General features: G+C 37.4%; 1 protein-coding gene and 1 non-coding gene across 2 annotated transcripts; both read left to right on the forward strand.

The window, feature by feature from the left end:
- Window positions 1–3476: 3476 nt before the first annotated feature.
- Window positions 3477–59911, forward strand: LOC120626045 (retinal homeobox protein Rx1-like). Its single transcript, XM_039893329.1, has 4 exons — window positions 3477–3885; window positions 19609–19853; window positions 59327–59486; window positions 59724–59911. Exons 1-4 carry the CDS (start codon window positions 3477–3479, stop codon window positions 59909–59911), a joined length of 1002 nt encoding a protein of 333 aa, XP_039749263.1.
- Window positions 39487–39600, forward strand: Trnal-caa. The gene is made up of 2 exons: window positions 39487–39524; window positions 39556–39600. It is a non-coding gene; the product is annotated as a tRNA-Leu (tRNA).
- Window positions 59912–72089: the final 12178 nt, after the last annotated feature.

Consider the following 72089-nt stretch of genomic DNA (forward strand, 5'->3'; position numbering starts at 1 on the left):
TTCTTCCAGCGACATACCTACACACAATTATAAAAAATAGGATAGGAAGCAAAACCAATAGGTCACCTCCTCAGTTCTGTGTTTTATCACCATTGCAGTAAGTAGGTACCTGCTAAGAAATATAAAAAAACATATTAAATATATTAATGTTAATAACAATAACTAATAAAGAGTAAAATATAATCAGTGCTTCAACTAAAACTGAATATAAGGTAAATATGATACTCGAATGGTGATTACTAGTATTCAAGGTCATTAGGTCCCCCTACTCTATTCCAGATTTTGGAATCTTGTGCAGTTCTGTGTCACAAAGGGCCTCTACAATATCGTCTCTCCATCTACAAATTGGTCTTCATCTCTTTCTTGTATTATATTTCGGACTCCACACAGTACGTTCTGTATTCCACTCATTGTCCCTTCTTCGTATCACGTGTCCATCCCATTTCCATTTATTTCTCATAGTCATAAAACTGCATCCTTCGTTTGGAGTTTTTGTTCAATTTTCCATTCTGTGTATTTATCTAGAACATCAACATCACCAACCCATTACCGGCCCACTACCGGGAACGGGTCTGTTCTCAGAATGAGAAGGGTTAATGCCGTAGTCTGCGGCGACACGCATGAGAACATCATGGATGAGTACTCTCAGGCGTGCAGGTTTCCTCACGATGTTTTTCTTCACTGTTAAAGAAAGTGATATTTAAATTGCTCAAATTCTCTTTGTTAAGAACCAAGTCTGGTTACATTCGGTAATTTACAGGAGTTGTAAATTTTTCCTTTAAATTTTAGTTTTGCTTTTTATTATATTATTAGGTCAGTGCTTTTATTTTTAAATATTTATTTTAACAGCCAAATTCTCTTTTTTCAATCGGAAACCGGAAAGTTCTGTCCGTTTTAGAATGAAACAAATGAATACATTATTTCATACTTTGGATAAACTTTATTGAATAATATAATTGCCATCTTTATTTATGACTTCTTGCCTGCGTGATGGCAATTTATATATGCCATTTTTTTTTTAAATGTCTTATAGTCCTAGAGGCCAAAAATTGAACCAGTGCTGATATCTTCTTCGTTCTTGAATTGTTTGTGCAGCAAGAAATTTTGTAAGGACAGAAACAAGTGATAATCGGATGGTGCTAGGTCCGAGGAGCATGGTGTATGCGACAGAATTTCCTCTAACATGATCTTGACAGTATCGTCGTCTATCAAAGATGGTCGCCCAGAGCGTGGCTTATCAGAAAGGTCGAAATCACCCACATGTAATGTTTCGTATCCGAAACCATCTTCTGCATGTTCTATCAGAAACTGTACCTTCACCAAACACTTTCAATACTATACGCTTCTGTAGCATTACTTCCTTGTTGGAATTCGTACAGAATACAGTGGCGTAAATGAACCTTGTCGGTAGCCATGGGTACACGATCGCGTCTCACTAAATACTAACAAGATCTTAGTTTTAATTCATCTGCGACGAAAATGTGTATACATTGTTAGCGATCAAAAGAGAGAGCCAAATATGTGTCACAGGAATATGCGCAAACTTATAAAACTGATTGTAACCAGAGCGCACAGAACTTTCCGGTAGACCTATTATTTTTCTTGCTATTTCTAGTTGCATGTTGTTGTCATTTCCTAATGTCAATCTTTGTCCCTAATATATATAACCTTCAAGTGTTTCTATTTTATTGTTATTGTTATTACGGTTTCCATAGATACTTCAAATAACCTTGGTTTAGATTTAATTTATTTTTTTATTTAGTCCCACTTTTTTGCAATGTTTGTTAACTTTGTAACCTTTTTTTGCAATTGTGCTTCTGATGTAAGTACCTATTAAAATAATGTCATCTGCGAAACCTAGGTTTATTTTCCTTTCATTTTTAATCCATAGTTTTCCCACCCTGTTAGTAAAAATACCTCCTCTTAAATACTATTACATAATACTTAGTGATTTGATAGTCTTTAATCCCTGACAATTTGACTTCGTGTCCCAGAGCTATCAATTAATTTAGCGACTGCATGCATGATGTTAACATAAAAGAAACCGTCTAGACTCTAGAAGATTTAGCAATGATGATACTACTTCGTCGTTAAATAAAACCACGGATGAATAATATATATCAAATTGATATATATTGATATTATTATTACGACCCATAATTAAAGCGACAAAAACCACAGAGCATAGCATAATAAATTGTAAATGTTCAAAATAATATGTCGTCATCATAGCAAAATCTTAAAATAAGTTGTATTACAGTGGAAGCATACTGTAATCCTATCTCCTTACAAAATACTGTTGAAAAACTCAATACATTTAAAGGTAAATTATTCAAACAAGTCAGAATTGAATGGAAGCCAAGCACCACAGATAACAAGGTGTTAATGGCGCTAACTTTAAAAAAGCCGGTCTAAAGCTAACGCGGTTTTCTCTAAGCTACTCGTTATTTCCCCGAGTTAACCCTCCGACGCGCGGACAAAAGAAACGAAGCACAAAAGACCCGCGTCGAAGCAAAAAAGCACCCGTGCTTTGATTGGCCGAGCGGTGGTGACGTCACGCGCGCCCCGCCCCTTGGCAACCGTCGCCACAGCCGAGATGAAACCGAGCGAGACGCGCAGTCAGTTCGAACGAGACAGTCCTCACATTGACGAAAGGGCTTGTAATCGAGAAAGATTGTAACCACCTTAGTAACGTTATAGGAACATCGCTACTAAAAACGTTATTCAATAAGCAAAAATTCCAATGTGATCAAGGCACTTCTAAAAGATGTATTGAAGCGGTCAGTCGTAAAAGCTGTTATTGTTGGGTTACCGGTTTACCGATTTGGTTAAATTCGTGTGTTAACAGATGATGCCCGACTGTTTGCTCGCTCCGACCCGGCTGAGTGTACTCCGTCAGCCAATGGCGAGTGTAATTGTTTCAGTCTGATTAATTAGCACTGTATTTGTGCGGCGCGTTTTACTATAGACACGTGTACCTACGATTTGAACTTTTAAGTAACAATATGTTTATTTTTTTATTGCATTGTTATGGGACGGACGTATACCTATATTTTTTACAAAAAATGTTTGTTACTACTGTACCTACTCAATAAAGCTAACGCCTAATACTACAATCAAAACAATAAAAATGAAAAGAGCATAAGTCAATAAACACGACAATTGAAAACCTTTATTACGTTTAAAGAACGCAGAATAAACAGTAACAACTCGGATTCAAAGAATTCGATCAGCCAACACTTGGCACAATCGGCCCAATCAGAGGTGAAAAACACTATTGAACGCTTCAATACCATAAGGAAGTCCCGAGGGGCAAATGCTAATAGTGCCTCGCGCCTTGCCAAACAAAATCACTTCGCGACCCGAAAATTCGCACTTTCAATGGGCAATTTCACCCCCACCCTAGGCCCCGCCCCTTTCACAACCCCGGCGAAGCTCCGCGGCTTCAGTCAGTCACGCTCGTCCGCTCGGGCAAGATGGACGTATCTGAGGACCGATTCTACGGCTCCCAGACGCCGGACCGGTCCGAGACCAACAGTCCGCGATCGCAGATGAGCAGTCCGAACTCTACATCGTCCATAAACGTTACCGACCAATCCATCTCAATGTCACAGCATCAGCAGAATTTAGAGACTCTGAATAGGATGGGGATGTTCTTTCACGCGCAGCAGATGCATCTGAATCAAAGTTTCGACGTTGTGAAGACTAGGCTAGGCTTGACCCAAGTGCCCAACATGAACCAGGGTCCGCGGCATACGATAGACGCGATACTAGGACTAAACGGTAGCAGGCAGGCGGGGAGAGTGGCAAGTGAGTTCGAGCAGAGAAGAGAAGAGCGGGAGTGCGACGCCGTGCCCGTGTCGCCCGGCGCCGTCGAGAGTGCCGGTGAGTGCCAACGCCGTGGCTGCATCCTACAGAAACCAGCTTACCCTGCTTTAATCCGCAAGAACTAGACCGCTCAAACAACAATTGTGAGATACGGAGTCACTTTATGCGGGTGTTGCAGTGCCGAAATCTGTGTGACTTTGAGCCGGTGGTACAGTTCTAGCGGATTTCAGCAAAGGGAAGTAAACTTGTTGGTCTTGGTCTTTATGCAGTAGTTGTATGATTCACATTCATTAACCCAATAATGCTAGAAGTTTGTGGTTAGAAGTTAGAAATGCTACAGTTACACAAATTGTAGAGTTTTGTATTCTTATAAATGCAGTCCAGTCACTATTTACTTATATAGTGGAAGAAAAACAAAGTTATGTTTTTCAAAATTAGTTCTACATTGTTATCAGCTTTTTCAATTGGAAAATTATTTATGTGAAAATAAAGTAAATAATTAAAACCGAAAAACAAAGGCAAAAGGATGAGCCTAGTTGGAAATGAATCAGCCGCGCGCACACCGGTAGCATGATTGTGACCATTTAAGTATAATATACTCATGATTTTACGATTTAGTTATAGTAGACTTAGTTATAGTACATAATGGAGAGATTGAAATAATTACTCGCTTTTTTTTAAATTGATACTTTTTAACCTATCTAACTGAATTGGATATTCTTTATTTAACTCCGAAAACTTTAAAAGAATTGTGGCATCAAAGTTTAATTAAGTGAGTGTAATCTAGTTCAAACCAACTTCGCTATATTTTGGACCCGTCGCGTCGCGTCGCTTCTTAGCGGGTAACTTTTAAATGGGAACATTGTTCCGACGGAAACTTTATTACATTAGTTGGAACATAAAAAATGCAAGATTTATAAATAAACCTTGTTATTTTCGTTTTTTAGGTTCGACTCTGTCGGTAATTTTAATATTAAATGCGATTAAATACATAAGTGGTTGCAACTAACCGATAGCAATGTTTTCCAGAATGGTTAGTGATATATAGCGAAATATACACGATCAAACGCGCTGCAGCTTTCAAACAATTGATTTGAGAACCGCTTTTAAAATTATATTATTACTTGTAAGTAACCGTGCTAGTTTTCGACGACGGTAAACCTTAGACGGAGTTTTGCGTCCCTTATGATGTCCCAAGTGCTGGTAAAAACTAACAACGCATGGGAATGGTATCAATATGGCTGTTTATTTTAGGCAATTTATCCAAACTCCAAAAAAATATTTTCGTGCAAGGTCTAAGTTGTAATGGGTAGGAAATTATTCCAGCTTAAAATTTTTGTAGTTTTGCTAACGTATCTTGTGTTTTGTTTTGGCCGGTCTGGTGCTGTCGTATTGAAGGTCTGACTCCTAGTTTCATCATAAATGTCGTAATTGTTGCTAGTATTCTGTCTGCAGTGACTGTGGCTTTAGTTGAGAAGATTTTTTTAATAAACAACACCAGCTCTAGACTACTATACTGTTATGATAGCCTTTCTTAGCTTTATCTTGCGTTACAGTCACACCTGGATAAAAATGCAATACAATTAATTCATGATCGTCGAGCTAGAAAAATCATCAAAGTATGAAGCATTATCGCAAGGTTGCCTATCAGTATTATAAACATGAGAAATTTGACAGACTGTAGTCCACTTTTCCTCTTCTTAATAGGTTTAGTCGTAGTTTTAGAATTTTGTGGATGATGCAGCGCTTCTTTTAATACGCAACGTAACCATCTGAACCTCCCGGCTTCCGGAATCCCCACAATTATGATAACTTTAAAATGAATAGGTTACAATAGGCTTAAAACTGCTTCAAATAAACATTGGATAGAAACAGACGTTACTTTGTGGAATTCTATTATATACTATGAAAATTAGGCTTAATTTTCTATACTCAGCGAAAAGCAGGAGAATCTGTATGTATGTACAGCAACTTAACAAACTACTAACTACTAAGGACTTACAATTATTCATTGTAAAGTCAACGTCTTCTGAGGATGCTCCGTATTCGGAGCGAAATGTGTGTAAAGGGGACATTGCCGAAGATCTGTTTGGTGTGGAGTAAAGAAATTATAAATTACACGCGGAGCATAGCAAATTTTAATTTTAATTTTGTTTTATTTATTGGACAACAGACAGTCCAAAAAATAACAAAAAAGATATCTAGAAATAAAATAGCACTAGCACAAGACCCACATATTTGTCCACGAATTACTAAACTTATATTAAAAAATGGGGCTACACAACAATTTAAAAAGAAATTTAAGTTATTACAAAAATAATAAATAATTCATCACTAATAATGATAACTACTACTTAACACGACTCACTATTTAAATTTTGTATATTGCAGATTACTTGTTACTAACTTCTTGAAATTACTTACACTAGTTGCCAATGTGTTCCTTATACGTCTGTGTGATTCTAAGCATTGGTTAGCGGTTACCTGCTTTAGTGCGGCATTTTGTTGTGGCATCAATTAAGCTTACTTTCATTATATATCATAAGCTTCAAATAAATGCAAAAATTTTTAAAACAACATAACATTAGCAAAACAGCGGACTCTTAATTGTAAGCTGATCGTACACTGGTTATACAAAACCAGCCATATGATAAAAAACACTGGAAAAGAGAGCTTAAAAAAATTCAACTCAAAACTTTATAGTTAGAAAAAACTTTATTCATGTAGGCCTACCGCCTATTACGGGAACTTATGAAGTGTTGATACATATAAGTTTACATTACTTTGCGGTGGCGGTGATAACTACATTCCTTAACTATAGGTACAAATTAAAATTATAAATTCCATATGTAAAGTTCCCAACTCGAGTGGGCAATATGCGCTCAGCATTATCGTGTTAGGTGGTAGTGCAGTAGTCAATTCATTACCCAATAAAAACTCATTAACATTAGCGTATTTCATAACCAACGCCAACTGACGTCTCAATCAATCCAACGATCGATCGATGGAGCTAATGTGTGATAATGATAAAACAGTTGCACAACTGTTGCCTGCAACTATCTACAGTTAGGAGTATAGTTCTACTCGAGATACCATCTTTAGTCTAGGACCTCGTCGTAATGAGCTAATGACCGCAGCGCTGGGAGCTGACGGATGCATCCGGCTGTTTAGTTCAATAAATCAATCGTGTTTTATTTTACCATTAACTGTAGTGGTAATAGAAAGATTTAAGAGGTCAAATGCTTTGATAATGTAGTGAATGTTAACTTATAGCTATAGTATGCACATTTTATAATTAACTAGCAGTGCCCGCGACATTGCACATTTTACAGATTTCCGGATTCAAGAATGACATTTTTCCGCGGTGTCACAATGCACGTCTTTCTTGATATTTAAATGGGTTTAAACTTTAATTTATTATAATTCCATAATGTATATTATGAAAATCAAGTTTAATTTGTTATACTTACTCCGCGAAAAACAGAGAATCTGTGTAGTGAAATTTCAAATTTCTTCAATCGACACCTCAGGAAACTTTGACTTTACAAGGAATTAGTTAATTATTGGTACAGCTAACCATATAACTTAGAAGTCTCCTACTTTTCCTTTATATCTAAACGACTATTATTGAACTTGATGGAAAGCAATACCTAATTATGATGAGGTCTGGTTAGATATTCATATAATTTAGACTAAACGGGCTTAAATTTAAAGAAGCAGGCACCGCTCTCATCACTCAAAAGATAGAAAATTTATAATATATATATATATTCATTGTAGAAAATATATATATATATATATATATAGTCCGTTTATTTTATTTTTATTGTAAACTGTAAGATGATGTTGAAAAAGGGCAATCTGCTGAGTTTCTTGCCAGCTCTTCTCATTACTAACAGATGTTTCAAAAGTACTTATAAACTGGACCTTCTTGAAATAGACATGTCACAATTTCGAAGTAAGGCGGAATACTGCTTCGGAATGATTTGCGTTTAAAACGAACTTCTCTACTAAGTAGATATTGAAAATATCCCGATACTTTAGCGTTTGACTGAACTTTCGCAGAACCTCTATCAGTACTCAATTGAAAAGGCGAAAGTTGCGCTGGGCCACATCTAAATGGGTGCGAGCCTTTCTCATTGAGGATCTGATCACATCTATTCCACGTTATCATAATCTCAGATAGGATTGCCACAGCTTTTGTCGTATGTAGTCTTATAGCCGGTCTGGCAGCGCAGGTATCCAGTGACGTCACCTGCTCACAGAAAACATCTACATTAGATCACCGATAATGTCTAAATGGACACTGCTATAGAAAGTACCTATATTAGAAATGGGATAAGAAATGTCATAAATGTAAATTCTAATTTGAACGATTTTGCATACGAACATGAGTCCGTGGAGGCTATCTGTCCGTTTATTTTATTTAATTACTGTACACCTACAAATTAATTGTAATAGCGGCTCAGCAGACATTTCATTTCATTTTCGAATATCTTCATTGCAAATTAGATACATTCAAATGAAATACCTAAATTCTTGAGCATGATTTGAATTGCGACTTCTTCGTCTCTTGAGACGGTTGAAATGGCTGTTGACAAAATTAAGAGCGTTATTGCTAGGTATGGAACGGTAAGCGTCTTATTCGTGCCCCTGTAGGTACTACTGTACAGAAGCTTTTTTAATTTGTTGTCTCTAATTCGATAGCGACTTCTTAGAACGCTAAGTGATGCCTGATGTTACATAAGTACTTCTTAATTATAAACCTTTTATTTTGCGAAGCCAGTGAATCTGGTGTAGGTACCTAGGGATGCGAGTATTCTTTACATTTTATATTACTGACACATCTTTAAGAACCAACTTATACTTACTCTATTTTTTATTACACAACTTTTTAGTGCTAAATATGTTTTAAGTTTTGTAAAGGTACATTCCTTTAAAACAAAATTTAAACTAGTAATTTAAATCTATAGTACCTAATGTGGTTGTCTGTCTGTTTTATTGTATGTTTTGTACCTATATTCGACTCTACTACTGCAACGACCTTGAAAATGTTTTTTTTATTGCAAGTCAAGATTTAAAAAAAACTTTGATACCTAAAACTCTTCAGTTTACGCCCGAGTTTGACGACAATTTGCAAAATTTACTTGATGACTGACAAATGATGATTTTTAAACAATCTGTTAGGCGGCATTTAAAAAATTTAAAGTAACCTACGACAAATAGGTACATATGATTAACACAGTGTGATTTTTTACGACCAAACGACGTCGACGGCAATAATTCATATCTGGTTACTTTTGTTAAATAACAAATGTACATTGGTAGAATCATATAGATTAAAGACCTCTTCCCGAATGGACTTAGATAGTAATTTCAATCTGAGATATTAAAGTTTATTAAAATAAAGTAGGTACATGATAGTAAGATAATTTATGTAACGCAATCATAAAATAAAATTAACGTTAAAATGCTATTTGATTACTTCATTCTTTTGAAGGTAGCATCGACAGAGTAGGTGTGACGCCTCGTTAAATTTAATTTCCAAGTCGCATTTAGTGTTCAAAAGTAAACATGCGATATAAACATTCATGGAGCGGTTTGTTAAAGGTCGACAAGTATAATTTCTGTGACATTAATAATTAGCCTTATCGCCTATCGCGCTCCGAGATCTGCCTCCGCGCGACTCGCTCCCAACTTTGGATACCAATCACATTATAATCCTCGAAATTATAAAATAAACGCTTTATTGCTAACGAGCGTTCTCTGAATATTTTTTTAATAAAAGCAAAAGTTACTGGCTGCATGCCATTTATTATTTGAGGAAGTGATGCGTATTAATTATCTCATTATCAAATTAAGACTTTCCAGTAGTGCAATAAGGTACATTATGTACTAAGTAGTGTTTCGGCAAGGAACATTACTATTTCATTAAATCTAAAACACAGGTAGTACTACTAATTACTAGTTTAGATGGTCTAAAACGATCTCCCAAGGGAAAAACGATGTAGTACATAAATATCTAAACTGGTCTAACATGTCTATACTATTCTACGGGGAATATTGTGAAATGGATAGCACTATTTTTGGAACAGTCATGTTAATTATGTTTAGATACATTTTTGTACCGATAGAGTTTTTACGTCTTACTTATGAGATTTGAAATTTAAACCTATTCACAAGTGATTCCTCATCATTTTTTTACTTGTCTATGAATTCTTCTTAAGCTAGATTATTCATATTCACAGCCTGTTGTCATTCTGATTATTTACAAAGAGATCATAACTAGGTATACCTAGATTAATGAACCTGCAGTGTCGTCAAATTAGTCCAGTAATTACAAGCGGAACTCAATGATTGCGCGGCCGAGGCAGCCCTCGACCGCGGCGCCATGTTGGTCGCAGCATCGCGTCGTAGCGAATAATCGAGGCTTTATTGGCTCTCGATTTGCGGTCACAATCGATTCGCCATTACGATTCGATTATCGGCGACCGCCCCTTGTTTGGTGCAGTCTGTAGATAGACGGGCGGTGTTTACGTATGGAGCTGCGTTTATTTGCGCGCTTATGGACTACGTATGCAATAATTGTTATCGCAAGTCTATGTGGCATATATTATGTGCGTCGCCAATGCGCTTCACGCGAGGCATTCTGTTTATTGCACCACAAAACTTCCCTAATTTAATCTTTGGCAAACATTGACGTTGGCGTCTAGACCTTTTTTATCCTTCAAAAAACTGAGTAAATAGTAATAATCACTAAATTGATCTTGTTTTTACCAACGCCCCCTCTACTTCAAAATTGCTGGTCAGCGAAACTCTTTTAGTTCGAGTTAGAAAATATTTTGCTGTCCATTATTCAGTAATTCTCATAATGATTTTTTAATTTTTACTTTTTTTTTGTCTTCTATCGTAAGTTTTAAGTTTTCCTAACCAATAAAATAAATGAATAACAAAATCTGTAAATATGGATCATTTTAATATGTTATTTTTGATATTACCTAATGATCAAATTTTAATGCAAAAAAGCTCTCTTGTCTAAAACAACTATCAAGTCAAAACCGTTTGCTTATAAATATTATATACCTAAGTGGTAATAATTTAGTGGCTTTGAGTTTAAACAATAAAAATATCACTTGCTTAAAAGGAAAATGAAAATTGTGAGGTAACCTGCGTACCTTTTAAAGCATAGGCTCACCACTCTTCTCCAATCTGGGTTGGTGGGCTTTAACGACTATTATCTAGTATGTACGCGATGACAACTGGGATTGACAGGCTAATGCGTTCTCCGAGGCACAAGATACATGCTTATGAATGTGTTATAAAATCGAAGCCCCATTATAATTTTCAGAGTAACTACATTAGTATTGAAATGTTTTTAAAAGAAAAATTGTTAGCCAATTATTTAGGTAGTATTTTGTAAGCTATACACGCTAAGTCACGCTAAGGGCCGATCGGTGATTGTTCGAATGCTCGGTTTTGGAAAACGCGAAATATGAGAGAGCTAATTAATGCGAATTCGGGATCGTTGTAATATTAAACAAGCTCGGCACGCGCACGCCCGCGCCAGCTTACACTCGGGAGTCCACCGACTTGCTCTGTAATGATGTTATTTGAACGCAGGGCTGCAGCAACATGTCGTTCAACCAGCTGTCAAAACAAACGGTTGCTTAACATGGCGATATTGGTTATCTGTATTATTTGGTTGGTGCTATATCATATAAGCAATGTACATGAAAGCGAAAAGGTTTTTGCTAATAAGTAATGACAAATTAAATTAAATTTCCTATTAATCCTAACATAATAGAATAGAATAACATTTCCCAAAGACAAAATAGAAACAAAAGAAATCCAAAATAGAATAAGCATAAGTCGGAAATAATATAGAGCGCTAAAAGATGTGATGGAATACTCGGATATACTAAGCACCACCGGATGATGTCAGAAATTACGTTGCCAACACAAAATATCAATAAGTTTACTCAATGAAAGCTTAACCAAGGTTATAGATATATAACACAGAATCAAACAACTTAAATGAAAATGTGCTAGCCATCTAATAAGAATTCAACCAGAAAAAAATGGCTAAAGAAGTGAAGGGAAAAGTGTGCAAATAGAGAAGGAAATGTAGTCAGACGGGACGATGGAATAAAAAATTTGGCAGGAACGATTTGAAAAAGCAAAGCAAGTGATAGATCTGTAAGTTTTCTGAGAGATTGGGAAGGCCTCTGCCAGAGAGCAACCGTCACGATACCGGTCATATAAGACTGTATATTTACCAAAACGAATGTGATCATCGACATCATATCAACCCATTACCGGCCTACTACAGGGCACGGCTCTCCTCCCACAATGAGTAGGGGTTAAGGCCCTACTCCACCACGCTAGCCCAGTGGATTGGTGGACTTCACGCACCTTTGAGAACATTATGGAGAACTCTTAGGTATGCAGGTTTCCTCACGATGTTTTCCTTCCCCGCTGAAGCGGGAGGTATTTTAACTGCTTAAAACGCACATAACTTAGAAAGGTTTAAGGTATGTGCTAGGATTCGAACTCGCCTCCCAGAAAGTGAAGTCGAAGTCCGACGCATTGCGCTATCACTGCTTCAAATGTACTAAATGTAAATAAGATGGAATTTATATGAGATTATTGGTAAAGGCTATAATTGTTATTGTTACTATACCTAGCACACAAGCGGAGTATAGAGTATAGTGTGCATTTTAGACTTCGAATCACAACGTCTAGGCGCTTGACCACGTTAAGTCATTAGTCCCGGTTGGTACCACTAACATCTGATAATAAATCTTGTAGCCCGCCAGCCTGCATTTGCACAGCTTGGTGGGTCTATGATATGAACGTAGTCGTGGACGTGGATATGGACGTGGTCAGTTGTGGGGAATTTATACGATGATAGTAAACCTACTAAGACTACATAATAATTTAATCAGTTGTCATAGAAAACAGAGAGATCACAGCTTTTGGAAAACACACTGAAGGTGTTCTGTCTATCATCTTAGTCTATCATGTATAGATATAGTGTTTTTCGTTCGTATCGAAAGTTCGTATTGGTTTATATGTATTTAAATGATACTTTCGTATTCCTTCCAAAACTGTGCTAGTTAAAAAAAATATTATATTTGCATAAGTCTGAATCATCGCCATTTTTTTCATATTCACGCTTGTTCCTAAAACTTCATCAAAATGTCTGTGACTCTGTCCTATACTGATACGGAAAATATCGTCACTTCAAATTAAAGGCACTAACTTTGCAGATCTTGCTTGCAAAACATACTCAAAAACACGCAAACCTCACACGTACATACACGCACGAACACTCATACACACACACACACACACACACGCATGCATACACACACGCATTCACACACACACATACACAAACGCACTGTCGCACACATACGCAATAAATATACAATTTATTAAATATTCGTGTATACACGTACATTATAAAATTGTAAATTGTTTTTTTTAGTTGTAATATTTTAATTTTCCTTTGTTTTAGTCTTTTTTTATTTAAGAAAACCCGTTAATAGCTGTAACACAGTTTCTAACTAACACAGTTGTTACCGTTCCTTAGATTATAAGAATCCATTGTAAATGAGACACAATAAAGACAATTATTATGTAAATTATTATTATGTTATGTTTTAGTTTTAAATATTTTGCCATTACTTATAATATTGAATTAGTTGTGTGTTATAAATAACAGAACAGAGTAGGTACCAGCTCTTCGGTGAATCTGTAGGAGTTATTGTTTTACAATTACAGTCCACAATTGTATTATAAATGCGAACAACGAAAATAGAGATTCGAAAGGTTTCAATTATGTCAGAATGAGATAAGATATAAGTGAGAATATTTTTAGGGTAACAAATACATAATAGGTACATAAGGTAACTCTTCTAATCATATAATATCAAGTTCCCCGAGACCGTTTCCTGCGTACAATGTCTGGTAAGTAAAGTAAATCCTTTACAAACTTTCATCCGCTTTATCCTACACAATATTTTTACTACGACCCACCGTGTCGCATAGCCAGCCCGCTTTGTTTTTCCATTTTCCCTGCTTCTAAAGATCTTAAAGTTATATGTTAAATAGCTTAGAAACTTTCTCAAGAATTTCTATCAAAGATTTCTTAAATCTGACTGGTAGGTTTATAAGATAACCCCGTTCAAAGAAAACCAACTTCAGCTTTAAAATTTGTACCGAGTTGTTGTTCCTTCATTAATTTAAACTAAGCCAAACTAAAGCGATAACGTCCATCATCTCTGTAATCCCGTGCACGAGCTGCAGGACGCAATGTTATCCATTCTGCGGGGGCGGCCGGCCGGCCGGATAATCGAATAGTAATGGCGAATCGATTGCGACCGCAAATGCACAGAGCAATAAAGCCTCCATTACTCGCCTGTTTGTACATGCTCCTTTACATCCTGCTGCTACGGTAGGTAGGTATATTGTAGTAGCGCCGGCCCAATACTTGTAAGCTATTCGGCTTTTCTGCTATGAAACTCGCTGTACCAGTACGGAATTTGGAAACTGACGTTGTCTCGGAGAGCACTTTAAGCCACCAATTCTGTCAGAGCTATCCTCATTTACCTATATTTGAAAATATAATCGTATAAGCCCACTAACGCGTATCGGAACAGCTTGGTGGGTATATTAAATCCCGCTCTCCATTGACAGAGGACGCCTAGCCCAGGAGTGCAACATTAATAGGGTCAGGTTGATAAAGCCGAGGTTTTCCCGAGACTGTTCTCGTTTTCTAGCTAAAGATTTTCGCACAATGGTGCCAATACTCGAGTAAGCTGTGTGGCCTCCTTGAGAGCATTAATTTGATTGCATTAGTTAAGCAACGTTGATCCAATCCGTTGTCTGCACGGTGCACGGCTGGACTGTGCGCGAAAAGGTAATTTTTTTTCTGAGTGCCATCAACTCTTCGCTAGTAAATAACCGTCAAAAAGTCCATATGGAGTTACGAACAATATGTAACATCATAAATCAACATTCTGCTACCATTTGTCAGCGTAGGCAGCTTTGATGAAACATGAATGTCTGTTTTAAAGTTTCTAAATCGATCTCGCGGAACATTTGAAACTTTAAAACTAGAAGAAGTTACTTCAAGTACCTACCGTACTTGAAAATATTAGAGGTCTTCTTAGATTTAAATTGTAAATACAGTCTCTGTATCTGTTAACTAATATGTATTAATATTACAATTGCGACAGGCTGTATGTATGGCTGTATGACTGTATGGCTGACCACAAAGTCGCAACGAACATTTTAAACGTTACTTTTTTTTCTCTTCTTGTTATAATTGTTGGTTTTTTGTTGCAAAAGTTGTTGTGGACGAGAAAGTTTGTTAGCTATTATTATGATCTAGTTCAAGTACTGTTAGTGTTTTGTTCTAATCCTAATTTGGCCAGCGCGGTTCACTTCAGCCTTTCTCATTCTGGGAGGAGTCCCGGGTCCTGTCGTGGGATGTAAAATGAAAATGGTGGTCTAAGGATAAGGATTTAGAAATCGAGATATAGACGATTATTCAAGAAATTTTGCAGCGATGAGTGCTGCTGATCCCAGGCAGGGGCTTTTTGGGAATTTATAATTTCTGTTCTTGTCTGGTGAGCTGACCGTGGCTAGTTACCAGCCTACCGATAAAACGTGCCGCTAAGCGGTTTAGCGATCCGGTACGGCGGTGTCGCGAAGAAACCGATTAGGGATATGGCTCTAATATAACTGCCACGCAGGTTAGCCCGCTACTATCCCAAACTGCATCATCATTAGCAGCAGGTGAGATTGCAGTCCTCAAGAATAGAAACTTCAATTCGTTTTTTACTAGTAGAATCATGTTTAAGACTCTCTTGTGATTGTAGCTTGCAGATATGTATAAACATGACAAGAGATTTCAGATCAGGGCTAGCTCGTAGTGTAACAAAAAAAATCATTACTCCCTGTTTTTTATACGACACATGTTCCGCGCCTCGCATCCTCGGCAGATGACTTCAATGCCATGTATGCATTTGTTGTAGAGCTAGTCCCGCAGGCTCGCGGGCGCGGGCGCCACTCGCGGCTCAGCGGCCGACCGGTACGCGTAGGCAGGTATGACTGGTAATCCCGATACCGGTCGGGGCGCAATAAAAACAAAATTGAATAACGAACGCATTTGTAAAATCATTAATGCCGAAGAGCTTTAATATGTAGCAACACGGCAAATCTGACATGTGATTAGGGTTGCCACAGAAAAAACACAGCCCATTATGCGCCCGCGCCGCGAGTGTTGCCAGATTATCGATAATTATTACAAAAAGGGGAAGATAGATCATATCGCGGTAAGTGTAAAACATCTTAATGCGCTGTCCGTGATATTTTTATTTGTTTTGCATCTAATAACTCCGTCCCGCTCCCACTCGTGCGGCTCGCTCGAGATAGAGGGAGAAAGCAAATCTGTTTTGACAACTGATCGCTCAATCTGAAATGTTTAACTAAAAGTTTTGTCACTGATTTTACTTAATCTGTGTTACAATTGACAGTCGATTTCAGTTTCTTTTTATTGAATTAAAATGTTTATTTAATCTTGTTTCGAGTCGGATAATTCGATCAAGTTGTTAAATTGTATTAATGCTGATCTCCAATAGATAACACTTGAATGCATTAGCTAATGGTTAGCGCGAAGTAGGAATGAAAACTTTTACCGGTAGTCACACGTCATGGCCAATGGGTCACGCTGTCCATTTACCTACGTACGTTTTCTATATTCAATCAAACTGTAATCTGTAGATAAGTTACTTAGCAACGCTGATAAACTTGAAAATAATGAAGATTAAAAATTAATGAAATAGAAAATGGACGTAAAGTCGTTTGTGATTAGAACAACATTTTGGGTCTTTATCGAAATCGGTGGGATCTTTAAACGAAGTAGAGAGAACAAGATCACAAATACCAATGTTAAATTTCCCCCCCACATCCCTGAAAACTAGTGAGAGATTTGGGGATGACTTTGGGAATAGGGGAGATTGAGGGAAGCTTTAAGTTAACCATTATGTTGGATAAAGGTAGCATAGGATTTTGCCTATTTACTTTATAGCCTTACTATACTCGTATATTATGAATACGAAAGTGAATTTGTTTGTTTGTTGTTCTTCAGGAATATGTTATAAACTGTAATTACGCTAACGAAGAACGCGGTTAACAGCTAGTAAATATAAATTATATGTATATTATAAGTAATTATGTATATTATTCATAAAAATATTCATCAATCATCTTAGTACCCATAGCGCAAGCAAGGTTTACTGTAGGGCTAGAGGGGGTTGTGTGCATTGTCGTAGTACCTATATTTAGTTTCAAAAATATAGGTAAATAAATATGATTTCCGCGGTTAGTAGGGTTGATCGCAAAAAATAAACATTTACATTGCCGGATGAGTGTGACAAACCGCCCGTGTGCAATGTGACGGGCGGGCCGGTCTCACCCTCAAATGGCAGTTCCGCGGCTTATTTATGAAAGTGCTACAAACAGATATTAATATGCAGAAAATACTGATTTTCTAAAACTAAAGTCAAAGTCAAGTATTTCTTTACTCAACTAGGCACATATATGGCACTTTTGATGCTTACATTACATGTAAAATATAACAAAGAAGTGAGTTGATGGCGATAACTAAATTCGTAAATTTAAAACTAAAGCTACGAGTGTTCCAAACGCGCCTTGGTCTAAGACCACAACAAACTTAGCCGGTTGTTTTTTTTTGTTATCACCATCTCACATGTCATTTAAAACGATTAAAGAAGCAACCTGGTTATAGCAATAATTTACACCCAAGCATTTTTATCGTTGACATAGTCCTTAATATTTCTAATAACTCACGTCGTTGTTGATCGCTTTTGAACGAGATTATATCTTGATTGTTTCTTTTTTCTGGCTTCACAACGATGCTACGTAATATACCTATATCTTACGTCTCCGTACCACATTATCAGAGGAAAAACTTTTACTCACGTTCGGTAATTTTAGATTGGGAGCTTTAAGATTTCCTATGAGGTTTTAAAATATATCTTACGATACTTTACTTTTTTTCCTATCATAATTCTCATTATAGCGCAATTTTATATAAATAGAATTAGAAAATAGAAAATATTTATTAGAAAAACTCAGATATGGAGATGAAGGTTTCAGAGCATCCTCTAAAGCGGCATAAAGTCATGCCTGGTTATTTAAAAAAACAAGCTACGTTAGGTACGTAGCTTGTTTCCTCGCCTATTGCCTCTACGTAATAGGAATAGCTGGTGCTGCCATCTTGTATGAAAACGCGTGCAACTAATGTAACTTGAGAAAACCTTAAAATGGTTCTACTAATAAGTTCGTAGATCTATTTAAATTAAAACGTAAGGTGTGTTTCAGTTCCTGTTATTATTGTAGCATTTCTAATGATAAGCTAACTGCTTACTGCGGTGCTTTCAAAGAAATATAGACGTTTATCTTCGATTCCATTCGTAAAGTTATGTTAACCGACCTACTTTCCAATTTTAGCGCCCTTAAATTTGTCTCTAATAACAACAATTAAAGTTCTTTTGGGAAAATTCTCGTATGTCTTTTTCGGTAGCTAGGAAGGAAAATTAACTTAGGATATTATATCCGGTACAAAAGTTAAATTGGGTATTTTTGTAAATTTCTAAGCATCCAACGTATAAACGTATACCTTCGTGGTAAAGTCACTTCAAACAAACTAAAAATTTCAAGTTACAAAAGTGCTTATAAACTAGACCTATTTTACTTGAAATAAATGAATTTTGATTGATGATGACGATAAACTGATCTTACCGTAGCGTAGGCACTGCAGCACATACATTTCAATCTCACGAGCACTGCAGCATGAGTTCTACGCCTGCTAGCTAGCAATCGGATTAAAAAAGCGTTATTTACAACTGTTAGAGTTTTTAGTATTAGTTGGTAGTTCCTGATTAGATACTTATATGAAGTAGCGGATGACCGACAAAGTCAAAGTCAAGAATGGTAGTGTAACATTTTACCACTCTATAACGAAATCCGGGAAATGTTTGCATTGAAACATTGTTTTTCTATTATCTTGTCTTTTCGTGGGTTCGATAAAAGTTTATCCATAAATTGTTTGTGAAACAATAATTTAGTGTAGCTACAAGGCATTTACCTCACCCGCCTGTGCATACGCGGAGTGGAACAGTAATGCATGCGTACATCGGATAGCGCTGGCAGCTCCTCGCATTACAAACAGCCGCGGAATTTGAATATAATTGCATTATCACTGGCGCATTAGCATACGCAAACACACAGCTGTTTGATTTATTGTCAGCACTTAATTGCACAGCAGCGGCAGCACTGCCGACTGGCGGCACAGCGCAGTCGGGCTCACAGCGGCGGGCAATAGCTCACCATTTATAATAACATCCTTCCTTCTCTACCTTGTACAAGGAAAACCTTGAGCTAAAGTTACGGATCTAGAAGCATTATTTATTTATGAGATTTTCCCGGAAAACAAAACGTAGTTTTACACGTTGGAGTATCATAGTTATTCGTTATAGGAAGTTAGCAGCTGAAATGTAACAACCAAGAACACTTCTTTAGTTTGGCTTATGTGTGTGCACTGTGGAACGCATTCATTAAATTACTTTCGTATAATAATTAATTCAACATTCAACTACCTCTATCTGACTTCTCCTATGACACATTTCGACACTTCTCTTAAACAGTAACTTGAACCGCAGTTGATGCAAGCCGTCCCGTTCGCAGGCGAGGGCTCATGCAACAGCAACGACGGCTTCCAGGCGCCCGCCGACGACAAGTCGGCCAGCGACGAGGAGCCCGCGCGCCCCGGCTCCGCCGCCGACAAGAAGAAGCACCGGCGGAACCGCACCACCTTCACCACCTACCAGCTGCACGAGCTGGAGCGCGCCTTCGAGAAGAGCCACTACCCCGACGTGTACTCGCGCGAGGAGCTCGCCATGAAGGTCAACCTGCCGGAGGTCCGGGTGCAGGTGAGCCGATTTGCTTTCCCTCTTCCCGTTCGTAAACAAAGATAAGAAAGTTTATTTTATGCATTGCGCCACACATTTCAATGTCAACGACACTACTTATGTTAAGTAGCACAGCCTAGAAAAAATTGCCAGCTCAGCACTGTGCTGCTTGCGCCATGCAATGGAAGCATACAGCGCTGATTTACAGCTGACTTGTGCCAAGTCACTACGGAAATGCGTAGCCATCCACCGACCACATTGTTATATGGATATTAAATCTTATAAAATATTAAGATAAAATAAAACTGTACTGATGGAAATATCTGGATAGGTTATAGTCTAAAATAATATAAATAAATAAATTAATATACTACGACAATACACACATCGCCATCTAGCCCCAAAGTAAGCGTTGTTTCTGTTATGGATGTTAAGATGACTGATGAATATTTTTATCGCTAATATACAGATAAACACCCAGACACTGAAAAACATTCATGTTCATCACACAAACATTTTCCAGTTGTGGAAATAGAACCTACAGCCTTAGAATCAGAAAGCAGGGTTGCTGCCCACTGCGCCAATCGGCCGTCTATAATATAGCTATTACTTTAGGCCTATTTTGCCTACATAATAACAATCGATACTAATATTATCCATAAAATATATTTATGTTAAAAATGCGAAAGTGTGTTTGTTTATTTGTTTGTCCTTTCTTTACGTCCTAACTAAAAAAAACAATATATTGGTGGCAAAGAGTTATTTGAAAAGACAGAGCGTAGCATAAGCTACCTCTTACCCCGGGACGACGGGATTTGTTAAGAGCCGCAATACACGCAGACTTGGGCAAAAGCTAGTTACGTCAATGCAACTCACAAAAGAATTTATGATTTAGGTAGCTGATAACAAAGATTGTAGGTTAATTACGTCTGTTTCTTTACATTTTATAAAAGAAAGTCCCCCACCGCATCTGTCTGTCTGTCTGGGCGCGAAAAACTAAAATTACCAAACGGATTTTCATACGATCATCACTAATGCACAGTGTTACTTATGCTAAAGGTTTTACTATATATTTCATTATCTACACATAAAGTAAAGGTTGTTGCGAATACGAAATACCATAATAATGATGCGTCATTTGAAAACGGGCATATTGAAATCAGATTTAAATGTTAGACTTTATTGTTGATGTTCACTAATAGTTTTTTAATACAGTTCATAATGAGTTTGTTAAGAGACCATCAGATCCATCACATATTACATCTCCAAGCCATTTAACAAACAAAAAACGGTACTAAATAATATCGCCCTTTATTAAGTGAAATGTGAAGTTCGCAAATAGAATTGGCTCGAAGGGTAAGGGTCTGTAATGAGCCCAAGGGGCTTATGTCACTCAATCCCCCATACGCAAGACGAACATATGTCAAACCAACGCCGATATCAGGAGAGCCTCGGAACTCCCCTCTCGCAGTACTGACGTCAAGGAACCGACCGTGATCGGAAAGCTCGTAGTATGCTGGACGTTCCGTAATTGCTTCTTTGCGACAAACATAAAAATGCCAAAGTTTAAGTGAAAATAGTTTATGTGTCGTTAGAATTACGGGTTCGGTTGTACGCATCCAGCGGTTGGGTCCTTCGTCAAATAATGTGGTTGTAGCTAATCTGGTAGTTAATAAAGGGTTAGGAATGTTGTCGATGGGAAACCGTGTCATTTGGCGACGTTTGAGTGCAGGCGATGTCGCCAACAAACTAACCTATTGTTGTAAGCTATTGTCGCAGTTCCGCCGGCAGAAGTCGGTTATACTTTTTGAATTATATTCGAATAGTTCCTGAAATTTATGAATAAGTAACATAAACATTTTCCATATACATACACACAGTTTTAGGTAAGGCAAGTCAACGAACCATTCTATAATTTCTGTGTTAAATTTGGGAAGAGGCATCTTTAAATTTATGGTACGTATGTATACCAACTAATATTAAAAGGATGTAAAATTGGTTTTCTTTGTATGTTTGATCATTTGTTATCGATACACTTTTATCATAATCGTAATGACTTATAGAATACTATCGTATATAGGAGCAACATAATCTATATTTATCACCTACCCTATTAGCAATAATAAGATTTTAGCCTCAAATAGTCGTACCTACTCGTAAACTAAGCGGGAAGAAAACCTGTTCGCGATCTTTTTTATTCACGTGCTCTGTGTAAATATTCAGTCAGCCATTTTCGAGTTTATGGGAACAATCTTCCATACAAAAAACATTAATTATTTTGTATGTTTTTAGAAGTAGGTGGGTAGTATAACACTGTATCTACAAAGAAAGAACGTTTCGACGGCAGTAATAGGTCAGTTCCCGGTCATTACGGAGCACACAAAAACAGCATTTTCTTTTCAAGGAAGGTGGCTCGATGGGCCGCAGACGCACATTAGCGCGATGACCGTGTATTCCGCCGAAGGGTTAATTGAAACGTCTCCCGCCAGCGCCTAATTAGTTAACAGCGCAAAAACGAGTTAAGACTTATTTGGAACATTACATCTCTTTATGAAAACGAGTTTCGGAGATCAGCTAAGCAATTTACGGGAATTTCACATAAATTGTTCAGCTGATCGAATGTTGCAATGCTACATTGCACACAATGCATTTTGTACACACCATGGAAATGTATGCTAATGGTGGCATCGGTTAAGTACCTTGAATTATACTACCAAATGCAGTATTAAAAATTTGCTGCCTACAATATGTGGTTCTCTTTATAACGTTTATGAAAGCAAGCAGTCACAAATCTACCAAACTGTAGGAAATACTTAATTCGAATTTAAAACTTTATTGAAACAAGATTAGGTACATAAATTTCTTCGAAAATTAAAACACTTAAATGAGAACCTCTCGCTTTTTTATCTGATTACAGTTTTTTTGCGATGTCCAAAAAAACATCTTTTATTTAATTGCAAAATACCAAACATAATGTTTTTTAAATTAACTAAAATATCTATACTTAAATACCGAGGAGCAGGACAGATCCAATCATCCGTTCAATACTGATAGATTTATGAGGCAAGCATAAATTGGTGTTAGTATGGAGGCCCACTGACAGTGTGCAGATCTGGTGTAGGTGGAAGGCAGGCGGCGCGGGTTAAGCGAATTACCGGCCGCGTCCTGCACCACGCTCACTCGAGTTGTGAACTACGGCCACGTATGGGAGGAAGATTTCCCACTCACACAGAGAGAGTTCTCACTATGAGTTTAGTACTTTGAATGAATGAATATACTTTTATTGTACACAACATAGAAGACTAAAATAAAGATAAAAAATTCAAATACAAAAGTAGGTACAATTTGGCGGCCTTACTGCTAGCGATCTCCTCCAGAGTTTGATAAATAAAATCCAGTGTTCATTAATTACAAATTCATTTCTTACATCTTGTACGATAATACAACACAATTGCAGCGCTTGCTAAAAAAATATAAATAATGAAAAGCCCAGGTATTCAGATATTCACTTCAATACCCACAATGTTCAGGATGGCACTTAGATCTTTCATTAATTAACAGTATTATTGAAGCTAAATACCTAGTATCTTAGCAGTACTTATTTATTCTCATGACTATTATTCTTCCTTCCTATTAAAGTATTAAATTTATAAAAGACATCATTAAATCCCACCAACCTGCTTTAGAGCAGTGTTGTGGGTCTGTACTCTATAAACCTGACTTCCCAAGAAGTGAAATAAAACAACTGGACTGACTCTAATACTGTATTAGGCTTCTCTATAATTCATATTACTTGTTACCTTCAAATGACTCTACTACCAGTTCGGAATGCTGTCTTCGGCAGAGAAGACCACTGGCAAGAAACTCTACCGTTGCTCTTTTATTCAATCAATTAAAACAAGACTTATAAACACAATTACAACATTATCATATGTTATAACGCTAGGCCCTTTGATACAAGACATATAAGACAGGTCAAACATAAATACTATGATCACTAATAACATCAGGACTTTTGAAACAAATTGTTTGTACAGAGCAACCTCTGCTACATAAGCTATCTGTATGAAACAATGCTAGGGCTCCATATATGATACCTAAATAAACCAAAGGATGAGATATACTTATCTAATGCAACATCAGGTACAACCATAGTACCAACAACTTTTAACAACTCCATCACCAGTACATACGACTTGTTTCGCCACAACAATATTTCTTTAAGTGTATCGTTTCCATTATAAATCATCTCAACCCAATTTGTAACGTTCTATCCACAATACTTTACTTAATCTCCTTTCTTAATTAATTCATTTTTAAATCCGTCCTCACTTTTCTTTGCCGCCAATCTAACTTGTCAAACTCGCGTCTCCCGCCATAGATCCTATACTTTTATTTGACAGTCTACTAAAGTCCATTATTCTATTTTCAATACATTATCAATGAGTATACAAACTATGATTTGTTGATATATTTAATATAATCATCGGGTTTATCATAGATAAAGTGCTGTAATTCCCTATTTCCTAACACGCTCATATCGCTAACCCCCATTTTTTCCGCCTTCCATCCTCTTTTCTTCTTTTGATTTTCAATCTGCCCGGAAAACGTAAGGGAAAAAACGGGAAAAACAATAATTTTAAATTGACCAATATAATATGAATTATATTTCTTCGACTAAAGATTTAAATTGTTGCTAATATCGTGTCATTGACTATAAATGACAGCAAATTATGACAGTAGTAAAGCCCCTTCCGTTTGTTTTCCTGGGAAGAAAGTGGTTTTGTTACTGTCCGTGCCTTGAACTGACTTTTTGCCAAAAATCATGTAATATAGATTTCAAGTCACTACAATTTGTTTTCAAGAAGCGGAAATAGCCTAGTGAAGTGACCACCAATCGGCACGGGCCAGCGTGGTGGACTACTACCTAAACCCTTTTGATTGCAGTGACCCGTGTCCAAATTTGTTGGGCTTGACCAGTTTTAAGGTTAGGTACTAGAGTAACTTGAAATAATTATGATAACTTCTGTAAATTGAATATTATTGATGATTCTCAAGGGTAGTAGACCCCCGTTTCCAAACGACCTTGTATAAAGCCAAATAAACAGTGCCTGGTGAGCTGGACCCCGTTCGTTTCCGTTACAAGCTGCCATACGATGAACCCCGCGAAGCGTTTCTCCGATGTTTATCTCCGCTATCAGATGTGCGACAATGGAGCACTTACCGCCTGCGCGAGTGTACGGGGCATGAGTGTCCCGAGGCAGTCGCCCGTGAAGCTTTTGTTGAGGACTGAAGCGTTTTGAGAAACTGTTCCTTGTTGTTAGCTCTACAAACTACAATGAGTGACATTAGAGAAAATATTGTTTTGATTATTGTCATATAAACGACAATGAAGATGACAAATTATTGTCATCTAATCAAAACAATCTACTGTATATATTTGCGATGAGGCATAATTGCCTTTTATCAACGAAAAGTGCATATAAATGACCAACTTACTCGATATTGACATAAGTTAGTAAAATCTGCATTTCGTCTGCAAAAGGTACAGAAGTCATATTTTGTGTGTGTTAAGTACACGCTGTTATATAAAGTGATTCCCATGGTAATTGGGCCTACCAGTGCATAAGTTTATACAATGTTTTAAATCTCATTTACTACAGCGAAGATGCTAAACAATCTATGAATTTCTTAAGGAGAAGGTTGTTTGGAAGCTAACGGCTCCGTTTTCATCTCTCACGCGATAAAAAAATAAATGCTAAAATTGTTAATGTTGTAAAATAGCAACTGCTGAGATTCTTGCCGCCTTGTTTCCGGTAGAGTCTGCCTTTCAAACCGATGCAATGGTAGAGTCACTAGAACATACATACTTGACGTTTCAAAGGTGCTTATAGAGTAAGCCTAGTTAAAACAAATGAATTTTGAATTTTGATTGTAGAATGGCAGCTAGCTAATCTGGTATAGACCCTCTATCTAACGAAGACAGATCTAACACGGTTGTATTCAAGAGTAGGTACCTAATAGCTGTGTACTCAATGTAACTTCTGATCAGAAGACAAATGTACCTCTATGCAACCTAACCTCAGCCGCACAATTAGAATGTAGGAATGAAAGGATAATGCTGTTGATAAAATTTGTAATTGATCTTATTTTTAGAATAAAATCTGGGGTTTCTTAGGCCACAATGCTCATCTCTGCCATAGTGAGGTAAATACATAGGTATGAAATACTGTGACTCACCAACGCTTTGTGAACATACATACATACTTGACATAAAGCATTGTTTTCTTTTGCTCAGTGATAAAACATGATCTTGTACTCTGGTTTATTTTTAGGATTATTGAAATTACCTTTAGTTTATTAACATATTATTTTAGGAACTGAGAAAACAAAATTATTCACCTATTAAAATACAATTAGTTACCTACATGGGTATTCGATAGTGTTACAACCTTATTCAATTCATTATTTCATTCATTCCTTAGTCAAGTGTAGGCCGATAACTAAGAGCAAATTGACGCGATTCAAAGGTGAAATATCATCCAAAATTCCTGCCCTTGTCTTTAAGAACGGTCATCCTGACAGCATTTATGGTACGCTCTTTAATATCATAGAAAATGAATTTAACAAAATATTCAATTTCAAACATATAGATTTCAATAAAAAAATAAAGTTTAGCGATTGGGCAACTATTGGCATATACAAAAGTAGAGATAATTTGTATGAGCTCTATAGTGAAAAACAATATAACCATACTCCAGCTTTCCTACAACACGTAAAAATGTACTCTAAAACGTTTAAGAACGTTTGCTTTCATGCTAAGTCGCTATACTTTAAGGATCAAATCATAAAATCGGATAACAAAGTACAAACAACCTGGAAAATTGTTAATAATGAAACTGGGAAAGCTAAATCTCGCAACGTAAACTTTGAATTAATTATTAATGATAATAAAGTTACCGCTGACAGTGAGGTTGCAAGTACCTTTGAAAACTTTTTTCAGAGTGTTCCTATTTTGTTGACTGATTCACTTAATTCTTCACCTACTGCAGCTCAGAGTTTATTGAGGAACAACGTTAATGAGTGCAACGTTTTATTTAATTTTAAACATATATCTGCATATGATATAATAAAGAATTTTAAGTTGTTGAAACAGAAAAAAACCGGTGATTTATGGGGTATGTCTGTAATGGTAATATCTAACATTATAGACGTTATTGCCCCTTACTTAGCCATACTTTTTAATGAATGTGTTGATAGAGGTACTTTTCCAAATTTAATGAAACATAGTAAACTTATACCTCTATTTAAATCTGGCAATAAAAACGACATTAACAATTACAGACCCATTTCAATCTTACCAGCTCTTAGTAAGGTCTTTGAAAAAATTATATTAAATCAACTTTTGAATCACTTCAATGTAAATAACTTACTACATCCGGAGCAGTACGGTTTTACTAAAGGTCGTAGCACCACGGATGCAGGCGCTAAACTTTTAAAACATGTGTACGATGCCTGGGAACGTTCGCAGAATGCCATTGGTGTTTTTTGTGATCTATCCAAAGCATTCGATTGTGTCGATCATAAAACCTTGCTTCTTAAACTAGCCCATTATGGTATCAAAAACGTTGCACTAAATTTGGTTGCCTCTTATCTCAGTGACAGAACCCAAAGGGTTTGCATAAAAGACATTAAGTCGCAGGGGTCGGCTACGTCAATGGGTGTCCCACAGGGTTCAATCTTGGGTCCCTTTCTATTTTTGGTGTATATAAATGATCTACCACACCATGTCAGTGAAACCTGTGACATTGTACTGTTTGCTGATGATACATCTCTAATTTTTAAAACTGATAGAGGTAGAGACAACTCTGACGATGTAAGCCGTGCTATGTCGCATGTGTCGCACTGGTTTACTGTCAATAATTTACTTTTAAATGCAAAAAAAACTAAGTGTGTGGAATTTATTTTACCAAATGTAAAGAAAGTTAATAAAAATATAATAATAAATGGAGAATCACTAAAAATGGAAGATTCCACAGTTTTTCTGGGCATGATCTTGGATTGTAAGCTTCAGTGGGGTACCCATATAGATACACTAGCAGGTAAACTAAGCTCGGCTGCCTACGCCGTCAGGAAAATTAGACAGATTACTGACGTAGAAACAGCAAGACTTGTTTACTTCGCGTACTTTCATAGTGTGATGTCTTACGGGATCTTATTATGGGGCAAAGCTGCTGATATTGAAACTATATTCATATTGCAGAAAAGAGCTGTACGGTCAATATATAAACTTAAATCACGTGAATCCCTCCGTGAAAAATTTAAAGAAATTGGTATACTTACGGTAGCCTCACAATACATTTATAACAATATAGTATTTGTAAGACAACATATTAGTCTTTATAAACAAAAAGTGGATATAAACAGTCGACTTACAAGAAATGGTCATAAATTAGTGACATCTGCATATCGTCTGCGAAAGGTGCAGAAGTCATTTGTGGGATTGAGTATACGCTTTTATAATATGATTCCTAAGGTAATTTTGGACCTACCAATCCATAAGTTTAAAGAATGTGTTAAAACACATTTATTACAGCGAGGTTATTATACAATTGATGAGTTTCTTAATGACAAGGTTGCTTGGAAGCACCCGGCTCCGCTTTCATCTCTCACAAGATAGAAAAATGAATGTTAAAATATAAAATGTAAATTTTTGATGTTGGAAAAGAGCAACTGCTGAGTTTCTTGCCGGCTTCTTCTCGGTAGAATCTGCCTTCCGAACCGGTGGTAGAGTCACTACACACGGACAGACTTGACGTTTCAAAAGTGCTTGTATTAGGCCTACTTGAAATAAATGAATTTTGAATTTTTTGAATTTTGAATTACAATGTTACTCGATCACATTGAATGACCTGAGGGTCATTCAATGTGCGAGCGCACAATTTGCCTCTACTCAGTTATTTACAGAAATAACAAAAGTTAGCCAAAAAAGTAATGAGCAAGTAATTGCGAGTTCGGAACAAAAAATAAATACAACGCACACAATAGAGCTGATGGCGATCCCGCGCTCCGCTAAACGCACTTTAGCGCCTACAGCGACCACGAAGCTGCGGCGTGAGGGATATTCTGTGTTCAAACAAAGTAAGCTAATTGTCAAAGTTTTGATTCGTGGGCAGATCAATTTCCTGTAGGCGTTTATGGAAATTGAAGAGATATTTTAGGCATACAAAACAAAAGTGTGCGTTTATAATTAAAGCAGAGCGCAAGAAAATATGTTACTACCAATAAGTTGAATATGTAAGTGCAGATAAACAAAATAAGTAACGTGATTGTGTTAAAGAACATAACAGTAGTAGAGTTTTTACGGCGGACAAAAGTGTAAGCAGAAGACATGCTAAACGAAGTCAGTTAAATAATTATATGGGGTTATTTATGGGGTTAGATATGGGGTTATACCGTAAAAATAAGATATTTTATTTTTGAAACGAAAGACGTTGATGAAGACGAGATGGTTGTTTAATAATTTGCGAAAGTAAACAAGTTGACATTATCATAAAGTTTGATGAATCAGATTAAATAACAAAAAACTGAGATGAAAGTGATAGCAAGTAGATAAATTTACATAAAGGTACGCAAAATTATTAAAAATATTTGAACTTTACTGTAACATCATAATATTACAAGATAACAAAAATATAATTTTTCTTTACGTTTACATGGTGTAAAATAAAAATGTGTTCATTCATTCATTCAAATTTTTTTAGAGGAACCAACTGATATATAATGTTTCTTCTTACATAAAAAACAGGGTACTGCTACCCACTTCTAAACTGTAAACCGTAAGTAACGATTTAAACTAAATAAAAACGTCCCTTTTGAAAAAGGTCCCTCCCCCTGAATACATCTACTAGTGAGTAATAAAACAGCACTGTCCCCAAACTCGCAAACACTTTGTCACCCTCGATTGCTTGTCACTTATCATACCACGCTCGACTTGCCATCAACGCTAATAAACGTTTCTACTAACACTTTGTACAAAGCGCCCTAACAATCGTAAATTGTACTTTAAATACGTGCTTATAAAGCCTATTTTTATGCATTTTTTTCAAGCATCTTTGAATATATCAGTAATTGCAAATTGTACTTTATTTTGTCAACATAGGTTATAAATTTGGCTGTAGGTCGTTTATATTATTAGGGCTGTCGAAAATACGTTCAGTGTTTGTTTAGCGTGAAGGCATTGTTTCGTAGTTTTCTCTCGGTATCGCTTTCAAAGGGCATTTTTGGTGTAATTATAGGGCTGTGTCAAGTATTTGTGATAGTGCTCCGCCACCTGGCACGAGACTGGGCTTGCAGCGTCCCAGTGAAGTTTAAGTTTTCTAACTAATTGCGTTTAATATATTCCTGCGAGACCATTTTAATACAGAAGCAGCAACTACAATTGTGGACTTTGCAAAAGTAATAATTAGTATTTGTACCCCAAACTAAAGAAGATATAACTAAATTCCTGATACGAACCGCTGAGGTTTGGAACGCTCTTTGGGATTGTTATTTTCTGCCACATTATAACGTGAATGCCTTCAAGGCAAGAGTGTAAGGCATTTCCTAGGCAAGCGCGCCTCAACTTAGACCGCATCATTGCTTTCCTTCAGGCATGGTAGTCGTCAAGCGCAAGATTATCTCGTATAAAAATAATCAATCGAAGAACAAAGGTACAAGTCATTTAAATTTGGGTAACAAAGGCGGCCTTATCAATTATAGTGTTTTCTTCCAGGCAACCATTATGTGGAATTGGCTCACATCTGAATACTCATAGCGGTGCGCAAAGCTCTTAGAATATTAATTATACATACATATAAAAAAACAGTAGATATATAAAATAAACTAATACATATTTCCCTACGGTAAAATAAATAATACTAAAACTACGGTAACTAGTAAATGTGGAATATAATAATCATACTTACAGTGTTAAAAGAAAAAAAAAATTAAAATCCTCTTATCTTGTTGGTGAACATATTAGTTGTAATAAACTAGCAATTCCCCGCGAATTTGTTCAGGAACCCACAACTTCTGATAAGTTTTCTATACAAACTTTCTTCCGCTATTCTACACAATAAGTATACCTCGCTAAGTCGCGTCGCGCATCTGCACAAATACTTCGTTTGCTAGGCTTCTTAAGGCCATTGTGTAACTTTAAATAGCCTTTAAAAAGGAGGAAGGAGGGATGGTCATACAAACTTTCTTCTTAATTTATAGTAATAATTGACGGCTTCACCGGATGACCCATCTGTTGGTACTTATGTGGAACACCATCGCCTACACACGGAGCAACACTACGCAGGCATGCAAGTAACCTGTAACGTGTCGCCAGTGTCCATCAGTGTAAGGCGTGCCATGCGCCTGTAATTACACCGGCAACCCCCCTTCAGACCGGAGCACAGCATTGCAACAATGCTAAAATAAAGCATGGCAGTAGTACCTACTTCCCCGGACCAGCTCTGCCACAACAAACTCCACTATCTCCTATTAAACCTCTTAGAAGGATTAAAATATTACTCTTTAAAATTTATTTAGTTTATAGTACCTATAGGTATGTATGTACCTATAGTCGTACAAAATTAGGTCTTATTATTCGTAAAGCGGATTACACAGGTTTTTTGTTTCGTGCATTTTTTGTACCGTCATTCTATTCTACCTGCTTTTTGCAACGCTCTTAAATCTAATTAAATCAATTAAGTACCTACATCAAGCTAATTGATCTTATACCTTACTATATTCATTTGATTTTATGTTTAGTTTTTTGTTTGGCCAATTACATACGACGCAACATTGCTAAGTCTAGTGATAGCGATTCTAATAGGCGAATAATACCATTTTAACTACCTACGTGTAAAGTAAACACTGTGGTTCGTCTCCGGCGCGGTCGGTAAAATGTAAGTAATGAGTTAACAGAATGTAATATTCGATCAGCGCGTCGTGTTAGCAATTTATAACTATTATAACTGAATCCCAGCCGCCGCCGATGCCAAGCGCTGGATGAGGCGCGAGCGTAGTCAAGCCTTTTTTGTAGGCTGAGAAGCTATAAGTTAGCTTCATCTTTCCGTTAGTGAGGTCGCTGAGCTAAAATGCTGTTTAGCGAAATATTTGACGGACGCGTGGCTAGCAGAAGTTCAGGAGCGCAAATTAATAGTTGAAATAGCGGAAGCATTTCAGTAAATCAGCTAGTGGATTAAAAATTGACTTCCTTTCGTTTGAAATGAAGGTTATTAAGCCATCTTACTATTCGGTCCAAGTATTAAATTATGAAATTATGTTTTCAAAATATAATGTAAGAAAGTTTGTAAATCTATAAGTATACTTACATAGGTATAAAAATGAAATGCTGTTCGTTAGTCTCAATTAACCTCGAGATCGGCTGGACCGAGTTTGCTAAGAAAAATACTAAGAACGACATAATTATTCCGTACGTGTGTTTCCCAACTAATTCATCTTACACAGCTAAACCCATATTGATGAAATTTTGTGGGTAGGTATACAGTCAAACCTGGATAAGCGAGAGTTCAAGGGAGCACAATCTCATTCTCGCTTATAGAGATTTCTCACTAACCCGAGTTTCTCGCTAATGCAGATACATGGGTAGCGTTTCTCTCTTATAGAGGTACGCAGCAATAACAAGACATATATTCATGCACTATGTAATTTTATTTTATTTAGAACTTATTTACATTTAAAAAAATCCGTCAATTTCGTTTGGGTTTCTGTTTTTGTATTTTGAATGTTTTTCTCTAACTCATAAATTTTGTCGAATATTGCTTACTCGACTGTCGCTTATAGAGGTATAGATAAGTAGCAGTCTCACTTGCGGAGGGCCATGAGGGAAAAACGACTCTCTCTTACAAAGGTTTCTGTTTCTCGCTAATAGAGGTTTTGGGAGCTTAAAATGACGGATCCTGGCTATTTTTCTCACTTATAGAGTTTTCTCATTTATCCAGTTCTCACTAACCCAGGTTTGACTGTATATCAATGGATTCCTGAAATGGTTTTAAAATTAATTGGACCTGGTAGATGGCGCTGCTTCACATCGCAAGAGCACCTCTGCCGGGTTAGCTAGTAAAATAAATATCTGAGATAGATAAATTCAGCGCTCGAAATCGTAACAGAAATATTAATGCGTTTACATAATTATCTGTACCTACCTAAATATATAGGTACGGTGCTTTTAAAGAAGTGCAGTGTAGCTATATATTTTTGAGATTTCGTTTATATAGTTAAATAACGTTTAGGCAAAATATAAATAGAATCTACCTTATACTGTTACATGTCGAAAATCCTGGCAGATCCAGGGTCGCGGTGACTGTGTGTCGGCACTCGCTGATATAATTCACTTTGAGCGGCGCGCAGAGTGTGGGGCAGATCTCATTATAGACACCTCCTTAACGCGGCACTGGCTGCGCTACACTATGTACGCTGCTTTGTTTTAATGCTTTATAGCACGCCTCATGAAAAGGGGGTGCTATGTCCGTGAGATATAACCGTATTCGTAACAGTGAGAAACTTTCAATCAACGTCGGTTTTTCAGGGATATTTTAAGAAATTTGTGGACATCCTGTGGCAACCGAAAAAGATTAAGGTCATATATAACACTAGCTAATGCCGGCGACTTCGTCTGCGTGGACTACAGAATTGTTACTAAAGGTTTGTTCGTTAACAATTTTTTAATCCTACCACAGGAAATATTTGAGAGATCGGTATAGAAAATACATTTCCTTCTCCATAGCAAAGGTGGCATGCATACCAAATTTAAAAATTGTCTGCCCGCGGCTTTGCTCGTAAACAACTTTCAACTTCTTAAGGAATCGGTATAAAAGGTTGCCTAAGTTCTATTCCTTGACAAAGGCGACATGCACGCTAAATTTCATCTAAATCTGTTTAGCTGTTTTGGCGTGATTGAGTAACAAACATCCACACTTTCACATTTATAATATAAGTACGAAGTAGGATTAAAACGATATTACACACACGCGCTTATAGTTCACACGTACACGCATACACGTGTCAATGTGATATTAAGCCATTACAATTTGGCGGAGCGGATTCGTGGACTTCGTATACTACTAGCTCTCAGGCATTCAGATTTTCTTGATATTGATTGCTTAAACGAAGGTAGGCCAAAGAACCTAGAGGAGCGTGGTTGGACTCGAATTCGGTTCCTCCGAGAGTAAGGATAAATTCCCAACTAAGTTACAAAGAAAGAATAGACGATTCTGATTCCTGAAGCATGCTGCCAGCAGCTGGACTTGGCCTACAAGTACATAGGCAGCTATTAAAAAAATAAAAATAATAATATGATAATAATAAAAACAGAACTTGATCGCTAAAGAAATTGTACTCAGGGTCATTCGAGGATCATAAGCTCAAGTATAAACTCTCTTCATTACCCTCATAAACAGGCGAAAAAAGACCTATCACACCCCATAGCATTTCACCCTCGGAAAGTAAAATGATGTACAGGCGCCCACTCGCACAAACAAGTGCAAGTGACTTTGACTTGTATTAACAAAGAACTTAAAGACTAAAATGACACGTATCCATTTGTATACATTACTTCATCCAGTATACACGACGATCTATCAAATTCTAAATTGTTTAACATCATTATAGTCTTTGCAGCTAGGGTATAGAGCCGTGAATGGCGTGAACGCTTCGTGTTCTTCTCGGTTTGGCTGGAGTGTACCGTATCAAATCGCTCGCACGCTCCCGCTCTCACGGATCTTGCACGCTCACTTTCCGTGACGACGCGGCGATGATAAATAAAATTAGCCTATAATTGATTTAACATGCTTCTCTCTACAAATAACACATTCTATGCGGTTTTATACTGGCTGACATTTGGCTGAATTGGAAACCATCCACCGCACACTTGAATCTAAAATGACAGATCAGCTATGACTTGTACTTTGTATTAGAAGTATATTATAAGGCTGAGTTATACGATTTGAATGAAGCGGATAGACCGTTCTCCACTGGACTTTGATAAGCAAAAATACATAAGTACATACAACATTCTTTTTGTTTCGGAAATGTACCCCTACAGAAGTGAAATGAGTATAAGTTGAAAGGCAGTATGAGAGTCCCATGTTTTTAAGGTTAGGGATATTAAAACAAAGATGGTAGTTTCCTTTAGGGTGTTGGATCATTAAAAAAGTCTACCCGTAATGGGGTGAAACGGGGATTTAAAGGCGATTTTACACCTTGTTTAATGGATATGTTGTAGTTTCCGTTTAGTTCTACCCAAATTTTGTGTAGATCTGGCGAATATGACTGGAGCTAGAGGACAGAACTCCTCAGTGCCCAGTAGCAAAACCTATTAGCTATAAATATATTAGGAAAAACTCACGTACGTATCCACGCCTGCGCTGCGTCCCGTCATTTGTGTGGGCGAAGCGACGGAGCGCAACTATTCAAAAATAGAACTATTCGTGGACTAAACGTTAGGTTTAAAACCTAGAAATTAGTTTGTTTATGACATTCCGAGTTTGTTGAATGCATTCTAATCTTATTCTATTATTTCTGTTATTTATAACGATTTTGGAGATTGAGTAATTAGATAACAAAGAAGAGGCCATGCTTAATGGCGAGTTAAGGTAGGTAATTGGGTCAAATTAAAGTTTTGAAAATCTTAAAGTAACCCGGGTGTCTTTACACGATTTACAATGAATACAAATTATAATGCCGATCTCAATAACCGTACCTATTAACCTAAACAACGAACGGTACCGGTGAGGACGGCATTATTTCACTCATCAATAGAAATCCGTCATAATAGAACAAATCATAACTTGCATTGTGAACGAATAATTTGATTAAAAATTGACGGCTCCTTCCTGTATAAAAAACCCTTTAAAAAACAGGAAACGGCTAAATATAAGGGTAATTCAATTACTACCTATAAAGGAATCCATTTATATTTGGCACGCAAGAGCGTATTTTTGTTAAAGATTTTGTCTGGAGAGTAGGGTCTTGATATTTTGGTAGAGTTCACAAAGGTCTGAATTACCTTTAGAAGGCTTAATTGTAGGTTCCGTACGTATCATGTCGGTGTAGATTACGCAGGTCGCCGGCGGAACTCTAAACTTGATATTTCCGCTTTGTTCGTTTTTATTTTTTTGGGAATTTCGCAAATATTTAGCGTGTGAACGTGAGCTAATTACCTATAGAAAAAATATGTTGGCGCTGAGATCTCACTGCGCCGATGTAGGCTGGTGAATAGAGTTGCACTTCAGCCAGAGCTACTTAAGTCGGCCGCAGGTATTCATTTAAAAATATTAAACCGTACAATTTTTTTTTTAAGTCCTCCTCAATTCCCTTGAATATATTCTCCTCTGGAAATTTGAGATGATGCAATCTAAGATGGTAGCCGACTAGCCTGTTAGGGGTATGGCAATTAAATATATTTAACGACTTTCAACGACTTCTATTTGTCACGGCGGTTTTTCGCTCGGCGCCATGGAAATATCGGTATTGTGTTAACTCCCCACGGCCGAAGCCTTCCAACAGACCAGACGTGAAATAAAATTTCTTATTCCAGAGTAATAAAATTTCTTAACTATAAAATAGAAACTCCAACCTGGGGACCGAACCTGGAACTCCTACTCATAAGACTACACCGCGCCTAACTACGCCAGGTACACTTGGTAACATAAGGTTTTTTTAAGCCGAAACCGTGAAAACCGGGAGTAACAGAAAAAGCTAACATGCCTCCCTCGCATCTTTCAGCAAAGTTAAAGTTTTCGTTGCACTAACTTAATAAGCAAAATGTCTGTTACGTCGGTATTTCGTTGTTGATAATTTTTTTCCCGAAATATCGAAATACCTATTTATTCCCGAAGTAACTATCAAAGTTACGATAATTTTCATTATGCCTAAAAGTAATAATAGGAGACTATTAAAGTAAACATGAAATACAACACTTGAAAGAGAGTACCCGTGTACTCCAAATGAGCGCCGTGTTGTCACTCGGTACAATAGCGCCGCGCAAGCGCACAAATAGATTATCCGACCAATTTGAAAACTGTTCTATTCAATTCAACGCTCTTCTGCTCCATTCAATAAATACTATTCAATTCGGTGTTGAGTGTCGGGCGGCACTTCATAAGCATTACCGACTATGTTACCGAAACACTTGTAGCAGAAACAGTAGACTTTGTTGCCGAGCTGATAAAGCTTATAATCCATTTCATGGAATGTTTAAATAAATATGTTTCAATTAAATGAAAAGATATTTAGCGATTGTGTACCTCTACTTACTAGCTGGTGCTGCGCCTCAAGGGAATAGAATTTATATTATACTGGCAGTGCCCTGCGGCTGCTATGCATATTGTAGTCCACGAACTTAATAACTGGGCTACCGAGCGCTTTCAGTTTTCAATCGGACTATTAGTTTCAGCAACGTGACAGCCACGGGCGTGCTGACGGCAGATTAGAATACAGTTGTCATCAACTCTGCGTCGTACGAGTTGACTAAGGGAATATAATGGAGAACGGGCAGCAGCGTGCTCTGCTACTACTATATTTTGCGATCACCAACCCGCGTGCCCAATGCGAGTGATTAGTTCCAGACCGACTCAAGTTACAGCAATAGTATAAGAAAAACTTCATGAGACTTTCAAGTTTGAATGATAGTAACATTGTTTGGTGGATTTATGTCTGGTGGGAAGCTTTAAACACCCTACCGACAAAGTGCTAAGCGATGTCGCGTGGAAAACTATTAAGGGTATACCCCACCATACCTACTCCCTAACAGGTTAGCCCGCTACCATTTTAGACTGCATCGACACTTACCACCGGTTGAGATTGCAGTCTAGGGATTACTTGTAGTGGCATACAAAAAGTACATTGAACATGAATACACTTGCGGTAGTAGCATATTAAATCAGTTCCAAATAAGCAAAACTAAATAACTTCATAAACTTCATGTTTTTCTGTGAATTGGTATCTTCAGCTGTAACTATTTAGGGCTGTTGTTGATACTTAGCTAGATTTTAAATATAGTGGCATGTCAACGTGGTTCTTCAATGAATGGCAGCGAGATCCTCCGGGCAGGTATCAGATGTCCGGGGCATTGTGCCAGCGCTCGTCGCAAGCCGCCAGCGCGCGGCGTCTTTATGCCACCTATCCGTCTGCCGATCTGCTCGCTGATACCAACCCGAGCGGCCCGGGAGCGCCGGGACAATGCACACGAATGTGAGACATAATTCGCATTGTGATGTTAAGATATCCATTTCATTAGATACGCGCAATTTAGCCTATTACGTGCTATTACCATTCAAAATGAATAACGTATCTAGTACACTTTGCAATAATACCTACTGCAATGATAACAGTCTCAGTTGTTTTTTGCCCCGGCGTTGCCCTGTTGCTTGATGCGCGGAGCCTGCTAAGCCGCCGGTCCCGGTTGTTATCTTGCAGTGTTGAGGATGCCACCCAACCCCTCAACCTGCTGGGGTTAGCGAAGTAGGTACTCTTACAATCCCAAACTCGACGTTTAAGCGGATCCGAGCCACTTCCCTTACGACCGAAACGATCAAAGAATAACTGAAAATATTGCCGCACTAGGTAATACAGATACTGCACAACGTCATGCCGAACAAAGACGAGACCCCCGATTTCTGACGTCCGACACCCACACACAGCCTAAGTGTCAACCCAAGCAGAGGTACCTCACCTTGCAGACAGTTTATTATTATTGTCTTTATATTTGTGTGCTTTATGCGGTCCATAAGATAAAACATGCTGACAGGCAGAAATACAACAGCCGAGGCATAGTAATAGTATCTCATTGGATACCCGAATAGTACCTACTTATTATTAAATATTCTAATTAGAAAAAAAAATACCAATTTTCAGTTTTCTTCAAAGGTACACTTTATAGACCAACTTAAATAAAAATATTTTGAATTTTAATTGACTTCTTATTGGATAGAAGCAGACGTTACTTTGCGGAATTCCATGATATACTAATTAAGCTTAAACTACTATACTCCGCGAGAAGTAGCATCCGTACGGTGTCATTTGAAATTTCTTCAATCTATATACCCCTCACCTACGACAATGCCCACATCGCCATCTAAGCCCCGTAAGCGTAGCTTGTGTTATGGGTACCTACTAAGATGACTGAATATTTGTTTGAACAATATACCTACTTACAAATCCTTATAAAATATAGATAAACACCCAGACACACAAAAATTTTCCAGTTGTGAGAATCGAACTCACAGCCTTGGACTCAGAAACCAGGGTCGCTGCCCACTGCGCTAATCGGTCAATACTATAATATCCTCAACGCACGTTTCGCTTCGACACCCAAGCATCCTTAAGGAGATGTTGACTTTAATTGTTAACAATTATTTATCGTAAAGTCAACATCTCTTGAAAGATTGAAGAAATTATAAATTACACCAAACATTGCTTTTCGCAGAGTAGGTACCTTTAGCAGATTAGACTTAATTTTGATAAGAAACTTCTTATTTGACAAATATCTTTGACGAATATCTTATTATATTACGAATATCATATTACATAATGTAATACCTATCGGTACTAACTGCCAGATCTCAATAACGATTGTATAATTTCGTCGTCGCAATCATCTGTCAGGATGGCCGAGCGGTCTAAGGCGCCAGACTCAAGGTTACCTTGCCTACTCTGTAGGTGTGAGTTGTTCTGGTCCTCTCTGAGGGCGTGGGTTCGAATCCCACTTCTGACAAAATTATTTTTATTTATTATTTGTGTTTTCAATTGTTTGGTTTTGTGAGTTCTTAATAGCTGATGTTCGCAACTTCAATCTTGTTTTATTGTATTTATTTATTAAGAGCAGTAACAACATGCATGTTACAAGTTTTATCTATGTATACGATATTCACGCTAATTACAAGTGCACGTATCATTCATCACAACGCGTCATGTAAACTTTATTTGACATAAAATTCAACTCACCGATCACTTATCGGTGAGTTTTTCCTAAAAGCTGTAAGTGTGCCGGAAGATATCGATGTATCTTTTTGGATAACTCGTTGTATTTCGCACATATACGTATAATAGGCGCTTGTTTTCCGAGATGGGACTTCGTAAACGGGATATAAAAAAAAATTGTGGACTTCTGGTGTACCAACCGGACAGACAAACATATATGATTGGGAAGGTTGTTACATATAATTTGTTTTGTAATATTTATGTAAAAAAACACAGATCTAGAGTTTATTTATTTATTTATATACAGGATATAAGAATATCCTGCCAATCGCTGATTACTTGGCTGCGTGTGTTCATTTTTGTTTTTTTAATCCAACGAGAATAATGTTTTTCCTGGCTGAAAGAATTCCATATTCATTTCAGGAATTCTCTTTACGGACTTTCGCAGACGTACTTAATAAAGGTAAATTTTGCCGAAAACGGTGCGGAAACAACTTCCGCTTGCTGTTTACAAAAAAAAATATACTTATAATAAATCCTGTTAGAAACAAGTTATCCTGTTATCCTGTTAGATACAAGCGGGCAACAGGATGCAAACTTAGATATATTTTGCTAATTACTTCAAGATCGGTGTAGTGGTCAGCCGATAATAGGTAACAAAATGATATATCTACTTTTTTATTTGTAACAATAGTTGGTAACTTCCTACTTGTTGATTGTCTAGAATCCACTTGTTATATGAAAATGTGCTGATAAGATTCCAATCATATTAACTGTGAGTAGGTATATGGAATGGGACGGTATGTGATACAAAGATTAGCAATAAAAACTTATAAGAAACTAGCACACCTCTTTTTCAGCTTTGGGCGGTTACATTATACCTACCTGTAATATTTGTCAACTTCAAGTTACTATACGCTTTGAATTCTTACGGCAGATGGGCAAAGTACAATTTTGCCATATTCGACACAACTGCTTCACTGATAAAATTTGACACAGAAATAGCAGGTAACCTGGAGTCAGACATAATCAAAATAATTTATTTGCAATAACATTTGATATTATAGTTACACAAAGATTTTAATATGTTAATACAGGAAAATGTTTCAGCTCATACGTTAAATTCAAAATAATATTTAAAATCTGATCAAATCAATTAGATTACTATGTCCTTAAAGTAAAAGCTCCCACGAAGAGAAATTAAAAGAGTTTATAAATCATTGCATATATAGTTATATAGGTGAACCAGAACTTTAAAGCTAACAATATACACACTAAATAGACGATTATAGATTAGGTATAGGTATGATTTTTGTTGAAATTATTATTTTTCTCAGTTTCATTTAGGTGTTGCTAAATATGTAAAGCAAAAATTTTCAAATTAACAGCTGAATAGACAAGCAATCTAATATTTTTGCACGAAATTAGTGAATATTATTAAAATGCGAATTTTCTTTCACCCTTTGGTACCTGCTGTACCTAAAATGTTACGTTGAATTGCATGTCCCTGTATGCTTTGGACAATAAATTGTAGAAAGGGCTAATATCTTGAAACTTTTTTTTTGTCAAAATATTTATGGCAAACAGGAAAGCAGACATGCGACGCTTTACACATCCATAATTAAAGGAAACAATGAAACGGTGCCTTCTACTAAGTACCACTAGTTATTATGTGCTAGGTTGAACCTACTTGTGAGTATTTAAGGAAACCTATGTTAAGAAAACCTATTGTATTGTGGAAGAGTTTTAGTGAGTTTTTAGTGTTCGCAGGAGAATTTATTACTTCCATGAACAACGCGCGCCGCCCGCCTGTTATCAACATGTCGCCGCCAGAGGTGTTATTGTTCGCTCATCGCTAACTATTAGTTAAACGCCGAGCTCATTTTGATGTAACTCGATACAGTTGCGTAGATTGGCGGTTGCGGGCCAATTAGAGGTCGGCACGTGGACGACGCGTGGCCAACGCGTGCGGGCGGCCACTCGCACTGTTGTTTGCACAACGTTTCATTAGTTCCACTGCTGACTGCTGAGGCGAGCTGTTTGACTTGAATAATACATACAACATTAACTGTGTGTTGAGATTTAGTGACTCATTAATGAGCTCGTTTACCTATTTAACAAAAAATGCTGACCAGCCGTTTTGCTGATTCTTCAACTAAATGTATGACCGAATTTAAGAGGTACAGGTTTGTAGCGTGCTTTTCAAATATTACTTAACAGAAGTAAATTTCCCTAGCAATATAGAAGCAGCAGCTCTGAGCTGAATATTATGTCTCTCCCGAGCGCTGGGGAGACTGACGGAGTACTGACGAGAATAATGATTGTTGAGCAAACAGCCAGAAAGTGATTCCCTCACCTGGTTCGTCCAACGCCTTGGGCTACCTCCACATTGTCTCTTTCCTGCGATCTTCTCTGTGAGCATCAGCTTTTCTATATTGCTGGAGTCTTTCCTGGCTATGTGACCGAAGTACGCAAGTGTTTTCCGCAGAGAGATGGTGGTAAGTTGAGTTTGCACGCCCAGTGTTTTTGGTATTGAGACGTCGACTAAGTAGTGATAATCAAGACCTATATCCATTATTACAATGTATTGTGTAATGGCGAGCTTGTAAAACTTCGTAAATGGTTCCAACTTCCACACAGCGACAGACGAAAAAGTTAAATTACAAAAAGTGTGAGATGTACAAAATATGTGTCTCTCGGGGTCAACATTGTATGAAAGTACAATGTTGCCTCTCGAAGGCTTAGTGAGTTGATCTTATAAGTGAGAGGTCTAGGGTTTGGTCCCCGACAAAACCCAAATGGAAATTAATAATTTCTTAATTTCAGCTGGTTTGGTTTGGTGGCAGGCTTCACCCGTGGCTAGTTAGATGCTACCTATTGACAATGTTGTGCCACCAAGGGAGTGAGGTAAGGGGAAGGATTTTATATAACGTCATACCCCTTACCATTTACCCCCCTACAGATGTATTTAAGGGCTTGAACTAATAAAAAAAGTGCGTGTACTGTCATAATATCGACTCTTTTCTTCCGGTAAACGTGACAGAGGCGCTCACATGGGAGAACTCTACCTACGACACAACTCTACGCACATTCCGCTCTATAAATATCCAGTCTATTTTCATACAAAAATTCCACTTTGCCTCCGATCAGCTTTTTAAACTATTTTTTGTTGAGCAAATAGCTACCTAATTGATGTGAAACACCTTATGCTCTTGGTCTCGCCGGTCTTTTGGTATGATTACGCGTAAAGACGTAAAATCGCGCGATTTTCAACTTGGCAGCCTTATTTCGCATCGCTTTTTTTTATCCTGCTATCTCTTTTATGAATATAAAAGGAATTCAATGTTTTTCATCTTTCAAAAAAAAAAAGGAATCCCGCGCCTGTTAAATTTTTTGATGTTATAGAGGTTTTCCACCTTTAATAAAACAACAGAAGAATAAGCCCAGCAACGCCGTCGGCGCGCGTTCTTCCCGGCAGCGCTGGCAGGATCGGTCGGGCGACGTCAAGTGGGACTCCCCTGCAGCAATTAAACTGCAATATCTTTGAACAAATTCAATGAGGGCGCAAACATTGCGTCAGCCCCCGCCCCGCGACATCACGCGCGCGCAGTGTTGCATTACATATTTCGGATTTCGTGGATTTTCTTAATACCAACACAGAGAGTTAGGAAATGGTACTATTCACCCATGTGCCTTGGAGAGTTAGATCGTTGGTCCAGCTATTATCACTAACGTGTGATACATGTATATTCTAAGTATTTATGTATATTATTCATAAAAATATTCATCAGTCGTCTTAGTACCCATAACACAAGCTACGCTTACTATGGGGCTAGATGGCGATGTGTGTATTGTCATACCTAGTATATTTATTTATTTCATCCGAGGTAAACCAGTGCAGTAGGCATATCCGAACCGTCTAACATTAATAAATAAGCTGTGGATGGGGAAGATAATATAAAGGCTGGCATCTTACACGATTGTATATTGCGATAGTTCGTATTAGATTTTTAAATTTACAACGACGACATTAAATTATTAATGTTTGTGTTGTGTTAATAACCGTAGGTGCAGTAAAATATCTCCAACTCCCCGTTGATTTTAACATAAATTTAAATAGCCCATTGTGTACAAGCTATTTGTTCCATCCTTCTATTTAAAATCCAATTTTTCCGGCGATGACCGGAATCCAATTCTACCGTTATTTTTGTACCTAAGCTCGTCTGATCGCGGGTCTGACGCGGGAGCAATTGAAAGTGTGTGCGCGGCCTTATTTGCCGAGCGCGCGGGCTCCACTTTGTATGCTAATTGTTAGTTTGTTTGTTAAACGGTTGCATTAACAGATCGAAGTTAGTAGTATTTGTGATCGCGAAGTGATGCTGGGGATGATGTTCCTAATAAAAAAACAGTATGTAGCATAGTGGGTACGACTTCGACCCCCTTTTCGCGACAGTTTAAGCGCCGACACGCATCTCAAATTTGTCGGAGTTATACCTATGTGTTTTGAGAAGTTAAACAAAAAGAAGATAAACACGTAGGTATGTAGGTACAGGCCAAAACAATGAATGCTTGGGAAGTCAGGTAGTTCAAAAACAGCTTAATCCAAATAATAATTCTGGGATCTTCTCGAGAGCTTTCTCTATGAAATGAAACAGAAACCAAGCCGCTGCAAACTATCTGTGGAGATATTCCCTACCTAACTACTTACATTAAAAAATCGCATCAATTAAAAAAACTTCATCAATTTTCAAGTCGGTTAACAAAAGTCATTTTCATTTAACAAGTTACCACTGGTAACGCCAAATGAACAAGATATGAAGCGAGATAACTGTGTTTAAGTTTTAGTTTTACTGCCGTTTGATACAGTTGACATTTGTTTGTGTAGCGTTAGAGGGAGATTTAATAGTTGATGCAAAATGAATCTTGTCGCTTGGTATTAAAATCAATTATTGTCTGACATGGTGTCGTGTTGAGGGGTCGCCGGTTGTTTGTCGAGAGGTAATTTAGTTGTGGATTATGCAGTTTGAGTGATTGATGTTTTTGGGTTCGCTAGTTGCCTACACGCGACTGCGGCCGCGCTTGTGGCGTCGCCGGGCGTGCCTCGGGTGCCCGCGGATCTTGTCCAAGGATACTTGTTCGACTTCATTCTCTATATTTGGTATAGCCTGTAGGTACCTTAAAAGAAGCTAGTCGCCTCTCATATAAAAAAAACAATGGCAAACCCGAAACAAATTTTTGTTGAGTTTTTTTTTTGCTAATAATGAAAAGTTAGTTAATTTGTTGAGCATGAAATCCTAAACATTTTATTCTTAAGGTTTATCTTTAAATAAAGATATTGTGATTTGAAGTCGAATCGAAATGTATATTTAGAGTTTGTAATACCTACCCAGTCTTCGTATACCTACATAATTAATATATGATAAGTTCATTATATTTTCATGTAAGATCTCACAAGGCATGTATCTTTAAAAACCTCATATCGTGGTTTTATTATCTTTCAAAGATAGGTTTGTTGTTTTATTTTATGTTTTCATACTCTTTGGTTTTAATGTATGAAAAAAATGCCTGCTACGCTTTGAATGAAAGAATGAATGAATACACATTTATTGTACACAAAATAAAAAAGTAGTTACAGAGATATAAGTACACATAGAGCAAGAGATTAGAATTTGGTGGTAGCGATTTCTTTCAGCCAACCAAAGGCGTAAAAGGAAAAACATAGAAAAGAGGTAGGCGGTGCAATAAATAAGATACAAACTTTATACAAATACAATAAATATAATATATAACTACAACATTTAACTTTCCGGAGGCAAGAACCCTTTTCAAAGAATTATCGAAAAAGGTTATCGAGTCTACCGGTGATCCTAGAGCGGGCAGTTACCTTGGCCAACGAATTAGTTTGGCCATCCAAAGGGGCAATGCTGCCAGCATCTTGGGAACTGTGCCTCGCTGCGGTGGTTTCGAGGACGTTTTAGATTTTATTTAGTTTTTAAATAGTTTATTTTAGTAACCTAAAATAAACTATTTTATGTATTAATAAAAATTATATTAAAAAAAAAAAAAAAAAAATATATATATAAAGCCATTTATGGAAATAAAAACAAATGAACACTACAACATATGTTTATATTTATCATATTTATATATATATATGTTATATATAAATATGTAAATATATAACATAAATTATATAAATATGTGTTATTTATTGATATATATTTACATATTATATAAATATGTAAATATATATCAATATATATTTACATATTATATAAATATGTAAATATATATCAATAAATAACACCCGCAATTTAAACGAGAATAATAATTAAAATAACATACTTCAAAATATGATCCGCTTCAGCGATGTTAGACTGATAGAGACAAATAATGATCCTACACTAGTTTCTTGAAGGTTTGAGGCTTTGTCATAAAATTTAAATTAATACCTACTACTGTCTTCATCTAAGGTAAAGGAGGAAATTATTTTTATCAGGCAAACTTGAGGCAAAGCGTATATTTATATTGCTAGCCTCATAAGCGAAGCGTTGGGGTGGGTATTACTGTCAGTTTACGCACACCGAGTGATACTCCAACTTAAAATGTCTTTTTTTTATGTGTATTAGGCAAATGTTGAGAAAAAACACTATTTTTAACACTCATGATATTTTTAAATCTCTTTTTATTATTTAAACTAATAAAATATTGTTTAAAAAAGTTCTTTCTTGGACGTCCGTGTGTCTGTATGTGCGTATCCCGTATCTTCACGTTACGATAACGAGCGAAATACTTCACTTATCGAGTTGGTTTTTTAATAAGCTTCAGTATTTTGAGAAATATAATTAGATGTAATTTAATTATTATTTACAAATAATCTCAATTTTATTGTAATGAATAAGATTATGAGGCGTGCACTTTTTGATTTTCCAACTATTTTTTTTACGGCCATCCATGGCTTCAAGTTCTTTAGGGCCTTCCAAAAAATATTACATTTTAGTTTTAAAAACTTTGATTATCTATGTTAACATGTCAGATGAATGAATTATTAAATTTTTCTGAGGTTGATACACAGCACTGGAATAAATCATTGCCATTGGCTGTAGCTCACAGATTATAATATTCTTTAGACTAGTCGAATGAGTTCTCAATAAACATTTTGTTTATTTCCAGACTTAGACGAGCCTTTAGCATTATTTAAAAAATATTTATATAAATCTGTATACACGCACACAAATTCTATCAAAATTATTTTCGCCATTGTTCTTTATTTTTTATAAACAACGCTTTATACATATATATCTTTCAAAATAATCCCGCTATGCTCGTTTCGATGTGATACTAGAAAGTTCACAGGGGATGTTGATCCCCAGCGCACAATAATGTCGCTAAGTACCTACAGCCATGTATAGTTCTCTTATTAAAAATGAAATAGGTATACTAATATTAATTACGAGCAGAGCTTGTTAGCTCATACCAACGACCCTACTTAGTAAAAGTAAGTACCTACGTAAGTATTTAAACTCTTCAGAGTTGTTAAGTTACTAGCGAATTGAGCCACGTTGGTTTCGGTTTCTTTTTAATCCAACGAGATGATTTAATCAAAATCGGTCTAGACTCCAGAGGTTGAGTCAAAGATAAGTAAACAACAAACAAACAGATACACTTTTAAAATAATTATAACACTGGAAAGAATTCCGAATCATCTCATATTTGTCCCAGCAGTATCTTTGCTGTTCCTTATGTAACAAATTACCAGATGAAATATTTGTGTTGTCTCCCAATAAGTTCAATGTTTGTGTAAACGTAAGTTTATATAAAAATCCTCTTAATATTATGGATTACATGAATGACAAAATACCATGGGTATGGACTTCATAGCTGAATTTTAAATTGTCACTGAAATGGAATGACAAAAAAAAAATTACGGCTAAGTTTGTCGTGGGTTCTTCTTAGACCAGGGCGCGTTCGGAATCCTAGTTTTACTTTAAAGTTAACGAATTTAGCTATTATTACCTAACCTAACCTAACATTAATGGTAACATATTTTATGTATTAAAATGAGATTCATAAGTGCGTGTGATATAAATAAAACATTTTTAAAATTTTGAATTTGAATAAGAGAGCGATAGATATAAAGCTTAGATCCACCAGGCTGCCAAGCGAAGTGAGTAAGTATTATTTGAAATAAAAACCTTGCTAACATTTCTACTAATTGAAAAGGAATAGGTAAACGGGAAGAACTAAGTTATTTTCACCTCACAACCCCGAGGGTCCAACGATATTAAACATCAGTTTTGCATAAGTAGTATGTTTACAAAAGTCAATAATATTATATATATATATAAATAATAGTGAACTGTAAAAGTAAAAGTGAATACTATTTTTATGTAATTGATAGTGAGCTTGTAGTCCTTTGATCTCAGGGCATACTGTGTAGCAACAATCCCTGCATAGCCCACATAAACAAAAAACAATTTCCAAAATTAATAGGCCCACTCACGAGTCACTCGCAGCTCGCACGCGGCCGACGGGCCCCATCAAAGACAGGTCTCGCCCTCCCCTTAAGACGTTACAAACGTTATTATTAATTTCTCCTCACGCCTCGCCGAGCGAAATAAAATGCTCAGTCGATAACAATAAAGTTCAATTTGCAACACACACAGATAAGCAGATAGGTTCTTTTGTTGTGAAACAAAGCAAGTTATTGGCTAACTTTTGGTCCACAGGCTGCATCTAAGATGGCGATGTGTTCCTATCTCGCTCAGTCGCGCGGGCGCGGATGACTGCGTCTCTTTTTGTTTCTTGAAAGAAGTCAGTGTTTGTGTTGTAGCGGGCGGGCTGCGGCGGCGGGCGGGGGGAAGTTGGGTAAATAAAGAGGTATCGAGGGATCGATGGAGGCGGGCGGCTGCGACGGGTTTATTGTTTTTAAGTTTTGGTTATTGGATTGGTTCAATTTTCCCATTAACTGCTTGGAGATAAGTACGTGTTGTGTCAATAGGTTTAAGGTGGGACATACTTATAACACACCACGCACCGTGGGAAGGTAACTGATATACAAAATTCACACCACAAACATACAAAGCAACATGGTTGTTGGTGTCTATAACTAAAGGCTGGTATCCCCAGTCGCTACGGAATGTATGCAATGTTTAAGAAAACCACATTTTACTTAAACTGCAGTAGTTTAACGCGTAAACTGAGTTTAGCTTGCTCGATTGTGTTAAGCTTCACCTAAGCCTTCGCACAGCTCAAGCTGTAGGTAAAAATTAGCCAGTTTTAATTTTAACAGATTGCGTGTTACTATGGCTGCTATTAGGGTGCCTAGGTACCTACATTATAAATGAGATCCTACTCCCTACTTATCAATAATTTAAATCCCAATAGAAAGCCTTTTGCAACGTTATTAATTTCAGCTCTATCTTATGGGTCTAATGGTATAACCAATGTTTTAAATAAAGTTAGATTCAGAAGTGTTAGGTACTTTGTAGAACAACAAACATATAAAATTGCGGATCAGGCGCAACCATTATTACAAAGTCTGCCTCGTTTCTTATAAAAATCTATCTAGGTTCGTTAGAACGGGGGTGATATGGCGTATTTCAAGGTCAATGATTAGGTACTATTGGAATAGAAAAAGTTAAGGTTTTCTAAATATTCTTCTTTTTCTTACTAATCAGGCATTAGGTACATGACAGACTTATGAGAAATTATTAAAAAAAAAGACAATAGAAAAAAAAGTTTTTAAGGTTCCTTACCTACGTAAAGGGTAGTACGGGACTCTATCACTCTACGTCTGTCTATCTGTTCGTCTACACCCAGGCTGTCGGTATATCAATAGCCGCGACGGTTACTCAGTTGAAATTTTCACACACGATGTAAGTATTTCTGTTGCCGCTATAACAATAAATAATAAAAAGCAGAAGAAAAAACATATTTAAGCGGCTCCCATAAAACAATCGTGGTTTTTTTCTCGTTTTTGTTCGATATTGAAGTCGCGACGTGAGGGTTCGTTTTTACCATTTTGGTAAGGGAACGCAGCACGGCGGTCGCTATTTAAAAAAAAAACATCTAAAATATTGAATCAATCTGTCACTAGCAGGTCGTGTGCGACGCGACTTGTTCCTTTTGCTCTGCGGCGCGGCACGTCACGCGGTTATCGATTGCGACCGCGCGGCCCGCGCGCCCACTCGCCCGCGCAGCCACGCCGGCGTGCACGAATTGTAGTCGTCATAGCGTTCAATCGGAAGTCGGTCCCGTCTTATAACAAGTGCGTAGTTTCAAAAAAACGACGTAGGTTACACTTTTCAAGTGATTTGCCAAGCATGCTATTACCCGTTATTTGAAAACAGCTGGACCAGCTGGAAATGGAGCACGGTTAAACTGATATAGACCATCAGGAGCAACAAAGGCAGTTTAATTTTTTCAATTATCTTTAATAGGTATTTTATAGTAGCCGGTAGACATGTCAAGACTAATAAAATATGAATTTTCGTTGAGCAGGTCTATCTGATTCAGTGCCCTATAGTCGACACCTACCCGATAACCACCTGTCTTTTTGGAAACCAAAAGTATCGGACTTGCATAAGCAGAATTCGACTCTTCAATTATATTATTTTCTTCTAACCGTTTTGCTATGCCACACTACTTCCTTCTCGAAGCGGCTTGATCGGTAAGGGCGTTAAGCAATAAGGATGTCATCTGTTAATTTAATATCTAAGTAGTTCTGAAATATTAGTAGGTACATTTTAATTCGAACAAGTTTTGGGCAAAACATTCGCGATTTTTATTAATAAGTTGATAACCTATTTCGGTTCGTCGGAATATCTGTGTAGATCATACGCAGTCACCGAAATAATCAATCGCTCCCGGAAGGAGCTTCGGTAGATGATTCATTCATAAAGTTAACAATGGTTCAACGGGTTGATTGAACCAAGATTTAGTATAATGGATAACTACCTAATAGGTATATACAAACAGCCTTTAACACTCTCCGCTCTTTCACAGTAGGTACCTAGGTATAATAAGCAGCCATACAATGATCGTGTTGACTTGTCGCCAAACAACTTAATTCACTTTCGTTTTCGTATAACATTCACGACAAGATGCCAACTAACGACATTTGTTGACAAGGATGCCGCTCGTTTCAAATTAAGCCTCCTCGTGTTCCCGAAAACAATCCGACGAAATATAATGCTCGCGTCTTTCCGGAGATGTGTCTGTTTGTCAAATGTAAGCTGCTTTGGATTATTAAATCGGAAGCGAGCGCGCGCGGGGCGGGGGCGGGCGCCGGGACTCTTCCGCGGCGTGCAGCCGACCCCGCCTGAGCTGGCGAGGGCCTATCATCAACAGCCTATGAACATCTCACTTTGGCACTAACAATCTTCTTTGTAAGAGATATGGTTTAGAGCATGTACGCACGCTGCCCCGATGCGGGCAAGTGGACTTAAAAATTATTAACGTGCTCTGTAAGCAAGGCTCGTACTGAGAATTTCTGACCGAAAAACCCAATAGGTAAAAATTCTTGGTGCGGTCCGGGAATAGAATCTAAGACCTCTCAAGGACAACGGGACAGTGAAACTGCAGCAAAAGGTTTTCGTAACTGACTTCTGAAGTTCTGTTTTCCTATCATGTTGTCTCCTGTCTTCCACAAGACCAAACCGAGAGTCGTTGGTTGAACCTAGGACCTCATACTTATACTCCTAGCACAATGCTGTTCCAGGAAGATCTCAAAGCAAGCTAACAGAGCGCACGGCGCCACTTCTTCGTTTTAAAACTTTATCACGTCAACAAAGATATTGCATTCCGTATGTTTGCCGCCAACTCTGTATGTAGGTATCATCTGTCTACTATTGCATTTAAATCTCATATAAAAAGAACAATACACTTTGGTAGGTACATTATGCTGTGAAATCAAAATGATTTATAAGGGCTAATAAAAAAAGATAAAGTAGGTACACGCAAATACAGTATAGGTCCGCAAAAAACGGTGGTTTTTTGTAACATCGTTGTTAACACAACCTATTTACTCAAATAATTTATTTAAAGAGTTCGACATCACGTACCTAATGCTTCGAATATATTTCAATACTATTTAGAATCCAAATCCAGAAGTGAGTTCCGCCATATGCCTACTAATCGTAGACGCGGAGTTTCTGTAAGGTAGCTCGCCTAGCTATACATTAAAGTACTAAATCACAAAGGCTTTCAAAGAGAGCTCACGTCACTAAAGTTAATACAAAAGGCGACGGGCACATCACATAGCAGCGGTGAAGTCGGGCAACAAAACGAAAAATAATTCCCTCAAAAAACAATAAAGACATGAAAGGCCCCAAACAGTCTCGTTTGTGAAATTGAATTTGCGGATATTATGTTAACATTATTGAAACAGCGAAACAACACATGTTAGTAACGGCAAAGTCAATTTGTCAGTCGATTAACATTAAAAGAGCTGGCACAAGCGCGGCCTAACTCGATTATATCCAATCCAATATAACAAACAGCGGGATTGTGTCGAGAGCGCCGGAGACTATTCGATATTTAAATGAACCGCGGGCGACCAATCACGGCGCTCGGCCGACGGCACAAATCTGACATCTGTCATATTTGAGCGCCATTGTTAGTGTTTTGACGTGGTTTTTTGTGGCGCGCCAGTTGGCGTGGGCGGCGAGTCTTGCCTTTTATTGTCTTTTTATTCAATCTGACGCACCCACTGAGCCAACTGAAGCTAGGAAAGCATCGAAGTGGGAATAGAGAACACTAGCGTAGGAGAAGATCTCAAAATGTGACCTGCGAGTGCCTTAATTGTTGTTTTTACTACTTACGTCATTCTTTCGCCAGTCAGTCTTATTACTACAGAAATGCAGCAATGCATAAAAATGGAATAAATTCGTTCTGGAAGGTAGAAGATAGTTTATTCCATTGTCCAAAATACCTAAATAAGGACCAAATGTACTGTGAACATAAGGATTTGTCTGGTGCAAACACACCGTTAATCGGGGAAATTCATATTACCATACTTACAATTGTCTCTACCACTCAAAAATATTTGTAATAATCTCCTAAAATTAATCAGACCTTAGAAAAAGCCATATTCAAATCGGAACACCCACTCTTGGGATGCCGCACTTATGAGTTGTATATTCCGGCACGACTTCTAGTCTGAGTGCTCGTAGAGAGGGTCTCAGAGAAGGTCTCTGCTGTGAGAGATGAAGCATGTTCCCAGCGGTAGGGTGATAGGCCAGAGTCAGATTATAAGGGCTATAGAAAATTTCCAACCATACAAAATATCACTGTACTTTTTAAATTCGGCTGTATGTGTTTTGCCTGCAAACAGCCACCACGATATAATATTTGAACTTGTCAAAATAATTTAAAAAATTAAATTAAAAAACCCCCGATGCAAAACAATGCGGTGCTATAAATCTGACGTTTCTGTGCGTAAATATGTATGTGTGTGTGTCTTTTCTATGGCATCGTAGTTTCAGAACGGATGAATCGATTTTAATTTGGTTTTTTATTTGAAAGGTGTATTAGTTGGGAGTGTTTGATGAAAATCGGTCCAAGATAGCCGCCATCACAAAATGGCAGATAACATATTTCTTCACAACTCCCTCTATAAGGGTATTGGGTATCTAATGAATAACTTCATTAGTAGAATAATGTACCTACTCCATATTGAAAGTCGGGGGTTTTGGACATTTCATTTTAAATATTATATCTTGTTTGCCTTGTTCTTGATAGGGCATTTATAATAAGTTAAATGATGAGTCTATTAGTAGCATGTTCAAGTTTGAGGCAGTAAAGTTTTCGTGTTTACGCGTAAGTGGCACGGCACAAACAAGCGGTTGTCACGGCAGCAGCGACGCGGGGTTATGAGTCCCCGCTGAGGCCGAGCCAACACCGCGGCACGGACACACAAACATACTCCGTGTTTTACCTTCACTACTGAAATGTTAATAGATTCAATTCAACTTCTATATTTGCACATTATAAATAAGTATAGCATGCGGATTAAGTAAAACTCACCGTAAAATTTGCGCAAGTCAAATACTTTCTAGGTAGGTAAGGCCTAAAAGAAAGTGAAAAAGTATATTCGCGTACCAGCCCGCGCTGGAGTAACCTGTAGTTTTGTTTGTTATGGTGTTTGTTGGTATACGATCTAAACAACTTTGTCGAAAACACAAATAAAAAAAACCAAATGGACCACATTCCAGTGAATAGAAATTCTAATTTATAGAAAGTGGGAAGCAGCTGGATTAGAAAAGCCTGTATCCAGCAGTCAACGCGTAATGGAGCCCTATACCTGTCCTTATCCGCGATATAAATGTAGGTCCAAGAGTCTGCAATGAGTGGACATTGTGAACATTTTATTACCCTTCTGTAATAATAAATTGTTCTAAAGAAAAAATCTAAATAACACCTCAAATCCTGAGTGTAGCGGGGGACTTCAGGGCGCCCGAGACAGTTAAATACTATCGATCTGAAGATTTGTTTAATAAAAAAATAATATCCTTTTATTTATGTTATATATTTTATTTGTATTTATATGTAATATATTTATATATATATATATATATATATATATATATTATAGTTATATTTATATATATATATGTATATATATTTTATTTATATATTTGTATAATTTTAAATATTATTTGCACCACCTACCTCTTTTCTATGTTTTTTCCTTTAACGCCATTGGTTGCCTGGAAGAAATCGCTATGTAGCGATAAGGCCCCCAAATTGTACTCTCTGTATTTATATCTCTGTAACTACTTTTTTTTCTTAGGTGTACAATAAAAGTGTATTCATTCATTCATTCATCCTTTATGGTTCAAGCATCAGGGGTCCTCGCAAGTGTGATACCATCATTCCTCGAAACGAGAAAGGGATATTAGAATAAACAGAGTTTTGCTCGGATGCGGAATTCAAATCACATTGCAACCCATTATTGGATGTCAGTACAATATCACAACCCCACTTGTTGTAGTTTTAATTCTATTTTTATTTTATGACTCGTGGGCACACCATTACAGCATTGTTTTGAAGATAGCCACAAGAAACCGGGCCAGCGAGCGCTGTAAGCGACCTTATTACAACAAACATAGGGCGTAGTTTCGCTTGGCGAGGCGCGCGCGGCGCGTCGCGTGCCCGGCGCTCACTTGTTAGCGAGCAACGGGAAGCAGTCGTTACATGGTCGCGAGTGTAATTTCACTTTTATTAATTGCCAAAACAGGCCTATTTGCGTTCGTTTGTTCAGTTATAATTAGATTTCCGAGCCGCTTACACATCACCCTCACCACGTGGCCAGAGCTTTTAGCTAGCGGCGGGTAACAGAGTACCACACTGGGCAAGCTATTCTATTTTTGTCTTTTCCAATTTCAGTTCTCATTTTAACCAAATTCATTACACGAGACTCCTCCCAGAATGTAAAGGATTTAGGTAGGCCGCAGTCCACCAGGCTGCCCAAGTGCGGAAGGGTAGGCTTTGAGAACGGTATAGAGAGCCCTCAGTAACTAACTTCTGTAATCCCATACATTCATAAAACCACGCGTTCTGTTATTTACTTTCCTTGTAAAGTTATTGGTTTATACTTTACAATTGATAAATTAATCACGAATGTTCGATTCACAATCAAAGCCAACTGTTGTTTTTTTGAAAACCACCCTAATCGGCCCATAGTTGTGTCGCTGAAGCGAGTATGCCGTGGCCCAGCGGGTCGTGTCCGCCCGCGCGGTTGCCGCGCGTTCTTGCCACTGAGCGGCGCTTTGGTTTTAGCTCGTGCGGAGGCTTTCATTGTCGTGTTCTGTGTACACCCGCACCACCAGCTATTGGGACAAGCTAACGACGGCAGCTCATTCTCGTTTGATTAACTTTTTATACAAAACGAATTTACTTACGTAGGGAACAAACGACCAAACGGAACTTGTTTTTGTTTTTAATTTCTGCGTGCCATTTAAAATTTCCTCAAAATTACTATTGAGTTTAACGCATTAAGTTTTGGGCTGTTACTTACTTGATAATGTTGATTACTTGATCTAAGAGTTACACTTATAAAAGGATGACGTAGGTAACTTTTGTATTAGGTTTCGTTGCAATCTCTTCAATGCTATGGTTATCACCATAGCATTCAAAACGAACTCGTCTAGGACTTGTTACCAAACTTGGTTTATAAAGTAATTTAAAACACTTATAAAGTTATAAACTTATATATTGTATCTTTGCATCGTTCGAGTCCATGTAGGAATTGTATCGAATGCACCCGTATTTATTTCAAAATACCCACCAAGCATTTATATCATTGTCATGAACATTGGTTGTTAATCCAATATTTATTCATTGAATAATAATTATAAGCGTTTTTGTAAAAATCCTAATCAATTTAATAAAATATCTGGCCAATATGAATTTATAGTTATCAAAGTTTAATTATTTACCCACTTTAATAAAAGGCACATTTTACGTTCTGCCTGCAGCCAAACTGCCTGCACCGTCCGCGGGCGTCCATTTTGGTCTCTCCCGGGGCAATCCACGGGCCCTCAAGATGTCCTCACTTAGAACGACCCGCCCTCTGACCTGAACACATAATATTTACACGTTCATGGTCAAACCCTTTAAAATTCAAAACGTGCATTTCTCATTTATGAATACCTACTTAGTTTAATATATATATATCAGTTAATTCCCCACTATTTAGTGTGATCCTAATGATTTACCAAGACACCTACTTATAAGAACTAAGCTTCGATCGTGTAAAAAATCTTTTGATCACAGTTCCCTCATTTTAAGTACGTATATTTACGTTAAGAAGTAAATAAGATAGGTTCAGTTGGAGCGCAAATCGTTCGATTGCGTTGTGAAGATATGTTCACCCAACATCTGAATTATTGACCATCTTAATAAATGATAATGTAGTCGCTGCCTGGTGTAATCGTTGCCGTAATAGATGGAGACTGACTGGAGCAGTTGCAGACGCTTTCTCTCCGGGGAATGGACAACATTTTATATTCTCCCACAGCTTTATCAACTCTGGGACCGCGGGCGCACAGGTGGAAATAATATCTAAATAAGTTATATACCAACGTGTAATAATAAACGGGGAAAAGTTCTCCTTTTCATTTTTGCCGTGCTCTGGCATGTACACACGTAAAATGTATCCCTTGTAGGGTAGGGTATATAATTGTTATCTCCTCCCCATGCTAGCTCTGCTCTGTGTCTGTGCAATCTGGTCTCAGCTGAAGGTCGTTCGTTCGGCTGTCGACGGCGTGCGGAGGCGTCTCGCACTCCGTTGAACGAATTTAATACGTTTGTCAGGAAAGCCATCACGCGGCGCTCGCATGCCGCGGCGTCGCCGCTGGAATGGCGCGGGTCACGCGACGCGGCGAGCGTTTTCACCGTTTGCACCAGGTTACCGAATTTCGTGCTCCCGCCACCCCCGAATACATCAGTTCACACTACACTTTGACACCACATTTGATACGTTTGTCCTCGGCGATCACTCTAAAATGAACTGTATTGCACAGACATACAGTTCCGTTTCCAGTAATGGAGCAGCTGTTAGGGTAGAGGACACAGTAATGCAACATTCATGTGAGGTCGTGTTTTATGGTTTATAGTATTCAAAGTTTACTTTTGTTATGTCTGGCGCGTTTGATATGAGAATAAATCAAGAACCATAGAAAGGTAACTTCATTTTTGTATAGTACGAGGTACGCGCACACAAACTACCTTACAGCCTTCCGTATCACGATCATCATCATCTCGTGAGAGAGATACAGAGCTTTTTTAAAAGTGATAGTTAACTGACCAAGTAGATGGCGGTAAGATGAAAACCATCTGCTGCATAAACAGATCGAATACTTCAAATGACGATGGAAGGATCACGTCCTACAAAGTGTTGCTCATATGGCACGTGTCACGGCAACCACGCCCTTCCGGTTGGAACACAGCAGTGCTGCTTGGCGGACTAAATAAAAATCGTGGTTGTCCTTCCCCGGACGAGCTTGTCTCAACAATCTCTACTTCTTTTACTCTCGCCCTGCGCTGGTCGAAATCACCAAACTTTGGTAGTAAACTCCGGTTCCGGCATTATCATATGTTTATATATATATATATATAGGTTTTAGTGCTAGTGATAATCTCTCCATAGAGGTCAGTGTCTCGTTCATTACGAGTTGTTCTCGGTGATGGGCATGATTTGATGGTTTGTACCATGCTGCGACCTGACGTGATTTGATGGTCGGTACCGCGAGCGCCCACCCTCCAGGGTGTAAAGCGCTCTGGGGTTGATGTCCGTGACGCGAAGTTTGCTGTAATGGCTGATGGCGCATCAATTACGACTAACTGGGGGAACTCGTGTTTCGCTCGTTACTCGCAGTTTACTGCTCGGCGAACACCGCTGGGCCACTCCCTTGTCGTATCAGCGACCTGCCCTTGTTGTTCAAAAATGTTCATCCTTTAAATGTGACTATATTAGGTATAGTGTCAAAAAAGACCTTCTTATTTATTAACGTGTCTTTTCATTACCTACCTGCCTACCCCTTTTTATTTTTTAAATTTATAAAATTACGGATTATGATTAATATAATGATTCCAGGCTACGGCCTAATATTTAAAAAAAAGTTAAAACGTCGCTACACGCTACAAAAGCAAATGTAAGCGCTCTGCTCTCACGTCCTTAAATCCTCGTTCGTAAGTAACTTTTTTGTGTCGCGTCACCTGTCTCTGTCGCAAAAGCCGTGGCCCCGTGCTCGCCGTTCAACTGTTAGGGTGTTCGGGTGTCGGCAATCAAAAGTTTCACAGTTACCGGATATTTATGGCGGCAGCCGAACTTGTTGTCTGTACGAATAAATAACAGCTCGTAACTAATGCGATCGCGGAAATTATATTCCGAGAAATCGTGTTCGAGCTGTGAGTGCAATTGTTTTCTCAATTGGCAAACATGAACATGGTGGAAATGGTTTCACATTCATAACCCATTGATTTTAAACACGTAATCGTTTGATTGAACTAAGGACGTTTAAGGAATACGTCCAACAAATCCTAAATATTGAACGTCAGGCAAAATGTGCAACGTTCTATGATGATACGCATAGCTGTGAAAAATAGAGTTACGGTTTTGAACCTATGTAATTAATGTATACTAATTATGTCGAGTCGTAAAGATGTGTTGAACTTGTAGGCTCATTACGCAGCATAGCTTTTGTTGGCCTTCTGCAGGGCACTGGAAAAAAAGCTTAAACTAAAGAGAGATTTCGACTATTGACGCTGCTCCAATGCAGGCTTTAACTGCTGGAGGTACTGGATCTCAAATTCTTAAAATGAGGTTTATTATTCCATCCAGTCCAAGAGTCCAACCTGGGAACGAACCCGGGACTTCGTAATACGTAATCAAAGATGCTTACCACTAAACTAACTTAGCAAATTAACATAAAACTATTTGCATTGCACACATCTCGGGCGTGTGTAACTTGCCAGCGTAACTCAAGTACCTAACATACCGTTTTCAATTCCAGGTGTGGTTTCAAAACCGGCGCGCCAAGTGGCGGCGCCAGGAGAAGATGGAGGCGGCGCGTCTCGGGCTGTCGGAGTACGGCGCGCCCGTGCCGCGCCTGGCCGGCCTGGGGCTGCCCGTCGACCCCTGGCTGGCGCCGCCGCTGCTCTCCGCGCTGCCAGGTGACTAACAGTCTACTAACAGTCATATTCTATACAGTTTCACTCTCTTAAAGTGTAAAGTTTCTAGAGAGTACTAGAACACTGTATCTCAGTTCTAGTTTACTCTACTCAATCGTTCATGTGAGCATGAGCCGCGGTTTCTCCCACAGTGAGAAACACTAGAAACAGCGGGTAAATATATGAAACCGGAAGTAGTGAATACGTAGGCAGCGGTGATAACGTAGTCCTCGCCCGCAGGGTTCCTGAGCCACCCGCCGTCGGGCTACCCGTCCTACCTCACGTCGGCCGCGCCCGCGCCGCACGCCGCGCCGCACGCCGCGCCGCTCGCCGCGCCGCCCGACCCGCGCTCGTCCTCCATCGCCGCGCTGCGCCTCAAGGCCAAGGAGCACGTGGAGAGCATCAGCAAGGGCCTGCAGATGGTGTAGCCGCCCGCGCGCCCGCCACCGGGGACGGCGCCTCACACGCGATATATACCTGTAACGTCTAATGTCAAGCTGCAGCGTTGATCCCTTAGCGACGTCGCTAAGGGATCACGCTATGATGGCAAGCTGCTACTATACAAGGCCGTTTGCAGAAGGCTAGGTAGCTGTATAAAAGTAACTCAACAAAGTTATGAAAGAAAATTATAAATGTACCTATGTTCGTAGGTTTCAACACTGTGTGCAGTAATTCGAGGCTCCACTTTACCCTTAACATGAAAACAATTGGTGTTTTGTATTGTTATTGGTATTTATTTGAAAGTCCAGAAAAACATTGTGAAATATTTGCCCATCCAAGTACCCCTTTGGGTACTTGGATGGGCAAATATTTCACAATGCCTCGTATATTGTGCTCTTTCGAAATTATTTGATCAGTATTGCCTCTAACGGCCGCGTCCCTGGCAAGATCATACTCACCTTATGTTATAATTATTTAATAAACCTATTTTATATGTTTTGTATGTGTAGAAAGATTCTTATCAACCAATATATTTTTCTTAAAAAAATTACTATAAAATAAAATATAAAGCAATAAATGTAAATATAATATGTACTTAGTTGTAAGTAAATAATTTATATGAAAAAACCCTGTTCATATCGTGTAGGTAGATATATATGCTTAAGTGATAGGTACCTATCTAAAGTCTTCACTGCAACTAGAAGTATTTGCTCATAGTTATAGTTTATTTTATAACTACTGATATCTTTATTGCACACTAAATTCCTTTACACTGGTTTTGCCACGAACAGTATGTAATTTTTGTGTAAATATTCTGAAATATATAATTTGGTATTAGCTTTTTAACTACTATGTATAACAGATATAAATAAATGGATACCTAAATGCAAATAACAAGAAATTAAGTAACACGCCAACTTCTTAGTGGGTAACATAGGTGTGGACAACCACAACGGACCTGTGCCCAGAAGTAGAGGCGCATCGGTTCAGAAACCGAACACGAGGGAGGTTATTGTTTGTATTCCCAGTTTCGTATGACACTGGCATACGAATTCATGTCTCAAATCGCAGTGACGAAAGTATTAGGTTCGAATGTCATACCTAGTGCGGGCCCTGTTGTGATATGTGCTGCAGTCACATCACATGTGCCTACCTGCTCCAAAAAACGAACTTCTGCAGGAACCTCTCGTAATCCAACAGGGTGTGACGTGACGGTAAGAATCTACCCTAAAAACCCCATCGGCAATACCTTTGTTACATAAGAAGAAACCTGTTCTGTACCTTTGCAGTGATATTGTGATTTGTCGATATAGCTTTCATCTCTTTTGTCAGAATGCCATCCACGCTTCAAGGTTTTGTTTTATTTTTTTTGAACATATTTATAGTATGTTTAGTGCAATGACTGTCCACAGTCAAGCGATATCCACATCGCCCTCCAATAACTATGATGTGAAACTAACCATTGTAATTATTAATTTATTCATTATTTGTTTTTACTGAAGAATACCCGCGAAGACGTCCTTGGAGACCATCCAGATACTTCGAGGTGGGTTTAATTGTAAATAATGTTTGTAAATACTTTTTAATGTATAAGAGTATGAATATTTTATTAATTTGTGTTCTTATAAATCATAAAATTCAATTTTTTATTAAATTAATCACAATATTATTAAATTTGAGTTTGCTCCTGCGACTGTGTCAATTGATTTGATCGATTTATATAATTTAAAAACAGCAATGTTAATGCATAATATGACTATCAAAGATGTCTGACATTGAAATCGGAATAGACTCAGGTTAAAAATTCAACAAATAACGTGTTTCACGCAGTTCTGATTTCAATTTAAACACCTTGCTCATGACGTTGTCAAATCGCATACTTTGGGGAAATCGAATTGCAAATTCGAACCGAAAAACTGGCAATCCGCGTGACCCCGACGTTGAACAACATTCCGTTAACACGGCGATAAGCCGCAGCAAAATGTATTGCAAAACGTCTTTTTAAAACATTTATGGCTGCGGCCGGTGCCGCTCGCTACAGTTTGCACTGATACATATAAGTTTTATATAAACATGTACCAAGAAGATCGACATGGTTTTGAGCAAAAGGAATATTATGATTTAAATAATATCAGTTACTTATGATAAAAGTGTGTGTTAGTTCAGACTTCCTCTTAGCAAAATAAGACAGTTGTAAATAGTGAGTGTACGTTGTAACCTGTAGCAGTAGGCGTGCGGAGGCGTAGGATAAGCGATACTTGTGTATACTGACTACCGAGAGATTAATAAATGTGTTCTTTCATACTTGTGCTTTTTATTTACCGTCAACGAAGCCAGTACTTAACTAGGCATCCATGTACCTAATCGAGCTGAATAGCGAATAAAGTGCTATACAGATTATAGTTTACGCTAGAGCCATAACACGGCTAACTATCTTTCAACTGCAAAACTTTGAAAACTAGTTTTTTAGTCTACTAAATAATACCCGTATATCAGTCTATAAGTCAATGTTTTCATTACTAAGAGTTAGATGAATGATGTTTTTTTTAATTTGGACAAACTTTAATATGACTTTAGTAGTGTGAATAAGTGGTATTCGTCATAAGTCAATTCGTAAACCCAATGCAAATCTTGAGATTTGGATGGGTGATAAAATGGTTTTCAGTTCTTGACCCGGACAAAGTAAAAGTGCATAGACTAATATTTGCTACGTTACTTCTACGCGGCTATAGAACCACGTAGCATCTAGCTACAAACATTTTCGTAGGGACACCAAGTTTTAAAGTTATAGGTACTTCTGTTAGCGCGTTAGGGATAAATGTTGAGAATATTTTTTTACGATGTGCGCACACACCGTCACAAAAAACCGCCACCCTGAAGTTAGCTATAAGTAGTGTTGCCCAAATGCAAGAACAAGACGAGACTTAGCCAGTCTTGGTCTTGGTCTTGCGCCAATACACCAAGTCTTGGTCTTGGTCTTGGTCTTGCGCTCCCAGTCTTGGTCTTGGTCTTGGTCTTGCAGCAAGAGTCTTGCAAGTCTTGCAATTACCTATTAGTCTATTACTATTTATTAAAGTTTACTTTAAATCTTAGAAAAACGTATTAGAATTGGAACATTGTGAGCTTGAATTAACATAGCCATAGTAAAGATCAAGCAGATTAATAAATAACTGAAGATTTGATAAGAAATTCGAAAAATCAACTGACCTATATGTCGTTTTCCATGGAAGTAACTGTTTCTTAATAAACATTTATGATTTATAAGCTTACATTTGCTAAAACATGTAAAAAAACAAATTAATTACAATAACTTGACTGTATTTTAAAGAACAATACTTATCTGTCTAGAAAGAGATTGAACCCTCAACTTATAAGAAATTTAATAAAAGAGTTTTACGATTTATCATTTATTTGAATAAAAAATAAAATACAACACAAATCAACAGCTTTATCATTAGGTTATGATACTTTATATCAATTCTTTTGACCAAGAATTAATACAAAGTAACCATCTGGCTGACTCATCACTTAACCTATTTCTATGTTTTCTAATTATTAATGATGCTTTAGAAAATAACCTCTCAGCAGGTACTGAAGCCTCATGCGTCCTCCACCAATCTAAAATCACCAATCTGAAACTTATTTATTCTTTGGAACACCTGTAGGTACTCTTAAAATTCGAAATTATTTTGCATGAATAGTGTCAAATGTTATGATTTCGGCGCGGCGGCAACGATTGTTTTAGATTTCAAAAGAAGCCGCCGGCGCGTGTATCATAACCATGTACTTCCGAAAAGCGGCAAATTTCTTTGAGAAGTAAGTACAAAACCTTTGATGCCGCATTATCAAAGTGCCGATGGTTAAAACATAACTATGCATGCACTCAGTTTGATTTTAATAGATATTTTTTTATTCGCTATGTTTATGGTATTAGTCGTAATGCGCATAGGTCCAGTTTTTCATATTCTTTGATATAGTTTTTTGCGTCTCATAGAATTCCTAAGCGTACCTACCTACCTATACACCGAACTGTTACACCTAACTACTCCGTGAAATAGCGCTAAGTCCTAGCTGCAAGACGCAAGAGTCTTGCAGGCTATGTCTTGTTCTTGCTCAAGTCTTGCACGGTCAGTCTTGGTCTTGGTCTTGCTAAAAATACGCGGTCTTGTTCTTGGTCTTGGTCTTGCAAAAACGCAAGAACAAGACCAAGACTGCAAGACCAAGACTGAATTTGGGCAACACTAGCTATAAGGTTTGACAGTGTACACAATTTTTGAATTGAATTGTCAGTCAGAAAACAGTTGAATTGTCAAAGTCTGCGGGCTCATTCCGGTGATATAATAGATTATTTTATTTATTTATTTATTTATTTGTGGACAATAACATAACTTAACCGCTAATGAATGAAACGAAGATCACTTTAAAAGTATGAAACTGCGTAACAGTAATTACCAAAATTTACCACTGTTCACTCGATATTTATCAAGAAATCTAAATGGTACAAAAATCTCAAATTTCAATGTTGAGTGAAACTTGGTTTTCCTATAACAACTGTCTATTAGTGTTCCAAATTTAATTATGTTTATTATGTCCATTTCTTTAATCATGTACAAATATTTTTTTTGTAATATTTGAACAAACTTCGTTTAACTAGATAGTGCGTTATAATAAACTTTTTAAAAGAGTTTTATTTTGTTACGCCAAAGTATAACTTCTAACGCGTGTACACACACGTTTTTTTTCCATCTGTTTATTGTAGGAACTGCGCCACACTCTGTTGGGTAGCGTTAAGCGTCTGAAGCACTTGGCATGGGCATTCTGCACATGCCCAGCTCAAAATAAACACTATACTTACTTGAAGATAATGGTAATAAAAGCAAAGCACTTTGAATGAATGAATGAATGAATACACTTCTATTGTACACCACATAAACATATAGAATATTAATTATAAATAAAATTATAAATTATTATGTTCACGCATCGCACGCATCAGAATCTCTCAAAAAGGATATTTTTTGAGGTTTTTGCCCGAGATTCCAATATAAATGAATCCTAGCTAGATCGATTTATCGCCCCCGAAACCCCCTGTATACTAAATTTCATGAAAATAGTTGGAGCCGATTCCGAGATTCCAATTATATATATACAAGAATTGCTCGTTTAAAGATAAAAGATTTTCATGCGGTTCGTTTAATTTATAAAATGATTCGGAGAAACACTGAAAATAAATTTAAAGATATGTAATGACATATCGTATAAAATAATGACATTTGAAAATGTATATTCATAACAATACTTTAAAACTCAAGAAAAATGTGACTGCAATAATTTGAATACTAGAATAAAAAAAAATTAACTTGCAGTGCTGTATTTAATAAGTAGGTACAATTAGTAACTTGTTGTTACTGGGAAATCGTTAGCAATTTTACAGGAAACTACGGGTTGACATCTTGGAGATGTCAGTTAAAAAGTTCACAGTTAGTATTAAACTTAATCTAACAGAAGGGTGGGTGATAACATATAGATCACCTGGCTAAGTTTTCGTAGACAAGGTTGCGTTGGGGACCTCCAACTATAAAGCGCAGCATCTCCGCTGCGCCAGGGCGGTTGTCGGTTCTGCACTTTGCTTATGTTATATAATAGTGTAATAAGATAAAGATATAAATAGCAATAACAATATAATTCTACGAAATTTACTGTCTCTATTTGTACACGGGCTCGAGAGCCATGGAAGCCATGTGCTAGTATTTAAAAGAAAATAATAATTTGTAATAATGATAAATGTCCTAACTAATAGGTACATGTAGTACGGGCTCGTGCCGCACTGTGCGGAAGGTTTTGCTTGAATTTCGGCTTCGTTCGCTGTTGTTTAAATCAAACTTCCCAACTCCTGACGTAGTTCACAAATGAGCCGACACGAAAGCGGTTTAGTAGTAATTAGGGAAGCTAAAAATTATTTAATAAAACAAATTACGGCCATTAGCGCGGGAATATGTAGCCGGGATTTGCATAAAGCGCTTAGTTTAACTAAATCAACGAATTAATGCGCGCCCGCTCTGCTACTGGCGTAGTCTAGGAGCCGCGTGAAGCGACAACGCATGTAACGTAAGTAACTTATTATAGTAACAAATTAAAATTCCAAAACCATTTATTCACCCAAATTAATACAATCACCTTTCGTGCGATCATACATATTTTTTTCATAAATATTACAAGTGCTGCTGAGTAATTATATTACATCTCACGTAGGTTAACGTTAACGAGCACAGTAACTAGCTGCAGCCTGCAGGATCGTCCGCTATAGTTTCGGTGTTTTTTAATCCCACAGACGCCGTTACGTCGTGTAGGACCGTGACATGCTTAATTTTGAATTAAAAGTTCCCTTTGTCCACCCGCAGGATGAAAAGTATTTACCAAATAGTTGAGTCAAAAACAGGTAACAAACCAATAAACTTTCAAAGAACAATGCCGAAATCCTATTTGACTAAAACTAGACTTTACCTAGAAAACACACCTTAATCAAATATATTTTCAAAATTACCTATATTTTATAAAGCTATAACCTAAAACAGAAAAATTATAAAATTATATTATTCAATACTTATTTGACTATTGATTAGTTATTTATTTCCGATTTCATAGTATAGTGCTACCATTTTAAACTTTTACATATTATTTTTTACACATCAATTTTTAATGTGTAGTTTTTGTTTTTTGTTCTCATATGTGTATTTTATTACACATGTAAATGAGATTCTGTTGTAAAATAGAAATAATAAAAAAAAAAGTAATGGCAGCACTGAATCTGAACAGTTACTGTCGAATTTCGATTGGCATTGGATGTTATCATCTCGAAGTTTGACAGATTTACGTTCTGCCGCGTTGTTGTTGCTTTATTTCTCTTGTTTCTGATATCTAATCTAGAATGTTCCATTAGCCTCGGCCGCCTGTGCAGAATACTTAGTAATATTAATTAACTATTATTTATGAAAAGTCAAGTATCAAAATAAAAATATGCTTCAAAAGTTCAAAACTAAACAACTTTTAATCTCGCCCTCATACAACCGAACTCACGATCTATCTCCAAACCAAATTAATATTTATGCCTGTAGAATAATACCAAATAGTGTGATGTAAGGAAGTCCACCTGTGGTTTACAAGGTAATGAATGTGTGGACTCGCCCGGTCTCCTGCAGCTCCTGCACTAGTCAAGTGGCGAGGCATAATTACAGGTAACCACGGCCGGCACGGAACGCGCGCATTAGCGGCCGCCGCCCGCCTCGCCGCCGACAAATGGATGCGCGGGCACTGCTGACACATCACAACGCAGAGATTAATGTGCCTCATTCATTATTTCTTATTTATTCGCAAGTAATAATATAACTTATATACGGTATTGTTACACCTTAGATGCCTCGTGACTAAGCTTGCCCACTGTAAAATAAAGGCATAGGTACATGATAATGTTATCAGTTCATTCGGTATTAGGTACACAACCAAAAAAGCGGCAGCCAATCCTTCTTGCGGCGTGCCGTCCGCTATTGCGATAGTTAAAGTCGTTGGACTACCTACTTTAAGATCTGGACAAGTATCGTTGTGCTAATCACAAATAAAAAAAATAATAGTAGATACATAATATGTAAGAAATAAAGTAAGATAATAAATATCTAAACATTAAAGTCAAACCACTGCAAACATACACAATGTATCTCCAGCGTTTGTTTTATTTGCCGCCAAAAGTTGTTTTGCAAAGCCATGTTTACAAAAGTTTTGCGCAACTCTTTAATTTTCGCCAAAGAAGTCAAGCGCCATCTCTGATCGGATAGAAGTATAACTTAACTGCATAAAAGCTCCGTCTTCATAATTAGTGTTAATATTATTTTATTATACAAACATTTAAAAAAAATTAAATAAAATTATGTCATTGCAGTTACAATTGAAAACACTTGAAGCACTTGTTATTAGGAAGGTTAATCTGAGTGACCATGTGCGCTGTGGTTCTGCTACTCGCCGCCGCAGCGCTGCCGTTGCCCCAATTTTTAATTACTTGCGTAGCTGCAGGCGCGGGCGGGGCGCGGGGGCGCGGGGGTGCGGGGGTGCGCGGCGACGACAATTTGCAATTCAAAGCCGCTGAAAAAACCTAAAACACCCAACACACAGCCCTTTGGCACTCGTTCACGAACAGGAACATCCGTGGATGCGAACAAACAGCGCGCGTGTTTCTTCTTTTGTGCAATTTTTGTGCTTCTACTCGTAAGATGGTAACGGGCTAATCTGTCAGGGATATGGCAGTTATATAAACCCATACCTACTATAATCGGTTGTTCTCGACATTGAAACACTAATTGTAAATCGCTTAGTAGCTCGTGTTTATCGGTGAGATGTTAACTAGCCACGGCCGGAGCCTCCCACCAGACTAGAACACATAAATTATAAATTTGAATAAATGATGAATGAATAAATCCTGGACCTCCCATTTATGGGCTTTCCCAGGGAGGTCGCTGGTTGCCATCGTGTTTCTATGTCGTGATGCCAGAAAATTCCTAAATCAGGCTAAAATTTATAACTTATTAGCAAGAACTATGTTATATTTTTAGTAGTTAAAATATGTCTGTTTCTTTAAACGACGACGGGATAGTGCCTTCCCTGAGACAGAAAAGTAGCTGAGAACCATTCTTGCATGCGGAACTCATGCTGCAGGCACCGTGTGTCCATCAGCCTGAGGCGTAGCTGTTCAGCTTGTAATGACACCGGCAACCGCGCCCTGCAGACCCGCACACAACACAGCATTGTAAAAATGCTGCTTTTTGCGGAAATAATCGTGGCGGTAGTACTTTTCCGCCTTTACTAGAAAAATTTTAGAACCCTAAATCTTACAGAACAAAGCCTAAATGTTGGTTAAATATTGGAGTTTTATAAGTGCGAATGACAACTCCACGCCCGCCCTGTCCGGCGCAACGCTCTCTCGGAGGTGAATTTCGTTAGGTTTCATTTGTTTAGCCGTAATTGCTGCAGATATGAGACCCCCCCGCCCTTATTGGATTGCCTTATTGCCTCATAAAGCAACCGACCACTTTGTTGCGCCATTCTTTGACGATGACACTTCATTACAGACGAACTCAATGCGCGCAACGAAGCCGTGTTGAGTGCTAATCAAGTTTGTAGGTACCTACGTACTCCTTCCGTTCTGCTACTCCAGACTGGATACTTTTATTTGACGACACATTTTTGTGTTACATTATGTAACCTGGATAAGCTACGAGTATTTATTACATTAAGGATATGTAAGAATAGTGGTTACCTACCCTGGTTCAAATAAACTTACTTTGAAACATTACTTTGTGAAAAGTCGTCGTCATTACTACAGAAATAATAATGATATAGTCAAAATTCATTTATTTAAAGTTAGCCTTTTTGAAACGTCAAGTCTTTCTGTTTGTGGTGACACCCACCGATTGGAAGGCAGATTCTACCGAGAGGAAGCCGGCAAGTAGCTCAGCAGTTGCTCTTTTATAATTCTGATAATTCTAATGGAGCTAAGCTATTAATTTCGATTGCATTACAAATCATCTTTATGAGTTAGTTTTTGACATTAAGAAGAAAGCCTGTATTTACATAATTTGTTAGGAAAATACAATAACGCAAAATATAAAATTTTGGTTAAAGAAAAAAGCCGGTAAATTGTGTCGTTGTGCTTTAGTGCCATCTAGCGGTGGATGGTTGTGGCTTTATGCTACAAGCGGTAAATTTTGGGTTCTGCATTGAGCTTCAGCAGCGCCATCTAGTTGTGCATAGGCCAACTACATTAGTAACAAACATGTAATGTAGATGGCAATTTAATAAACTTGTTAGTAAATAATAATTATTCACCCCAGCCAATAACCTACTGAAAACAATACATTTCGCGGTTTTGATTTCTAATTCGAATAAATAAACTAATAGAAAGTAGTAAATTTCAATAAGATGAATTCATAGTGAGCTGTGTACTTAAGGCTAGTACTACAAAACGCTCTTAGGTTGGTAAATCTGCCTCAACAATGTAAAGATTAAAGTAAAAAATTGTTGTCTGCCTGCCTGTCAGACTTTGAACAATTTTGTAGCGAAAATATGGTTTATACATCATTAGAGGAGATAAATATGGTAAAGTCCCAATATTTTTGTACAATCAAAACTATATTTCAAGGTCTTTTAAAATAAGTCTTTATTGAAAAATCGTAAGGGAAGTGTCTTCATATGGCGCCAAACCTCTAAATTTTACAACTCTAGGCTAACCCTAGATACTTATAAATTTAAGAGATTTAGAGTTAAGTTTGATAACATTTTTTTTGTTTTCATTGTTAATAGGTACCTTTAGATGCACAAGTGAACTTATAATTCACTAAACTAGACGGCCAGCTAGAGGAGTGGCGCTCTAATCCCAGAAATTAAGCAAAATAAAGTATTATTAAAACAAATATTTGAAACAAGTTCGAATAAGAAAAACGTTAAAAAGTGTATTAGCTTAACAACTGACAGTTAGTAAAGGATTCCTTCAGAAAAAAAAACTAATTTTTTTTTAGAACTCCTCTTCCTCTCTTTACTAATAGATAGATCTCCTATTCTAGGGTTAACATTATTTTGAGTGAGTTAATAAAACTATTGCTATATATATATTTAAAATGCGTAAATTATTATGTCATAGTTTTTTCAAAATTTAAAATTCATTTATTTCAAGTAGGCCTTACTATATAAGCTCTCTTGAAACGTCAAGTCTGTCTGTTCGTATGTACTCTAACATCGGTCCAGATGGATGATTCTACCGAAAAGAACCCGGCAAGAAACTTAGCAGTTGCACTTTTCCAACATCAACTATTTAGGTATTTTTTTTTTTTTTTTTACATTAATTTTTCTATCTTGTGAGAGATGAAAGCGGAGCCGGATGCTTCCAAGAAACCTTGCCATTAAGAAATTCATCAACTGTACCGTAACCTCGCTGTAACAAATGTGTTTAAATATATTCTTTAAACTTATGCATTGGTAGGTCCATAATTACATTGAGATTATACCGAGAAGAGCCGGCAAGAAACTCAGTAGTTGCTCTTTTCCAACATCAACATTTACAATCTATCGTGCGGGAGATGAGAGCGAGGCTGGCTGCTTCCAATCTACCTTGTCATTGAGGAATTAATCAAATGTATAGTAAACTCGCTGTACTAGATGCGTTTTTACACATTGTTTTAATGTATGCATTAGTAGGTCAAGAATTTTCTTAGGAATCATGTTGTAAAAGCGTATACTCTACCCCACAAAGGAGTTCTGCATCTTTCGCAGACGATATGCAGATATCACTAATTTATGTCCGTTTCTGGTAAGTCGATTGTTAATTTCAGCTTTTTGTTTATAAAGAGCAATATTTTGTCTCACAAAGACTATATTATTATAGATATATTGCGAAGCTACTGTAAGAATACCTATTTGTTTAAATTTTTCACGAAGCGATTCGCGTGATCCAAGTTTATATATTGATCGTACAGCTCTTTTCTGTGGTATAAGTATACTTTCAATATCTGCAGCTTTTCCCCACAGTAAGATCCCACAGGACATAATACTGTGAAAGTATGCGAAATAAACAAGCCAACAAGTGTTTCAAAAACGATAAGCTGTCTAATTTTCCTGATTGCATATGCAGCTGAGCTGAGTTTACACGCTAGGCTTTCTATATGGGTACCCCACTGTAGCTTACAATCTAGGGTCACTCCTAGAAAAACATTGCAATATACTAGAAAATTCATAATTCGTTTAAAGGAAATTGCATACAATTCTACAATAAACTCCCATTGAAATCTTGGTGATGTCTCTTAAAAAGTTCAAAGTTTGTATTAAACGTAAGCTTATTAAAAAGTCCTATTATTGTATAAAGCACTACGTAATCGATAAAAAAGCTTGCGTGTGAATTATTGCTCTAACCCGGTTGCTCTTCTAATCATTTAAAATGACATTGTGAGATGGTGATAACAAAAAAAAACACCCGGCAAAAACAGCCGTAAACACAGGTATACCTTCTATTCCCTCACTGTCAAAGACCGAACGGACGACAGATCTGACTCAACCGGAAAAACACCAGGCGCACCACCAACAGCTGAAGGTGCTCTCCGAGGCATAGGGATGGATCACCGCTTATTT

Source organism: Pararge aegeria, chromosome 1 (genome assembly GCF_905163445.1).
Source record: "Pararge aegeria chromosome 1, ilParAegt1.1, whole genome shotgun sequence".
Lineage (NCBI taxonomy): Eukaryota > Metazoa > Arthropoda > Insecta > Lepidoptera > Nymphalidae > Pararge > Pararge aegeria.

Coding starts and splice junctions, on each gene's coding strand:
- LOC120626045 (XM_039893329.1), top strand. CDS start 3,477: ATGGACGTATCTGAGGACCGATTCTACGGCTCCCAGACGCCGGACCGG. Junction 19,854..59,326: donor TGCCGGAGGTCCGGGTGCAG/GTGAGCCGATTT, acceptor TTTCAATTCCAG/GTGTGGTTTCAAAACCGGCG. Junction 59,487..59,723: donor GCTGCTCTCCGCGCTGCCAG/GTGACTAACAGT, acceptor CCTCGCCCGCAG/GGTTCCTGAGCCACCCGCCG.